This window comes from Eubalaena glacialis, chromosome 5 (assembly GCF_028564815.1).
Source record: "Eubalaena glacialis isolate mEubGla1 chromosome 5, mEubGla1.1.hap2.+ XY, whole genome shotgun sequence".
In the NCBI taxonomy this organism is placed as follows: domain Eukaryota; kingdom Metazoa; phylum Chordata; class Mammalia; order Artiodactyla; family Balaenidae; genus Eubalaena; species Eubalaena glacialis.
Window position 1 is genome coordinate 104,627,974 of NC_083720.1, and position 60,948 is coordinate 104,688,921.

General features: G+C 40.2%; 2 protein-coding genes across 6 annotated transcripts; one reads left to right on the top strand and one right to left on the bottom strand.

Annotated features, from left to right (window-relative positions):
• Positions 1-17,476: 17,476 nt before the first annotated feature.
• HNRNPDL (heterogeneous nuclear ribonucleoprotein D like) lies at positions 17,477-24,877 on the bottom strand. Of its 4 annotated transcripts, XR_009701123.1 has the most exons (9): positions 23,679-24,870; positions 22,726-22,894; positions 22,465-22,626; positions 21,829-21,960; positions 21,567-21,681; positions 20,873-21,043; positions 20,435-20,527; positions 19,958-20,062; positions 17,477-19,276 (listed from the first exon to the last, which is right to left on the bottom strand). XR_009701123.1 is itself a non-coding variant. In XM_061192421.1 (8 exons), the coding sequence occupies exons 1-7, from the start codon at positions 24,119-24,121 to the stop codon at positions 20,457-20,459; spliced, it is 1,263 nt and encodes a 420-aa protein (XP_061048404.1). In that variant the 5' UTR covers positions 24,122-24,870; the 3' UTR covers positions 17,477-19,276; positions 20,435-20,456. The 4 variants fall into 4 exon arrangements, 2 of the variants coding, with proteins under 2 accessions (XP_061048404.1, XP_061048405.1); XR_009701124.1 differs by lacking the exon at positions 20,873-21,043 and having other exon boundaries at positions 23,679-24,877; XM_061192421.1 differs by lacking the exon at positions 19,958-20,062.
• A 117-nt stretch (positions 24,878-24,994) lies between these two features.
• Positions 24,995-60,628, top strand: ENOPH1 (enolase-phosphatase 1). 2 transcript variants are annotated; one of them, XM_061192424.1, is made up of 6 exons: positions 24,995-25,344; positions 48,105-48,206; positions 49,654-49,856; positions 51,888-52,020; positions 53,942-54,065; positions 59,545-60,628. In XM_061192424.1, exons 1-6 carry the CDS (start codon positions 25,261-25,263, stop codon positions 59,682-59,684), a joined length of 786 nt encoding a protein of 261 aa, XP_061048407.1. In that variant the 5' UTR covers positions 24,995-25,260; the 3' UTR covers positions 59,685-60,628. The 2 variants fall into 2 exon arrangements, with proteins under 2 accessions (XP_061048407.1, XP_061048408.1); XM_061192425.1 differs by lacking the exon at positions 24,995-25,344 and adding an exon at positions 34,111-34,129.
• The last annotated feature ends 320 nt before the right edge of the window (positions 60,629-60,948 follow it).

A 60,948-nucleotide genomic window follows, 5' to 3' on the forward strand; every position in this document is an offset into this window, starting at 1 on the left:
TGGCCTTTCTCTAGTTGCCGCCAGCGGGGGCTACTCTTCGTTGCGGTGCGCGGGCTTCTCATTGCGGTGGCTTCTCTTGTTGCGGAGCATGGGCTCTAGGCACGTGGGCTCAGTAGCTGTGGCTCTCGGGCTCTAGAGCGCAGGCTCAGTAGTTGTGGCGCACGGGCTTAGTTGCTCCGCAGCATGTGGGATCTTCCTGGACCAGGGCTCGAACACATGTCCTGGCAGATTCTTAACTACTGCACCACCGGGGAAGCCCACTTCCATTGTTTCTATTCAGAAGTCAGCAATAAGCCTTACTACACCTTTGGAAATAATGCTTCTCTCCCCAGCTGCCTGTTATCTTACTCTCTTATTAGTTATTTTTCATACTTTTAAGTGGAAATTTCCAACATACACTAAATTAGAAATAATCGTATTATGAATTCATGTACCCACTACCCAATTAAAAAATTATCAGTGTCATTCCAAACTTGTTTTATTCTACCTCTTTCTTTTTATGCTGTAAATACCATATACCATATCATCTTAGCATAAATATTTTTGTATGTATCTCTAACAGGTAAGAACTTTCTTTAAAAGATAACTAAATACCATTGTGATGTCCATGTTTAAATTTCCCTTAATGTGTTTAAAAACTGTCTTGTCAGAGTTGATAGTTCAAATCTGTTTTCAGTAAAGGTGTATACTTTGTATTGGATTGATGTACCTTTTTTTAGTCACAACTTTAAAGAGATATAATTCACATAACATAAAATTCATTTTTTAAATGTACAATTTAGTGGTTTGTAGTAAGTTTACAGAGCTGTGTAGTCATCACCACTTTAGAATTTTTTCTTCAAAAAAGGAATCTCATACACATCAGCAGTCATTTCCTACTGTGTCTTCTTCTAGCCCCTGGGCAAGTATTAATCTATTTTCTGTCTTTATGGATTTACATATTTTGGACATTTCATATAACTGGGCATATAATGTCATATAACTGGGCATATAATATCATATAGCATTTTCATATATAATATTTATATAACATGTGACCTTTTGTGTCTAGCTACTTTCACTTGGCATGTTTTCAAATATCATCCATGTTGTATTATGTGTCAGTACTTTATTACTTTTGTGGCTAAATAATATTCTATTGCACAGATATACAACATTTTGTTTATCCATTCATCGGTTGCTGAACATTTGGATTGTTTCCATTTTTCAGCTATTATAAATAATGTTGCTATGAACATTTGTGTACAAGTTTTTGTGTGGACATGTTTTCATTTTTCTTGGTATTTACCTAAGAGTAAAATTGCTGGGTCATAAGGTAACTCTATGTTTAACTTTTTGAGGAAATGTCACATTGTTTTCTAAAGTGGCGCCACAATTTTACATTCCAACCAGCAAAGTATGAGGATTGATTTCTCCACATTCTCACCAAAACTTGTTATTGTCTGTCTTTTTGATTTGGCCATACTAGTATGTTCAAAGCAGTATCTCGTTGCACTTTTGATATTTGCATTTCCCTAATGACCACTGATATTCAGCATCTTTTCATGTACTTTTTTTTTTTTTTTGGCCAGTCCGGGTGACTTGCAGGATCTTAGTTCCCTGACCAGGGATTGAACCCAGGCCCTTGGCAATGGACGCGTGGAGTCCTAACCACTGGACCACCAGGGAATTCCCTCATGTACCTTTCGACCATTTGTATATCTTTTTTGGAGAAATGTCTATTTGGATTCTTTGCTCATTTTATAATTTGTCTTTTTTTGTCTTTTTTTTTCTTAGTTGTGTTTCTTTTATATTCTAGTTACAAGTCTTTCATCAGATATATGTTTTCCAATATTTTCTCCCATTCTGTGGATTGTCTTCACTTACTTGATGGTGTACTTCGAAGCACAAATGTTTTTAATTTCGATGAAATCCAATTTATCTGTTTTTTTTTTTTGCACTTGTGCTTTTGGAAAACATTGCCTAATCCAAGATGGCAAAGATTTACTCCAATGCTTCTATATTTTCTTCTAAGAATTTTAGTTTTAGCTATTATATTTAGATCTTTCACCATTTGCATATTTGCATATAATTTTTGTATATGTTATAAAGTAGGTGTCCAACTTCATTTTTTTGCATGTAGATATCAAATTGTCCCAATACTGTTTGTTGAAAATTCTACTCTTTCCCCATTGCATTGTGTTGGCAACCTTATCAAAACTCAATTGATCATAAATTTAATAATTTATTTCTGGACACTCAACTCTATTCCATGGATCTATGTCTATCTTTATGCCAGTACAACACTGCCCTGATTACTGCAGCTTGTAGGAAATTTTGAAATCAGGAAGTGTGAATCCTCCAACTTTCTTCTTTTCTCCCCAAGATAGTTGGGCTATTCTGGGTCCCTTAAATTTCCATAAAAATTTTAAGCTCAGCTTGCCAATATCTGCAAAATGTCCAGCTGAAATTTCGATAGTGATTACATTAAATTTCTAGATCAGTTTGGAGACTATTGCCATTTTAATGATACTAAGCCAAATCCATGAACATGGGCTAATTTCCATTTACTTAAGTCTTCTTTCATTACTTTTATCAATGTCTTATAGTTAGCTATTCGCAAGTCTTACATTTCTTTTGTTAAATTTGTTCCTCAGCATTTCATTCTGTTTTGATGCTATTGCAAAAAGAATGTTGTCTTAATTTCAGTTTTGGATGGTTCATTGCTAGTGAATAGAAATAAAACTGACTTTTATACATTGATCTTGTATCCTGCAACCCTGCTGAACTAATTTATTCTAATATTTTTGTGGATTTTCCATATACAAGATCATGTCATCTGCAAATATAGTTTTATTGATACTTCTTCCTTTTCAACCTGGATAAATTTTATTTCTCTTTCTTGCCTAGCTGGCCTGGCTGGAATCTTCAGTACAAGATTGAATAGGAGTAACAAGAGCTGACATCCTTGTCTAGTACTTCATCTCAGGTGGAAAGCATTCAGTCTCTTACCATTAAGTATGATATTAGCTATGGGGCGTTTTAGACAGTATCAGGTTGAGGAAGTTCCCCTCTAAATTAGCCTGCTTAGGCTGCCATAACAAAATACTATAGACTGGGTGGTTTAAACATTAGGCATTTAGGGACTTCCCTGGCGGTCCAGTGGGTAAGACTCTGTGCCTCTGATGTAGGGGGCCCGGGTTAGATCCCTGGTCAGGGAACTAGATCCCGCATGCATTCTGCAACTAAGAGTCCACATGCCATAACTAAGAAGTCTGCATGCCACAACTAAAAGATCTTGTATGCTGCAACGAAGTTCTTGTGTGCCCCAACTAAGATGTGGTACAGCCAAAATAAATAAATAAATATTAAAAAAATAAACAATAGGCATTTATTTTCTCATATTTCTGGAGGCTAGAAATCTAAGATCAAGGTGCCAGCAGGATTGGGTTCTGGTGAGGCCTCTTTTCCTGGCTCCCAGGTGACCTCCTTCTTGCTGTGTCCTGACATGGCCATTTCTGTGTTTGTGTGTGTGTGTGTGTGTGCGTGTGCGTGTGTGTGTGTGTGTGTGTGCATTTAGAGGGAGGGAGAGATTGATCTCTGGTGTCTCTTCTTTTTCTTAGAAAGACATCAGATTAGGGTACTACCCTATGACTTCATTTAACATTAGTTACCTCCTTAAAGGCCCTATTTCCAAATACAGTCACATTGGGTGTTAGGGCTTCAACATGAAAATTTTTTTGGTGGGAGGGGACACAATTTAGTCCATAACACCTGCTATTCCTAGTTTGTTTAATTTTTTTTTTTAATCATGAAAGTGTATTGGATTTTGTCAAGTGCTTTTTCTGGTGCATTGAGGTTATTATCTAGTTTTTGTTCTTTTGTATATTAATATGGTGTGTTACACTGGGATTGATTTTTAGCTGTTAAACCAACCTTACATTCCTGGGATAAATCCCACTTAGTCATAGTGTATAATCCTTTTTACATGTTACTGGGTTCTGTTTCCTAGGGTTTTGATTTTTTTTTTTTCTTTTCTTTTTGAAAGAATGTGTGTGGGGAATTCCCTGGCATTCCAGTGGTTAGGACTCCATGCTCTCACTGCTGAGGGCCCGGATTCAATCCCTGGTCAGGAAACTAAGATCCCACAAGCTGCGCGGTGTGGCCAAAAAACGAACAAACAAACTAAACAAACAAAAAACCCCATAAAATAAAGAATGTATGGGTATATATTTATAAGAATTATTGGTCTGTAGTTTTCTTGTTATATCTTTGTCAGGTTTTGATATCAGGGTAATATTGGCCTCATAGAATGAGTTAGAACGTGTTCCCTTCTCTTTTGTTTTTTGGAAGATTTTGTGAAGGATTAGTGTTAATTCTTTAAATGTTTGGTAAAATTCACCAGTGAAGCCTATAGTTCTAGGGTTTTCTTCATGGAAACTTGTTTTTTTAAATTATTAATTCAATGGCTTTACTTGTTCAGTTTTTCTATTTCTTCTTGAGGTAGTTTCAGTAGTTTTTGTCTTTCTAGGAATTTGCCTGTTTCAACTAGGTTATCTAATTTGTTCATCGTATTCCCTCATTGGGAAGTTACAATGTCACAAAGCTTACTGTTCTGAGATTCAGTCATTAAAAATAAAAAAGCTCCTTGGACTGTTGCAAAACTTTATTTCCAGAGTTATGAAAAAGTTGATTTTGACAATTTTTTGCCATTGTTCTCATTCCTTTTATCGAGTCGTGAAATTTTGGATGTCCTCACTCTGCTATTCTGGCACTTATTCTGATTAATTCATCTATTATATATCCATTCCTCACTCTCTTGAGGTTTTTTTTTGAGCTAAAAATGAATTTAATAAAGACTATTTTAGTACCTTAGCCTCTCCAGGAGAGTTGGAAAGCCACACTTGGGAACTCTCATCCAGGAACCATTTCCAAAATCACACCGCAGAACTGGCTCCATAAAGCCACCCTGTTTCTACTGCTCCTGCTCCGGCTATCCACAGATCCTGCTGCTTTCAACACTGACGCCATCAATGCTAGATACTGGATGCTGCCGCTAGAACATCACTGCTCCTTTGGAAAAGTAGCTACCACCATGGCTGCCACCTGCCCTAGCATTGATTCCACTAAATCAATTTGATTCACTAGTGTTTGTCTCAAAGTCTAATGTAGGAGAATTCTGATTGATAGAGCTGTGGTCATACATCTGTGCTCTGGCTGTAAGAGAGGCTGGGTAAGTTGATTTTTAAAATATTATGTTGGGTGGTACTCTTTGCTTCTTACCAAGACTCGTATGATGGGAATTCCCCAAACATGGGATGGTAGTCTCCATTTTCCATAAAATACTTGCTATGTCATAATTAAAGAAAGAATAGTGATTTGCACTTTAAATGCTGGCTTACCATAATACATGTTGCTTACCATAAGTCTTTAATCTTAAACCACCTCCACTCCCCACTTATTTCATGTCATTTATTTTTTGAAGAAGTGGGACATTCTAATAGTTGAATTTTCCACATTCTAGATTTGGATTGTTGCATCCTCATGGTAGTTTAACATATGCCTCTATTTCTTGTATTTCCTGCTTACCTGTGGTTGGATATCTAGATTTAGCTCCTTTTAAGATTTTGTCTTTGTGGTTGAATATTTTGGTTTCACCATGATGTATCTTTGTAAAGATTTCTCTGTATTTTTCCTACTTGCAGTTTGTTGGTATACTGAATCTGTAGATTGTCTTCCATCGCTTCTGAAAAAATTTCAGCCATTATCTCTTCAAATATTGTCTCTTATTCTGCCTCTTCTTCTAAACCTCCAATTAAACATGTTAGATCTACCCACTGTATCCTATATGTCACTGGTTCTCTATGGCAATTTTCATGTTTTTGTCTTTTCATGATACATTTTGGATAGTTTCTTCTCATTTTTCCTTCAGTTCTGCAATTCTTAAGTTGTGTCCAATCTGTTGTTAGACCCACCTATCTTTTGTTTTTAATTTCATTTATTGTATTGTTTTATTTGTATAAGTTCTGTTTGATTCTTTATCAGATCTGCTATGTTGCTTTTATAGTTTCCTCTTCCCTGGATATATGTTCAAGCTTATATATTATTTCAACATAATAAGCATGGGGACTTCCCTGGTGGCACAGTGGTTAATAATCCACCTGCAAATGCAGGGGACATGGGTTCGATCCCTGGTCCGGGAAGATCCCACATGCCATGGAGTAACTAAGCTGAGAGCTACAACTACTGAAGCCTTCGTGCCTAAAGCCCGTGCTCCACAACAAGAGAAGCCACCGCAATGAGAAGCCCGCACACCGCAACGAAGAGTGGCCCCTGCTCGCCGCAACTAGAGAAAGCCTGTGTGCAGCAACAAAGACCCAAGGCAGCCAAAAAACCCCCCCAAAACATAATAAGCATGGAGGCCTGATAGCTCCTGGAACTGTTCATCGTGTGTGTTGATTCTCACTTGTGCTGGCTCTAATTTATTTATGTGCTGGTCATCATGTTTTAAAAAATATCTGTAGAAACAATCAGAAACCTAAGATGAAATAATGATTTTCATTTGATTCTTCCAGGCACTTGAGGCCCTTTACCTTTCTAGGACTATCTTAACCTAAATTCTGAGATTGAAGTTGCCTTAACCGCCCAGGTGAGGAATCTGGGTTATCTCTTGTCTTGAGAGTGTAGCCCTTTGGAAGACCTTAGTTTAATGGAGTAATGAGGTATGAGAGTCTCCGCCTGGGGTTGGACCTACGTTTTTGGCTTCTGTGCCCTTTGTCCAGTAAGGCCATTAAACCCAGCTAGGTTTGCTTCTCCAGGTTTTGACCATCTCTTAGATTTTTTTTTTTTTAATTAATTAATTTATTTATTTATTTTTGGCTGTGTTGGGTCTTCGTTTCTGTGCCAGGGCTTTCTCCAGTTGCGGCAAGCGGGGGCCACTCTTCATCGTGGTGCGCGGGCCTCTCACTATCGCGGCCTCTCTTGTTGCGGAGCACAGGCTCCAGACGCGCAGGCTCAGTAGTTGTGGCTCACGGGCCTAGTTGCTCCGAGGCATGTGGGATCTTCCCAGACCAGGGCTCGAACCCGTGTCCCCTGCATTGGCAGGCAGATTCTCAACCACTGCGCCACCAGGGAAGCCCCTTCTCTTAGATTTTAGCCAGGTAAATTTCTCATTATCTTTTAAACTCTTTCAGTTCTTTTATGAAGATTTTAAATAATATTTCATCCTGCTTAATTTTCTTCAGAAGGATTGGTTTGAATTATTTAGGCCATAGTTGCTGAATGCAGAGGCAAGTAAATATTTTTTGAAAAATTATACAGGAATACCTCATTTTATTGCACTTCATTTTATTGTGCTTCCCACATGTTACTTTTTTTACAAATTGATAGTCTGTGGCAACCCTGCATTGAGCAAGTCTATTGGCACCATTTTTCCAATAGCATTTGCTCACTTAATGTCTCTGCAACACATTTTGGTAATTCTCAAAATATATCAAACTTTTAAGTTATTATTGTATTTGTTATGGTGATCTGTAATCAGTGATCTTTGATTGACTACTGTAATTGTTTTGGGGCACCGTGAACCGTGCCCATTTAAGAAGGCAAACTTAATCGATAAATGTGTATGTTCTGACTGCTCCCCTGTCTCTCTCCCTCTCCTCGGGCCTTTTTACTCCTTGAGACACAACAATATTGAAATTAGGCTAATTAATAACTCTACAATTGTCTCTCAGTTTTCAGGTGAAAGAGTCACATATGTCTCACTTTAAATCAAAAGCTAAACATGATTAAGCTTAGTGAGGAAGGCATGTCCAAAGCTGAGATAGGCTGAAAGCTGGGCCTCTTGCACCAGTTAGCCAAGTTGTGAATGCAACAGAAAAGTTCTTGAAGGAAATTAAAAGTGCTCCTCCAGTGAACATATGAATGATAAAGTGAAACAGCCTTATTGCTGATATGGAGAAAGTTTTAGTGGTCTGGATAGATGATCAAACCAGCCACAACATTCTCTCAAGCCAAAGCCTAATCCAGAGCAAGGCCCTAACTTCCTTCAATTCTATGAAGGCTGAGAGAGGTGAGGAAGCCACAGCAGAAAAGTTTGAAGCTAGCAGAGGCTGGTTCTTGAGGTTTAAGAAAAGAAGCCCTCTCCAAAACATAAAAGTGCAAGGTGAAGCAGCAAGTGCTGATGTAGAAGCTGCAGCAAGTTATCCAGAAGATCTAGCTAAGGTAATTAATGAAGGTGGCTACAGTAAACAACAGATTTTCAGTGTGGATGAAACAGCCTTCTATTGGAAGACGCCATCTAGGCTTTCATAACTAGAGAGAAGTTAATGCCTGGATTCAAAGCTACAAAGGACAGGCTGACTCTCTTGTTAGGGGCTAATGCAGTTGGTGACTTGAAGTTGAAGCCAATGCTCATTTCCCATTCCAAAAATTCTAGGGCCCTTAAAAATTATGCTAAATCTACTCCACTTGTGCTCTATAAGTGGCACAAAGCCTGGATGACAGCACATCTGTTTACAACATGGTTTGCTGAATATTTTAAGCCCACTTTGAGAACTACTCCTCAGAAAAAAAGATTCCTTTCAAAATATTACTGCTCATTGAAAATGTGCCTGGCCACCCAAGAGCTCTGATGGAGATATACAATGAGATTTATGTTATTTTCATGCCTGCTAACACAATGCCCATTCTGCAGCCCATGGATCAAGGAATAATTTTGACTGTCAAGTCTTATCAAAGAAATACATTAAAAAAAAAAAAAAGAAATACATTTCGTAAGGCTATAGCTGCCATACATTGTGATTCCTTTGATGCATCTGGGCAAAGTCAATTGAAAACCTTCTGGAAAGGATCCACCATTCTAGATGCCATTAGGAACACTTGTGATTTGTGAGAAGAGGTCAAAATATCAAATACCAGTTTGGAAGAAGTTGATTCCAACTCTCATGGATGACTTTGAGGGGTTCAAGACTTCAGTTGGGAGATGTGGTGGAAATGGCAAGAGATTTAGAATTAGAAGTGAAGTCTGTTATTTGTTTCTACGTGTCTGAATGGCTGCAATCTCATGATAAAACTTTATCGGATGAGGAATTGCTTCTTATGGATGAGCAAAGAAAGTGGTTTCTTGAGATGGAAACTACTCCTGTTGAAGATTCTGTGAAGAGTGCCGAAATGACAACAAAGAATTTATTTTTAAAATTTTATTATTATTATTTTTTATTGGAGTATAGTTGCTTTACAATGTTGTGTTAGTTTCTGCTGTACAACAAAGTGAATCAGCTATATGTATAAATATATCCCCTCCCTCTTGGACCTCCCTCCCACCCCCACCTCCATCCCACCCATCTAGGTCATCACAGAGCACCGAGCTGAGCTCCCTGTGCTATACAGCAGGTTCCCACTAGCTAGCTATTTTAACATGGCAGTGTATAAATGTCAATCCCAGTTTTGTTCCTTTTTATGGCTGAGCAATATTCCACTGTATATGCGTACCACATCTTCTTTATCCATTCATCTGTAGATGGACATTTAGGTTGTTTCCATGTCCTGGCTATTGTAAATAGTGCTGCAATGAACACTGGGGTACACGTGTCTTTTTGAATTATGGTTTTCTCAGGGTATATGCCCAGTAGTGGGATTGCTGGGTCGTATGGTAGTTCTATTTTTAGTTTTTTAAGGAACCTCCATACTGTTCTCCATAGTGGCTGTATCAATTCACATTCTCACCAACAGTGCAAGAGGGTTCTCTTTTCTCCATACCCTCTCCAGCATTTATTGTTTGTAGATTTTTTTGTTGATGGGCATTCTGACTGGTGTGAGGTGATACTTCAGTGTAGTCTTGATTTGCATTTCTCTAGTAATTAGTGATGTTAAGCATCTTTTCATATTACTTGTGATTGGTCTGTTTATATTTTCTAATTCTTCCTCATTCAGTCTTGGAAAGTTGTACCTTTCTAAGAATCTGTCCATTTCTTCCAGGTTGTCTATTTTATTGGCATATGATTGCTTGTAGTAGTCTCTTATGATCCTTTATATTGCTGCAATGTCATTGTAATTTCTCCTTTTTCATTTATAATTTTATTGATTTGAATCCTCTCCCTTTTTTCTTGATGAGTCTGGCTAAAGGTTTATCAATTTTGTTTATCTTCTCAAAGAACCAACTTTTAGTTTTATTAATCTTTGCTATTGTTTTCTTCATTTCTATTTCATTTATTTCTGCTCTCATCTTTATGATTTCTTTCCTTCTACTAACTTTTTTGTTTTTTGTTCTTCTTTCTCTAGTTGCTTTAGGTGTAAGGTTAAATTGTTCATTTGAGATTTTTCTTGTTTCTTGAGGGGAGATAGAATTGCTATAAACTTCCCTCTTAGAACTGTTTTTGCTACATCCCATAGGTTTTGGGTTGTCATGTTTTTGTTGTTATTTGTTTCTATGTATTTTTTAAATTTCCTCTTTGATTTCTTCAGTGATCTCTTGGTTATTTAGTATCATATTGTTTAGCCTCCATGTGTTTGTGTTTTTTTTCCTGTAATTGATTTCTAATCTCATAGCATTGTGGTTGGAAAATATGCTGGATACAATTTCAATTTTTAAAAATTTTCCGAGGCTTGATTTGTGACCCAAGATGTGATTTATCCTGGAGAATGCTCTGTGTGCACTTGAGAAGAAAATGTATTCTGCTGCTTTCGGGCGGAACGTCTTATGAATATCAATTAAATCTATGTGGTTTATTGTGTCATTTAAAGCTTGTGTTTCTTTATTTATTTTCTGTCTGGATGATCTGTCCATTGGTGTAAGTGGGGTGTTAAAGTCCCCCCACTATTATTGTGTTACTGTCGATTTCCCCTTTTATGGCTGTTAGCATTTGCTTAACGTACTGAGGTGCTCCTATGTTGGGTGCATAAATATTTATAATTGTTGTATCTTCTTCTTGGATTGATCCCTTGATCATTATGTAGTGTCCTTCCTTATCTCTTATAACAGTCTTTATTTTAAAGTTTATTTTATCTGATATGAGTATTGCTACTCCAGCTTTCTTTTGATTTCCATTTGCATGGTATATCTTTTCCCATCCACTCACTTTCAGTCTGTATGTGTCCCTAGGTCTGAAGTGGGTCTCTTGTAGACAGCACATATATGGGTCTTGCTTTTGTATCCATTTATCCAGTCTTTTGGTTGGAGCATTTAATCCATTTACATTCAAGGTAATTATCAATATGTATGTTCCTATTACCATTTTCTCAATTGTTTTGGGTTTGTTTTTGTGGGTCTTTTTCCTCTGTTGTGTTTCCCGCCTAGAGAAGTTCCTTTAGCATTTGCTGTAAAGCTGGTTTGGTGGAGCTGAATTCTCTTAGCTTTTGCTTGTCAGTAAAGCTTTTGATTTCTCCGTTGAATCTGAATGAGATCCTTGCTGGGTAGGGTAATCTTGGTTGTAGGTTTTTCCCTTTCATCACTTTAAATATACTGTGCCATTCCCTTCTGGCCTGCAGAGTTTCTGCTGAAAAATCAGCTGTTAAACTTATGGGGATTCTCTTGTATGTTATTTGTTGCTTTTCCCTTGCTGCTTTTAACATTTTTTCTTTGAATTTAATTTTTGTTAGTTTGATTAATATGTGTCTTGGTGTGTTTCTCCTTGGGTTTATCCTGCCTGGGACTCTCTGCACTTCCTGGACTTGGGTGGCTATATCCTTTCCCATGTTAGGGAAGTTCTCAACTATAATCTCTTCAAATATTTTCTCAGTCCCTTTATTTTTCTCTTCTTCTTCTGGGACCCTTATATTTTGAATGTTGGTGTGTTTAATGTTGTCCCAGAAATCTCTGAGCCTGTCCTCATTTCTTTTTGTTCTGTCTTCTTTATTCTTCTCCTCAGCAGTTATTCCCACCATTCTATCTTCCAGCTCACTTAACTACTCTTCTGCCTCAGTTATTCTGCTATTGATTCTTTCTAGTGTATTTTTCATTTCAGTTATTGTTTTGTTCATCACTGTTTGTTTTTTAGTTCTTCTAGGTCTTTGTTAAACATTTCTTGTATTTTCTCAATCCTTGCCTCCATTCTATTTCCGAGATTTTGGATCATCTTTACTATCATTACTCTGAATTCTTTTTTAGGTAGGTTTCCTATTTCCTCCTCATTTATTTGGTCTTGCAGGTTTTTACCTTGCTCTTCCATCTGTAACATATTTTTTTGTCATCTCATTTGTTTTGATGGGTGGGGCTGTGTTCCTGTCTTACTGGCTGTTTGGCCTGAGGTGTCCAGTACTGGAGTTTACAGGCACTTGGGTAGAGCTGGGTCTTGGTGCTGAGATGAGGACCTTGGGAGACCTCACTCCATTTGATATTCCCTGGGGTCTGAGGTTCTGTTAGTCCAGTGGTTTGGACTCAGTGCTCCCACCACAGGAGCTCAGGCCTGACCCCCAGCCTGGGAACCACGGTTCTGCAAGCCATGCAGTGTGGAAAAAAGAAAAAGAGAGCAGAACAATAACAAAGAATAAAAAATAAAATTAGAAAAATAAAAAATATATTAGAAAAAATAAAAATACAAATGAAATGACAAGGCAAAACAGAACCACAACAGCAAAAAAAAAAAGGCCAGAAGAAGCCTTGGGGGTGGGGCTTAGGAGGGGGGCGGGGCCTAGGCTCAGGAACCTCGTGGCCAGGAAAGGCCTTGTGGGGTTGGGGTCGTGGCTTAGGCTCAGCCTAGACAGTGGGGGCCCCGGAGAGCGGAGGTAGAGGCCTGGGACCCCAGCAGGCTTGCCGGGCCCGAGCAGTCAGGGGAGATGCTAGCTGTGTTCCCCTCTGATCCCCCAATCACCCGGTCTCTCTCTGTCCCCACTGATCCCTGCACCATGGGTGGGCTCCCCCTCTGGTCATGGAACCCCTTTCCTCCCCCAGCCGCCCCTCACGGGTGCCGGTCCCCTGCCGCCTCCACTTTCTCTCCCCGCTCCTTCCCTGCCACGTCCTACCTGGTTGTGTGGGTACTTTTCCTGTCCGTTTAGGTGTCCAAGGTCCCCCACCAGAACCTGGGAGGTGCCCTAGTTGTGTCAAGAATTTAGAATATTACATAAATGTAGTTGGTAAAGCAGTTGCAGAGTTTGAGAGGGTTGACTCCAATTCTGAAAGAAGTTCTACTGAGTAGGGTAAAGTGCTATCAAACAGCCTTGCATGCTACAGAGAAATCCTTCATGAAAGAAGAGACAATCGATGTGGCAGACCTCCTTGCTGTCTTATTCAAGAGACTGCCTCAGCCACCCCACCTTCAGCAACCACCACCCTGATCAGTCAGCAGCATCATCAGGGCAAGACCTCCGCCGACAAAGATTATGACTCACTGAAGGCTCAGATGATGCTTAGCATTATTTAGCAATAAACTATTTTTTAATTAAGGTGTATATATTGTTTTTTTAGACATAATGCTATTGCATACTTAATAGACTACAGTATAGTGTAAGCATAACCTATACGTACCGGGAAACAAAAAAAATTTGTGTGACTCACCTTATTGCTTTATTGCGATGGTCTGGAACTTTACCTGCAATATTTTTAAAGTATGCCTGTATGCCTTTTCTTATTAGGTATATACATACACCTGAATACTCTTACACTATAGGTAGGACTGCACTAATGCATGGAAATGTAAATATGTAATGCAAATTTAAAAAACAGGGCATGATCTTAGCAGTGATTTATGGAGTAATTCTGAGAACCTTTGACATCTTCATGTAATGTTTTTCCTTTCTTATGCAATAAATGGAGTTAATAAACTGTGACCGTTGTTCTTAATCAAGTTATACTAAGAGTCTGCATACCTTTCCCAGGAGAATTGTCAAGAGAACAGTAGTTAATGCCTGTATATTTCCTGGTTTAGAGTGTCTGCTTGATTTTTTCTATTAAAGGCAGAGAGAGAAATTTGCTCCTTGGTCTTTAATGAAGTAAGAGAAGAATGATTTCATTTCACCAAGTGGCAAATATTTACCACCAGGAGAATTTTAAAAGATTCAGGTTAAAGAAAATACAAAACCAAAACCCTACCATGAATCTTGGCTTTGGGTTGGTGAAAAATCCCTGTACCTGCCGCCAACACCAAGACCCTCCTCTCCTGGGGTCTGGGATATGTGGGAAAGACAAACATATCAACAAACAAAAAACCAAACTCCACCATCAGCGAATTGGTAATGGAATGTTATGTCTGAATGTTATTATCTTGGATGGAGAATCAAGGGAAAATAAAAACCCTTTTGCTATGTCTATATCTTGGTGTTCTAAAGCATCATGTTAATAGCAATTAAAATAACTTTAATTAAAGGAAAAAGGGAAGAGAATTTCCTGGCGGTCCAGTAGTTAGGACTCCTCGCTTTCACTGCAGAGGGCCCTGGTTCAATCCCTGGTGGTCGGGGAATTAAGATCCCACAAGCTGGGTGAGAGGCGACGATAGGTCAAAGTGGAGTTGTTCTTAGTTATGACAGGCTCTAAGTCCTATTTTTACATGGATTGTAACTAACGAATAAATACATGAAAAAATAGACATATTTTAAATGAGATCAAAGGTGTAATTTGGGGGTCTCTTTATTTCTGATGAAGTCATTCAAATGCATAATTAAAAAATTATAATTATATCCATAAAAATATTTTAAAAATCACTTTTTTTCCAGATTATGAAAGTAACACACACTCAAAAATGCCTTTTGTTTTTCCTTATCTCCAAATGATGTGCTAGGTATAGTTCTAAACTCCTAGGAAGAAGTAATAAAAATTCTTGGACTTTTTTTCTGTATTTTAAGTCTGATAGAAATCACACATTTAAAAAAATCTGTACAAGCTAATGAAAATATTCTTAGATTTTAGCTGGCATCATTAAGTTGATGGTACAATGCTGATTATCACTGTAGACGTCCTGATTGACAGGTATATGCCTTTGATTAATAGAAATGTCACTACATAATGAGAGCAATATATGTAACGTGTACAGCCATTCAAAACATAGTTTATGGGGAGAAAATACTTAAAGGGTTTCCTGGTAATGAAAAATATTGGAAGTACCCTAAAATATTTTAGTCCCCACTGTCACACCCTCCTTTCACCCCTCTGCCTGTATGGTGGTCTAAAGAACTTTTATGTCCCATACATCTCATGGTTCAAGGGTAACCAAAGTAATCACTCAATTCCATAGGACAGGGAATTCCCTGGTGGTCCAGTGGCTGAGACTCCACGCTCCCAATGCAGGGGGCCCGGGTTCGATCCGGGGTCAGGGAACTAGATCTCACATGCCGCAACTAAAAGACCCTGCAAGCCACAATTAAAACAAAGAAACCTATATGCTGCAACGAAGATCCCGCATGCTGCAACTAAGACCCGGCACAGCCAAATAAATAAAATAAATACCATAGAAAGGCTATCTCATGGGAATGAGTAGTTGCTCCAGATTATCTAGGCTCCAGTTTCATCAGAGGAACAAGAATGAATCAATTGTTTTTTTTTAATACTTATTTGGTTGCACTGGGTCTTAGCTGCGGCAGGCGGGCTCCTTAGTTGCAGCAGGCATGTGGGATCTAGTTCCCTGACTAAGGATCAAACCCGGGCACCCTGCATTGGGAGCTCGCAGTCTTAACCACTGCACCACCAGCGAAGTCCCAAGAATGAATGAATTGTAATAAAATGCTACTTTCCTACAAAAGACTTCAGCACTCACAAATTAAAGACTGCTGACCAATCTTAATGCTTAGAGATTCCTCCCAGAAGTGGTAAACACTGAATCTAGTCCTCAGAGATGCTAGATAGACTCCAAAACGTAATGAGTTACTTTCAATTAGCTAACTTCCTCGACTTGAAATATCAGGGGATTAATTATGGTTTTCCAGAAGTCCTTTTATGGGGTTGGCCCTTCCTGTCTCATCAATAAAACACTGTCTCATCAATAAAACAATCACCCTATGTAAGTGTTCACCAGCCAGCACACAAATTTGAGAACATTTGAAGAAAACTCCCTTTGGGTAACCACATCAATGAAAGCAAATTCAATAAATTTTGGAAATTCCCTGACAGTCCAGTGGTTAGGACTTAGTGGTTTTTACTGCCGGGGGGGGGGGGCCGGGTTTGATTCTTGGTGGGGGAACTAAGACCCCGCAAACTGCATGGTGTGGCCTAAATGAATGAATTCTAGTCAATCTTTCACCATAAAAGCCAACTTCGAGTCTTTTAAACTAGATAGCTTTCAAAGTAGTTTATCATTTCCTTGAGACTACATTTATGTATAGACATGAATTTTTTTGTCTAAAGAAAACTCAGATTCTCAAAAGGACATAACCATTGGAACAGTATGAGAAAACCTGTCTGCAGTACAGTGCTTCTCACATATTTATAACACATGCTGGTCTTTGATAAACCAAAATCTTAAGCATTCTGTTATTTGAAATTTTTAGATTTTAACAAATCAGAGACTGTTGAATATCCCTTCCCCAACCACACTAAGATCATGATACACCTCCTCAAATGGGGGTACTCCTCTTGTATGAGTAGACCAAAGAATAAGGTCAGGAATTAAACTGCCACTTAAAGTAACAATCTTTAGGATGTTCAGCATTACCCTCTAATCCATAGAATACCACTGTATTCTTTCCTACAGTTTATAAACCACAGTGGTTAAGTCAAAGTTACAACTTTTTTCTATTCAACCAAAACTCACTGAAATCCCACATGTGACTATTTCAAGACAAAGAAAAATATAAAACCTCAACCAATCCTAAAGAACAGCCCACATTTTTCTGGCAATACACTTTTGAATGACTTTACATGAAAACAAAGTTGTATTGCTTTTGCTCAGAAAGTTGAGACCACAGTAGATAGCAATTCTATTAAGTTGGAAAGTTTGAGAGATTTTTACAGAATGACATTTCCTGACTTCGCTTAACACTAGGAGCAATTCAAATGGTAGAAACGCACATACACACAACACCTGTAACTAAAAATTGCAGTTTATATAAAATGACATTTAAAAATTCTATTGTAATTGCAGTGTCCTTGAATCACCTCTTTAATCAGTGAAACGTAGTATCCTGTGGTGGACATCCTATCAAATACTTGCAACCTATAGCAATTAATTTCTCAGGTTTCTTTGTATTGAAATTTATAAGATTAGCAAAAGGGTCCAGTTACTGTCACCATTATGAAAAAGATGCGTGGAAGAGAATGAAATAAATGCTCTGCTTATCCATGTTAGTATCCCAATGACATTTTAACTCTTAATCCCTAATCTTGTAAATGTAGCCATCAGACTACAGAATACTAACGTGTTAATCAACAAAACTGCTAATTAGGTTTCTTTCAGGGTAAGTAGCAACACATAGAACTTGCTCAAAACAACTCAGGAAGCATATTTAAGAATATACAGGTTAATTATGTTTGTCGTAAGTACTTCAGTTTTCTAAAAGATCTCAGACAATAATCTCTAGATGTAGTGTATTTCTTCAAAGTCATATATATCAAGACTTGACTGAAGAGTTTGGATTTTGTTTAAAAAGCCTTTATTCATTTTTGATCAGGGAAAGGACAATCTCAATGTCAACTTGTCACCTAATCATAAATTTGAACTTACAGGATTCACTGCCCTAAAGACACTGCACCTGACTTTGACAACATAACTTAAAATGAAAAGCTCCTTTCTGTTCCCTAAGGTTGCATGTTGAAAGAATCAAACAATCCCTTGCAATAGCCAACATTGGTACTTGGCCTAGGTGTAAGGTCAAATAGCAAAACAGGAGCAAAACGCCAAAAGCATCGTAACTTGATAGCCCAGCAAGTACAAACATCATCGGAACAAAGAAAGTTGCAGGCACCAAATAAAACAAGGCAGGTTCATTAGCATAAAAAAATTTACACTTGGTTGAAGGTGAGGTCAACTATTCCACATGTGAACATGTATGCCAATCCTAATGGCTAACATAGAACCACAGAAACAAAAACAAAAACCTTAAATTCAATAACTACACTGAATTCAAAACTTGAATTTACCCAGGACATCCTCCAAAATCTAGAGCTAAAGCTGTTTTTTTTTTTTTTAATGCACCAGAAGATCTGTTGTAATGACATGACTTGGTCACACTTAGATTTGCATTTACATAAGATTTAAGGGATACCTTTCCCCACTATTCCTTTTACGTTTGAACATGGATATGCTTAACTATTCAGCTCATGCACTAACTGCGCTAAAAATGATGAAACTTACTACCATGATTTTTTCTAAGAACTCACACCACGAAACAGTTAACACCCAATACAGCTTCCTAAAAATGCCCCAAAAGAAAACATTTTGTTCAGTTTGGTGCTTGCTGTGACATAATACCAACAGAATAGTATACAATTAATTTACTCATCCACTACGTCAAATATTTTAATCTAACTTTTGTTCAAACTTTAGTAACTTCATACCTATTTGCCAAAATCCTTGTGTTAAATGTAACTACATCTGATATTCTTAAACTGTGGCTCCTATAACACAGTTCAAGTGTTTTTTCCCCTGGGTATATTTAGACAGTTTAATCAAGAAAACAAAGTTATGGTATTATGATTAGCCAAAGCTCTTTTCTAGCAGACCACTGAATACAGCAAGTCATAACAAATGCCTTTCCAGAGACAAGAACAAAGCAAAATATTTTCTATTCATAAAAGGAGCTACCAGCATGCTTTGTGCCATTAAACAGTTACTTTTCAAAATATAACCAGAAGACTTACGGTCTACTAGAAAGCTTCCACTCATCACAACACTATAACTACGCCACAGAAACTTTCATGACAAAGTCTCCAGATATACAGAGAGAAAACAACATTACTTAAAGGTATGTGGAAGCCTCAGTTAACAGGGAAATGAAGCCTTAGAACATAGAATACATCTAACAAAAAGAGAACAGAGTAGACACTGTAGCTGGCTATTCGTAAAGGACCAGTTTCTCCCTATGGATCAACACTCCCTACAAAATAAACTGTGCCTTAATTATTGCTTATTTAAAATTACACTTTTACAGAGCTATTTAGTACCTGACGCAGAAAAACAATCACATAAGGAAGCATTTATTTGAGGTTTAACATGAAATCATACAAATAAAATTTGTATAAACACAAATCCACGTCGAGTCATAACACAGATAGCAAAAGACAAAGTAAGAACAAAAACTAATTGGCGGCTATATACAGTTGGACACAGTTGTGTCTTGTACACTATAAAGTCTTTTACAAAATAATCATCTTAGATCAACAGAAGACCAATCTTCAATGTCGTCCTGCAAGATGGGTTACTTTAGCAATCTCTTCCTAAAAACAAAAACAAAATGGCAATTAGATTTGTGAAACTCTGACAAGCTTTCAAAGGTCCACTTTCATGAATTGTTTTAAGTTCTCACTTTATTCTTTTCTTCAATAATTAAAGATCACATGCAAATTCATTGGCAAAACGCAGTTTGGGTAATTAATAAATTCACCCTGGAGTTCCCAAATGATATTAAAGTAAAATTTACTTAGAAAATCTGGGAATGCAGTCTTCCCATATTCACAGGTTGAACTGTGCTAGGTTCAAGGTCTACTAGAAACATCTCTAGTAAGCCACGTAAAATGCTATTACAAACATGAATTTCTAATAGGCTTGTATTGCAAGAAAACAAATTTCTGTGTGCATATGATCTTTAATTTATATCCCAGATTTTAAAGTTCTTGTTTTGGTTTGTAGATTTCACTATTAGCTATAAAAAGAAAAAGCAAGCATTAAATCTTAAAGAATGAACACTTAAAATGAGGCTCCACAATTGAAATACAACACTAAACAGAAGACCAAAATGATTAAGCTGTAAAAAGGCATTTATGTACTTTAACTCCTGTAAAAAACCATTTAAGTTAAGTTTAGACACTTAATCTTCAAAAAGATTAAAAAAGAAGCCAAAGTCTGAAGTTTTCCACTTTAATCTTTACGCTGGTACATGAAGTTGGAAGAGACCATACCACAGGACAGCGTTTTCTGGTGTATGCCTTGCGCTCTGCCCGCAACGTGCGACCCCCAGAGATAGACGTGGTCAGGGTGACACACGGCCTGCAATGAAGTTCCCGCTGGCGGGTACAAACAAGGTATAATGTCAGAGTTAGAAGACAACATTCCTGTTTTCCTTAAGTTGTACCCATTTCAGTACTTTACCTGTTAATAGTTCTAAAAAAGTTTAATTATTCCTCTAGACCACCTGGTACACAAAGCAAACAGAAAAACTCTTAAGTTTTTCTGTAATACTAAAGAAAGTGAGATAAAACTTTAAAGTTAAAGATCTATAGACACTTTAGGCAAAACAGGTTCATAAAGCAAGTAAAAAGTTAACAATTTAGTAAAAACAGGCTACATGATATTTTGTTTTCACTTATTTTTCATTTGTCTATTGATCTTTAAATTAAATTAGAATTTCCACTGGTGTCTTGAACTCTTATACACACCTGTTTTCTCCAACGTCCCCTTTTAGTATGGCTGGTAATTATTTTGGTGATTGCCACCCCCTCGAGATGCCTTGCCGTAAGTGCTCTGTTGGCCTATTTTGAAAAAACAAAAAAATTATGCTTAGCTTTTAATGAAATGGTTTCACTGTATATTTAAAAACTATTAAATATGCAAAATCCTCCATGGCAATTAAAATAACCAAATATTTAAAAACTCATTATAAACTAGTCACATATCACATTCTAGAATGTTTGTAATGACCGAAATCTCTATATCAGTATAAGCCCCTATGACTATTAAATGTCTCAAAAATGTAACTCCACAAACAGTTCAAGAAATAGAAAACACCCACACACACAGAGTCTCAGAATGGGACTGTACTTTAAACACTGAATTTTAGTACCATTGGTTTATGAAATTAAGTTAAATATTCTTACCACTGTAGTCTGTATATCCCTGTCCATATCCATAGTTCCCATAGTTATACCCAGTATAATCATAGCCGCCATAGCCACTATAGTTTTGATCACCACCATAGGCACTATTGTAATTTCCATATCCTTGATCATAATAGTTATTAAATCCTTGGTTCCAGTTTTGGCCCTGACCTGAAACAATGCACAATGATTGTTAGGAAACAACTTCTGACCCCCGATCCTAACATAAAATGATCGTTCCTGTCCCTCACTCTGCACATCTTAAAAAGGCAGAATGGATACCTATACTGCTATCTGACCAAGAAAGTATTATTACAGTTGGCATACAAAAGGGGGCAGAAAGTCCAATTGTGCCAGTATCAGGCTTCCTAAATTCAATGAAAAATCAGGACAAAGGAGAAGACAAAGTGTTTATCTTTAAAACAAGGACTCCTGCCCTAGAAAACCTATCACGCCAAAGTGTTCCATGTAATCTTAATTACGTTTAATGGTGTTTTTTCTCATCAGTAATGACACTGTCAGAGTGGCCATTTTTTGAAGAGGTGAAACCAATAAAAACAAAAGCCCACCCACTAAGCTGAGCAGTTTCCATGTTGTAACAGTTTAAATTTGGCTTTACTTTCCTATGGGCTTATTCATATTTAGCAGTTTATAGCTTACAGCATTGAGTCATTTTCCAGGAATTAAGTCTCACCTCGGCCACGACCCCTAGTACCACCTCGTCCACCAGCTACAGCACCTCTTCCTCCTTTTTGTTGTTGCTGTTGCTGCCTATATACCTCTTTGGGTTGTGCAACTTTGATTTCACACTAAAAACAAAATTTAAAAAGCAAACAGAATTGTTAGCAATATTCTAACGTCAAGCCATTTTTTCTCTTCTCAAAACAGGTTGAGAAATTTCACTTTAAGAAAAAAAAAAGCATACTGTTCATTTACTACAATCAAAATGGCTTTACCTTCCCAGAACCAATTTGATGATATCTACTTTCTAACAATTTCTTTACTGGCTCTTCGTCTGTATATGTAATAAAACAAAATCCTCTTCTTTCATTTGTTTTTGTATCCATGGGAAGTTCAATATTTTCAATCTGAAATCAAGATACACACTCAAGGTCACCCACTAATGGTAAAAAGCTACCAAGATGTTCTAGAATGCCACAAGTCTTTTTCAAGCTTCAACATGTCATTCTAATGAAATAACTTCTGTATAAACTACTGCTTTATTATCCACATCAAACTAAAGTGATCTATTTCATCTATGGAGCATTGAGAAGGGAGAGAAAAACCTTATTTAATACCATTTCTTACCCCACAGATGCCACTAGTTAATAAATCCAAACCCTAACCACACCAAAGCATCTATCTTTTTGCTGAATTAGTTTCCATTAGACACTAGTTTCCATTAAATTAGACACTAGTTTCCATTATAACACAGAAAGCACTGATTAAGGTACGGTGACTGGAAGGGACTTGCAATAATTTAACCCCACCCTCATCCAACATTGAGTTTGCTCTGTAAGAACTGGGCCAGGGATAAACATTATATAAACATATCAAATGAAAATACACGTAAACGTAAAAGCAGAGCGCACCTCTCCAAAGGCTCCAAAATACTCTTTAATTTGTTCTTCTGAAGTATCTGGGCTCAATCCACCCACAAAAACCTTTTTAGGGGGTTCCTTCCCTTTTAAAGCTTTGGCTCTTTTAGGGTCTATCAATTTGCCATCCAGCTTGTGTTCTTTCATTTCCAAAACCTAGAAGAGAGATTTATTTAATCTGACAACATACAAGCAACCCTCTGAACAATTTGCAAGAAACACACAAAAGCACCACAGTGCGAAACATGTTCCTACCTTATCAACACTAGCAGCATCTTTGAAAAGCACAAATCCAAATCCTCTTGATCTTCCAGTGACTGGATCTGTTTTAATTGTGCAGTCTACAACTTCCCCAAATCGAGACAAATATTCAGTCAGATCTTTCTTGCTTGTATCCCAGCTCAAGCCTCCAATAAACATTTTACTAGAAATAAAAGTTGTTTTTTTAAGGTTAGCAGCAACCACAACGATTACTTAAATTCTGAAATTACGTTTACGAAATAAGCACGGGGAAATACATCTTGATGTACAAATAATTTAACCCGTTTACAGACACACACGAACAAAAGACCACAAAAATCCCCAAGTTCCTCACTTATTCAAAACGGTGGACACCTTGCTCTCCTCACTGCACAATGCTAAATGTAAACGAGGCTAACAATACATGGTAAAGATTGTTCCCGACTAGAAAATCCAACTTTCTAAACTGATTCCACACAACGTAGGCTCACCGTCTTCCTCAGCTATCAAGCCAACGTTCCACCTAAAGAACTCATCATCACACGTACTGGGGATCTGGGTACCAGTCGCCTACAGGTTCCCAAACCAGGAATTCCCTAAATCCTCCCCCTGAAAACTGCGCGGAACCGTAACACAGACACAATGAAGAGGCGGCTGCAGCTGCAGCATGGGGCACAGCGAGGCCGGCCCCTCCCCCTCGGGCCCCACGCGCGCCTGCGCACTCGGGACTCAGACGCCACCGCCCTCCGCCTCCAACCCCTCTGCCCTTCCCCCACCTTCCGCGGGCCTCTCGAGTCACCGCCCCCCCCTCCGTCTCCTACTTTCCTCTTCCCTCCAACCTACTAGGGCCCAGCGGGCACGCGGGGAATCGACTTGGGGAAAGAACACGGGCACCGCGCGGCCCCCGAGGGACGAAGGGGCGCATGCGGAGCGCTGGGGGAGGGGGGAAGAAGAGAAGCGTGCGGTACCCGTCATCCTGCTGATTCTTGCTCGCGTTGATCTTGGATCCCTCTGCGAATTCCTCTATGTTGCTGTACTCGTTCATGTCTTCCATAGCGGCTGAGTTGTCGGCCGGGAGGCGCTGGCGCGCAATCCGTGTAGCGGAAGCAGCGGCGGCAGAACGTTGTATAGAGCTGGATTTAAAATGGCGGCGGAAGAGATCCGGGCGCCGCCTGCGCCCTCCCTTTATAGCCGCCCCGCCCGCCAATCGGGAGGGCTGCTGGGCGGTGACGTGGCGCTGGGCCCGGCGCGTCCCCTGCCGGGCGGAGCTGGGAGCGAGCGAAGGGAGGAGCGGGGCGAGCTGCCGCGGCGCCCTCGGCCGCCAATGGGAGAGGCTGCGGGAGGCTAAAGTAGCGGGAGCGGAGGGGAACAATGGCGGCGGCACATGGGAAAGCCGGGGCGGGACCTCCATCGCGGCCCTTCCGCTGAGGAGCGAGGTCGCGGGTGAGGGGACGCGGGCTTGGGAAAAGAGCGTCAGAAGAGAAAAACGAAGGGGCGAAAAGTCCTGGGCCAAAAATCCCGAGCAGCGTCACAGCCCCTCTTGCCTTGAGAGCCTTTGTCTCTGGCGTCCGGTCCAGCCCACTCCCAGCAAAGAGCCGTCAACCCCGCCTTTTTCCGCCCTCGGTCCCCCAGTGCGGAGCTGCTGCTATCGATTGGCACCGGGGCCGCGCTGCTCCGGAAAAAGGCGGACTGCGCCCAGCGCGGGTGGCTGAGGCAGCGAGCGCGCCCTGCCGTCCGGCGCGCGCACGCGTGTTTTGTCCTCGACCTGGCTGGACGCAGCCGAACAGGAAGCGGGCGCGCGGCGGCCCCTCCGGAAAACTGCGCGGCGCGGGTGCCTCTTCCGCTGCCGCTACAGGCGCGCGGGCAGAGGGGGCGCGGCGGGCCTCCCTAGCCGATCGGCCGGAACCGGGGCCAACGCAGTCAGGCTGACCGGGATCCAAACGGCCTCTTTCGCTGGCTGACGGGAGGAGGGGCGCGGGCCCGGTCGGATTACTGTAAAAATGCAAAAGCGGAGGCAGTGGGCGGGGAGGGGGCTAGGTGCCGTAGAGGGCAAGGGGCACTCACATCCCCGGCGCGCCACTCGCGGGGCTCCCGTCTGCACGTGCCCCGGGCCTCTCCCGCTAGCTCAACCAGTCTGCGGAGAGCGCGCGCCCGCGCACCGGGCTCCCGCGTTCGCTTCTTTGTTCCCGCCCACGCGAGGCCCATTTTGACGGATCGGGTTAGAGGCCCTCTAGCGGCCAATCGACGTCGGCGCCATTACCTCTCCCCGCCCCATCGGAACCTCGCGAGGACCTCCCCCTTTCCCTGCCCACGTGGTCTAGGCCTGGAGGCCCGGGCAGCTAGCGAGTTCAAGGTCTCTGTGCTGCGGGTTTCTCTTTTCGGGGGCGCCGACGTGTCCTCTCCGCCTCGTGCGTCAGGCTGCGCGCGGTTGTGCGCTCCGGGACTTTTTTCGGGGCTGTCGGAAGCCCAGCAGGTTGCTGGGCGCAGCCGGCACCGCCCTCCGCCCTCCCTACCAGTAGGCCAATTCTCGTAGTAGCAGCCGGTGGGGAAATGGTTGTGCTTTCGGTGCCCGCCGAAGTCACTGTGATCCTGTTAGATATCGAAGGTACCACAACCCCGATTGCTTTCGTGAAGGTGAGGGGCGGAAGGGAGCGGGGAAGTTACTTGTGCTTTAAAACAAAAATTTTAAACTATTGCAGACCTTGCACTAGAGACACGAGGCGTGGGAGAAACGGCTCAGGGATGGGAGGAGGTAGTCTGCGGCGGATTGCGGGGATGCTTTTCCTCACCATCTTCACCTTCCCGCGTCCCTGCCCTCGGTTATTTGCAGGTGGGAAGGGATGGAGGTGGTGGTGAAGAAGGGCCCAGGAGGGCAGGTCCGCCGCGGCAAGGTGAAGCGTTGTGGGCGCCGCCCGCCGGGCAGGTGTGCGCCCCGTCGCCCAGCTGGTGAGCTTCCGCCTTGTGCCGGGTTGGACGTGGCGAGGCGGCGGCCGCGATCTAGTGGTCCTTGAGGCGTCTAGTCGTAAAATGGGAAGGCTGAAGGGTGAAGATGACTTTTCAGGTACCCCTGGTGATAGGCGGTAATGGTTGCTCTTGGCCCTTTCCCACTCCTGCTGTTAGTGGCCGAAATGCACAGTGTATGTTACTGGACTAGGCTAGCAAACGTCTAGATTCCGTTCATTTTCTTCAAAAAACCATGGAAACTTAAAGTTCTTACCCAAAGCCTTCCTCCTAGGATGTCAGTGCTAACCAACACTTGTCTACACCTAGTTCACAAACTTAAAACTTTGCATTAGAGCAGGTTCCTTTTTTTATATATATTGTATTTGCCAGCATAAGTAAATATCAAATATTAATATAATTTTTTAAAGAATTTCTCGGGCCTGGTCTTCTCTTTATTTGACTTCCAGAGGTTTAAGATAAAAGTATTCTCTAGAAGTGCTTGCGTGCAGTAATAACCGAGAAAGGAGGGAAAGTACAAAGTAGGAAAAATAATAACTGCTTTCTTGTAGTTTTCAAAGAAAAAAAGAATTCCTCATCTTTGTGGTTTATAGTTTACAAGTCACTATCTCCATTCTGGCTTTCTCTTGCTTGCCACTGTTATCAGGAGACCAGGGATAATGACAGGACAGGTAGTTGTTATATGGCATATGTAGCGTTCTTGGAAAGTTGATTTAGGGAGTAAGATACCTCATGCAAATTAATTTTGTAACAAAACATTATGTGTCTCTTTCACCTTTTTTACCCACTATGTCTTCTGTAAGATGACATGAGCCACTTCTTGGAATCTTTGTTTATGAAAGACTTATCCTGAGATCTTTCTGAGAATAAAAATGCCTTGATGATCTAAATAGAGTTTTTTGTTTTTGTTTTGTTTCCTTGGTTTTGTTTTTCCTTTTGGCCGCGCTGCGCGGCTTGCGGAATCTTAGTTCCCCGACCAGGGATCGAACCCAGGCCCCTGCAGTGGAAGCGTGGAGCCCTAACCACTGGACCGCCAGGGAATTCCCAAATAGATTTTTTTTGGATTTGACACCAGACTGCCAAAAAATGATTCGGGGTCTTGTTTAAACGGTAGTTTCTTGTGCCTTGTTCTATAATCTGTTATTATTTTTATTAATATTAATCTATTACAATATAATCGTCTGTTTGTTATACACTAATTTATCAAAACCAGTGTTTCTGAAAGTATGTTCAGAAGAACATTAGGTTTGTGTGGCTGTTTATAGTAATTATGCAGAAAAGGTTTCCGTTATTAAATCCAGTTTGGGGAAATGTTCTATATGTATTCAACCAGGTTTCTTTATTGCACGCCTTCTCAGAGCCTTTATATCATGCACACACTTGCACACACACACGCATTGTGAGCCTTCAAGAGACTAGCATGTCACAAATTTACTTGAACCAGAAAAACTTTTAGCAGAGTATCTCTATCTTTTTGAACACCTTTTAAAGAGATGCTAAGTTATATCCTTCTTGGACCTCTGAGCATGGAGCTGGGAGTTGGGAGATGTTTGTTCTACTTGGGCTTTATTAGTCCATTAGGTGTGTGAACTTGTAGCCCTCCTTCCTGTGGAATGGTGTAAGGAAACATTGAGTAATGTATACCTGCAACTTGTATACTTGACTCATCCTCAAAAACTTGGTGAGGTGTGTGCACTGTTTGCATTTTACTGATAGGAAACTAAGGCTCTGAAAAATTGAACAATATGCCTGGGATTTGAAACCAAATTTTCTGACTCAACAACTCTTACTCTTTCCATTATTGCACTGGATCTCTGAAATGGGAACCACAGTGCTCGTTCCATTTTCTTTGCCTGGCCTTGGGGTGTTAAATGACACAGCTGGTATGAGAGCACTTTAATCAGTAAGAAGTACCATAAAAGTATATGGCAGCAAATTTCAATATACACCACCTCTAGGTGGTAGGTATAAGAGTGAGCCCTTGGAACAGAATAACTATAGTTGAGTCTCACTTTATCTGGGGGGTTGCTTCTACAGTCAGCGTACACTGTGAAAGTTGAGTATTTTCAAAAATTGCCCTTGAACTACCCTTAGGAAGTCAGTTCTCTTTGGAGATTGATTCCGTCTTTCAGTAAGTCATATGCAGCCATTTTTCCTTCAGGGTTGAAACGTATCCCTGCTTCTTCCTTTGAGTATCAGAGGAAGTTGGTTTGGGATTAGGTGATGTAGATGAAAAATATATTGTGTCAAACTTTAGCCTCACAATGACCCATTCGTGCTGTAAGAGACCCTGAGGAACTGAGGCTGTCCAAGGGCACAGAACACCTTCATTGAGTAGAATGGCAGACAGATTGCCAGCACTGGTTATGTTTTTTTTTTCCCTTTCTCTCTCTCTCTCTCTCTCTCTCTCTCTCTCTTTTTTGCTGAGCACTTAGAGTTGAATGTGTATATGATGCAACTTAACTATATAAGATGACACTGACAGTCCTGGATATCTTATGGGATTCCATAGAATCCTCCCAGTTTGGGTGCTCTGAGGACAGGCTGTTGCTCTAACAGGGCATGCCTTCAGCCTTTGGGCTCCTGGCAACAATAAACAATGTTTTTACTTCCTGCTATTATGTCTTATTTTCTTTGGTCAAATTTCTAGAGAGGGAAGGGTTCCTAGCTTGGATCATCTAGTCAATGTCACAACCAGCTAATTAATTTCTCATATGAATCAACTGATGCCTGGAGGGATGTCTTTGTGAGGATCATCACAATGTGTTGGGGACAGAGCAGCAGTAGATGGTTCCCAGTGCATGTGAGTCCTCAAAGCCACCAGCCCACTGCAGGATGTGTGCCTCTGGAGTTTCTTTTCTTTTCAAGCGCTAACTTTGATTCTCTACAGTGGTGATCTCCCAACATTTTTTGGTCATGTACATCATCAGCAGAATTGGAGCAGGCACTACCAATAGAATTTATTGTGTACACATATTACTGTACTATTATTAAGTTGTAAAGTAAATTGGAATTTAAAGATGAGATTTAAATGATAAGTGTAAATGAATGTTATTGCATTCACTTCCCTTCTCCCCTTGAATCATCTTGCATGCACCTCACAGAGCCATTGCTTCATCTTTGTCCGTGTGATGTGATATTCATTTTCTGACTTTGTGCATTGTATTATAACAGTGTTTTTAGTCTGTAAGCTATGAAATGACACCATTACCAGTCCTTATGGTTATCCTGTCAAGAACCTTCAACTATTGTTTTTGAGTTGGAGAAAATGGTGTCTTGTTTCTGAAAATGCTCTATAATTTGGTGCCTTTCCTGCCATTACATGTCAAGTTAGTACATGTAACAACAGTTGCGGCAGTTATGTTCTGTGAAGTTACCGTGAACGCCATCTCAGCAAACACTGAATCATTGCCCCTAGGGAAAATGCAGGGTTTGGTTCCTGTGAGCCTCTGGTCACAGCATATTTGTCAACTGATCAGTACATAACCTTGTTTTCTGTGTGTTTCTGTTTGCCTTATTTAATATATATCGTTGATCCATTAACATTGAACTCACTGCCAGCAGCGCTGTAGCTTATGCTTTAGCGAAGCTTATGTAACACATGTGTTTTCTCTGTAAGGCAGCTTTCTTGCCTTTAGGAACACTAGACAGCACTTTGCTTGGGGACCATTTTAAACTGCACACTCACCAACAAAAAGCACACAATGCGAAAAATGTGGCGCTAAGTAGACCTTGAAAAGGATACTTGTTTAAAATATGAGAGGTTAAATAAGAAGGCAAAGCATCACATACTGGGAACGTGTGCATCTGGTTTTTCACAGTCTTAGCTGTTCTGCTCATGTATGTACCTGTCCTCAAAAAATTGGGAAAGTGCAGTGAGTAATGATTTTGGGGTTACAAATAAATTTTAGTGAGTAGGAGAATTTGCAAATACAGAATTTTTAAATAATGAGGATTGGCTTCGTAGAGTAGTGTTTATAAGGATGGGCTTGGAGACTGTGCAAGTCTTGATTAGCATTCTGGCTCTTCCCTAAATAATTTATGGCAAGTTAGTTAATGTCTCTGAGTCTAGGTACATATTCCCTCAGCTGTACTTTGGGGATATCAACCTCATAAGGCTACTGTGAACATTTAATGAATGTTTAGCCCTTGAAAAAACTTTATAAAAATAAATATATTTCCATCAATATTTCATCCACCATCTCAACAAATCTTGTCAGGGAGTAGTGGGCAGGGGTGAGGGCATGTTTTTCACTTATGCCTTAGGAAAACTTTTTGTGCTTGGAAATAAAATCTTTGTAATAATTAAGAACCTCTCATTAACTGAAAGTATGAATCTGATTAGAATATTTGTCCCTAAAATATAGTAAGTGGGTCATGGTGAGTACCCTTGCCAATGGCTCTTTATATCTATGCTTCTCAGACTTGAATGTGTGTTTACAAATCATCTAGAGATCTGTCTAAAATGTAGTTTCTGATTCAGAAGATCTGGAATGGAACTTTATTTTTTCATTTTTAATGACATTTATTGTTTTCTTTCTAATTTTACAAGCAATATATGTTCATTGCAGACAATTAGAAATACGTAAACGCATAAAGTAAAAATTAACAATCACCCATAATCTCCACCCCCCAGAGATAACCATTGTTTGCATTTTGATGCATTTCCTCCCAGTGTCTACATATTTTTTTTAATGAAAGTATAATTGACCTACAATATTATGTTAGTTCCAGGTGCACAACATAGTGATTAGATATTTCTATACATTACAAAATGATCACCGTGGTATGTCTAGTTACCATCTGTCACCATACAAAGATATTACAATATAATTGACTATATTCCTCATGCTATACATTTCATCCTCATTTATTTTGTAACTGGAAGTTTGTACCTCTTAATCTCCCTCACCTATTTCACTAATCCCCCAACCCCCTCCCCTCTGGCAACCACCTATTTCTTCTCTGAATCTATGACTCTGTTCTGTTTTGTTATGTTTGTTCATTTGTTTTTTTAGATATGTGAAATCAGATGGTATTTGTCTTTCTCTGCCTGACTTACTTCATTTAGCATAATACCCTCTAGGTCCATCCATTTCACAAATGGCAAGATTTCATTCTTTTTTATGGCTGAATAATGTGGACTGGAACTTGATGCTGAATTTCGAACAGGTTCCCAGGTGATACTGTGGTCCATGGACTGAACTCTAGTTAGGCTTTTTTTTTTTTTTTTTAATAAATCTATTTTATTTATTTATGTTTTGGCTGTGTTGGGTCTTCGTTGCTGCACACGGGCTTTCTCTAGTTGTGGCGAGCGGGGGCTACTCTTTGTTGCGGTGGACGGGCTTCTCATTGTGGTGGCTTCTCTTGTTGCAGAGCATGGGCTCTAGGCGCATGGGCTTCAGTAGTTGTGGCACATGGGCTCAGTAGTTGTGGCTCTCGGGCTCTGGAGTGCAGGCTCAGTAGTTGTGGCGCACGGGCTTAGTTGCTCCGCGGCATGTGGGATCTTCCCAGACCAGGGATCGAACCCGTGTCCCCTGCATTGACAGGGGGATTCTTAACCACTGTGCCACCAGGGAAGTCTCTGTAGTTAGGCTTTATACAAATTTGTAAGTTCTACCTGTGCCGAGGTCTGTTAGCGCTCCTCTTTTCCAATGGCTCAGAGGAGGTGATAGAGCAGACCAAGGGTGTAGGTGAATTAGGGGAGGTCTGTCATCATTAACAGAACCAAAACCTCTCAAAAGTCAAGTAAATTGACAAAGGAGAGCAAGATGATGAAATAAGCTGGTAGACAACAAAGCATTAAGCAAGTGGCCACTTCCCCAGCTTTTGCAAATTGTCTTCCAGAAACTGAACTGTAAAAACAACTTTCTTAATAATAGAAATAGAAAGGAGTTATGTGTTCTTATAGGGAAGCAGGATAATAGGCCTGAAAATTCCTGACAGATCTCCAAAATTCCTCTGCGGCTCCCTCTTCTCCCACACTACCACCATCTTATGTCGTTTTCTAGATAATTTGTTAGTAGAAACATTTCACTGAATGTCTGTACAATGGGGACCTGAAGAATAAGGCTTTAAGTGTCCTGGCAGATGGGCAGGTGAGTAGTGCCTTGCTTTAACCTGCTGTATTAGTTCCTGTGGCTGCTGTAACTAATTGCCATAAGTTTAGTGGTTAAAACAGTACAGATTTATCATCTTACAGTTCTGGAGGGTCACAACTCTGAAATAGGTCTCAGTGAGTTAAAAGGAAGGTGTTGGCACGGTGTGTCCCTTCTGGAGACTAGGGGAAAACTCTTCCTTGCTTTTCCAGCTTCTAGAGGCTACCCACATTCCCTGGCTCTTGGCCCCTTCCTCTGTCTTTAAAGCCAGCAGTGTAGCATCTTCAGATTGATCCTTCACTCTCTGACTTTGACACTCCTACTTCCCTCTTTCACTTGCAAGGACTTTGATTATATCAGGCCCAACCAGATAATCCAGGGTAATCTCCCCATCTTGAGATCCTTAATTTAAATCATGTCTGCAAAGCCCCTTTTGCCGAGTAAAGTAACATAGTCATAGGTTTTGGGGATTAGGAACATGTACATTTGAGGGTGGGCGGCAGTTTCCTCTCTACCACACTTGGCTAGCACCAACATTTCTGACTAATAGATCCCTTTACAGGTTCTTGGCTACATCAGAGTTCGGCTTTATAGTAGCTCCAATTTTGTTTTGAAATTTATTATTTATGGTACTGGATAGGATCTATAAATTTTTTAAAAAATTGACAGTTTTTTTTTTTTTTTTTAAGACTGTGTTTCTCTTAAGGATTGTGGTGGTGTGGAGGGTGGTAAAGACAGTGTTTAGGGACTGGAGTTTTACCTTAAAGAACAACATACTTGGCAAGGTTCAAACAAGACTAAGGGAAAAGAAGAGATCTCAAACTGAACGTTCTATGTTAAAAAATATGAATTAAGCAGACAAATCCTTGATCCTATAAATAATATTTATTTGAAGTAGCAGATACTCATTTAATTGAAAATCAAAATGATAAAGATATTCATTCAATTAACAGCAGAATCATGTTAGTATGCTTTTCTGACGTTTGTTTAATGAATTTCTTTGGACTCTCTTGATATTTTATGTTAAAGCACTTTTAGAAATAGCTAATACATTCTTGATTGTTTAACAATACTTGTACTCTTTTATGTTCTCTTATATTCTAACGATATATTTTGGAAGATAATAATCAGGAAATGTTGAAATTGAATTTTTTTCTCATGAAAATGGTTATGTTAATTTTATGGTCTTTCTAAGAAGAGAGCTTGTGTTGTCTGATAGTATCTCCCAACTTTAGTTAAATATCCATTTGGTAAGTTTTATCATTCTGCTCTCAGTATGAAATGGCTAGAAGACTACCCACAAGGGACAGCAACCAGGTGCTTGCTTCCACCTGTGCTGTTTATTATTGATGCTAGTAACTGTAATTGTGTCATTTTCCCTGACTTCATTCAGTCTAGGGATTTAGGCTTTTTCATCTTCAAGAATGGGGTAGTAGGATCTGTCATGCTTATAAGGTAGTGATGAAGATTGAGATAGAGTGCAAAAACCATTGAAAAATGTAAAGCCCTGTAGAAACACTGATTATCATGCAGGAAATATCAGACTGTTTGGTGGAGACAGAAAGCGCTTATGAAGGGTCAGTGTGGAAAAGTGGGAAGTAACATTTACTGAAACCCACTGTGATTACCTCCGCCTCTGCTCCTTATGGCCCTGGCCAGAAATAAGTTAAGAACGAGACGCAGAACTTGGCTAACCTCAGAGAACTTGAGGAGGCACTGGAATGGCAGGACTGCCTTGATAAGTAGCTGTTGATGGGTTGATTAACATTCCCCAAACCTTCCCAGTTGCTCAGGATTCCTAAAGGGAGATATACCCATGGTGGTATGTGAGAGGAATTTTGTTGATTCAACTTGAGACAAGGGGAGGAGCCTTTGGAGAATCACTGTATTGGGTCTGAGTATATCATGAGGTGGATTAGAAAACACCTCCGGCCTTAATTTCTGGTCCCTTATTCGTCTACCGCCTTCCGTATCATGGCACTTGCATAATCTTTCCAGCCTAATCAATCTTCCCTTCCTTTCCCTCACATTTATTTGAACACCTATCATGTTCCAGGCTCTGCTAGGCAACCAAAATCCTTAAAGATGCTGCTGCCACCCTTAAGGAACCTTGTAAGGAAGACAGGTACATTAACAGGTTGTCTTTGCACCATCAGAATCCTTTGTGGTTTCCTGTTCGCTCAAAGATAGTTTCAACTCCTCAACTTCAGTGAATTGGGTTTTCCAACTTTCTATTCCTCTGTTTCTTTACATTTTTTTTTTTTTTATAGCTGAACATGCCCATTTGGGTCATGCCACACTTTCATGCCACCACCATTCCTCCAGCTTGGGATGTCATACTTTTTCCTCTCCAAGTGCAGGTTGGTTCCATGTACTTATTAATTTAAAACATATTTATCGCATTAGGTTATGGGAATACACAGGTAAGACCTGCTTCTGCTTTCAAAGGACTTCTGTTTAAGCAGGAATTTCAAAATCCTCTCTCTCCCTCCTTTGCAGGGCCATGTATTTGCCACTGTAGCAGATGCTGCCTTGTGGTGGTGTCTGTGTGTGCTGTCTTCCAGCAATGCTGAGAGCTCCTTCAGGGCAGAAAGCAGAGCCTGGCATAGTACTTGCACATAAGGCATTCAGCAAATGCTTGTTGATGGTGATATGATGCATTCCAGAATGGGCCTGGGAGGGGTTGGTATTGCTTCTCCCACTTCTGCTATCCTTGCTATTTAAGATTTCCTCAAGGTGATACTTTATCTTATTTGTACAATATGCAATTTAACTGATGTATTTCTAGAGTCTCATTAGAATATTCATTGACCCAAGATTTCTAAAACCTCTGAGTTTTAGAGAAAGAAATCAGTTAACAATGGAAATTAAAAACCATAAAAAAATTTTGATTAACAATTAAATTTAAGTATTTAAAGAGCTAAATACACTATTCTGTGGAAACTTGTATCTGTTAATGTGAGGATAGGGGAAAGTGTTTTTTCCCCAAAATTTTTCCTCAAAAATTAATTCACACTTGTTATGAATTGCAAACATTACAGAAGAGTATAGTGTAGAGAATGAATGCCCTTTCTGCTCCTACCACCCAGCAATAGTCATTAGGAGTTTGGTGAACATTCCTCCTGATTTTTTTCCCTATGCATACAGTAAAGTCACTTAGATCCTTGAAAGAAATGTAGTCACATTGACCCCCAAAAAGGTACCAATTCTAATAAATAACCCCTGTTTTGAAAATACATAGATAGGCCTTTATCTCGCTCAGATAAACTTTTAAAGGATATCCTGTGTTTAGCTCTGAAAAGTCGTACCTTGTCTGATGGTTCTTAAAATTCTCCATCCTTACAGCTCACCCCATGTCACCCCTTCACTAAAAAAAAAAAAAAAAAGGTATTCTTTTTACAGTAAAAGCTTATTTTTGTATAAAACTTTAGATTTTCACATTTATTAACTCACTTAATTTTCAAAATTGGATTTGGTGGAGGTAGCGGTCATAAGAGGGGTGGAAGCCAACCCACCCTGATCCTCTTGCATCTGGTTCTCCATCACCTTTCTGCATTGTGTGGAAAGTTGGTAGCTCTGTCCTCAGAGGCCCTACTGGAAACTCATTGGACCCTTCCCAGGGGACTCCATTTCAGAAGCATGGATTTCTTTTCAAACACAGAATTCTTTAATACAGAAAAGGGTTCTTTGTCTTCTGGGTATGTACGTGAGCGGTTCATTTCTTAACTTGATTTTCTTTTCAGTGATTCATTATGTGACCTTCTAACAAGTTCCTTTTCTTAAGTCTAAAAAGTGGAGCTGATACTCTTTACTGAGTAGAGAGAGACTAGCACATGTGGTGTGGAAACTAGTGGTAATCCTGGCAGTGGGACCTGGGTGGGACTTCAGAGAAGAGCTCGTGGTTAGATTGGCGTTTGGCAGCTAACCTGGCGTGCTCCGAGAGGCTGGCTGACTCCTGCCCTGGGCCTTGTGTGGGTCCAGTAAGCTAATTCGATCCCTTCTCCTGGGATGATCGGGTTCTGGGGATCTGACTCTTCAAACTAAAAAAAAAGACCTGTTTGATAAACTATAACCACAGTTTCTTAATTTATACTTAACCTTTATGTGCCTTTGTGAAATGGAGCAAATAAGGGCACTTGTTTCATAGAGCTATTATGAGGATTGAAATGACATAATTCAGGCCATTCATTAATCAATTCATTGAGTAAATTTGGAGTGCCTTGGGAACAGTGGCAGGTGGTGAGAAGTGATAAGATTCTGGATGTATTTTGTAGGTAGGGCTGACTCATTTGCTTATGAATTGGTTGGATGTGGCATGTGAGAGAAAAAGGAGTCAAACACGACTCTAAGGCTTTTGGCCTGAGCATCTTGGCAGGATGGAGCTGCCACTTACTGAGATGGGGGAGATGTGGGAGGAGTAGGATTAAGGGCTAGAAGCAAGAGTTTGGTTTCAGACATCCAAGTGGAGATCTGGGGTAGGCAGCTGGAAAAAATCAGTCTGGAGTTCAGGGAAGAGGTCCAGGCTAAAGCTATGGATTTGGGGGTCATCAGCAACAGATGGTATTTAAAATCATGGATTAGATGAGATCACTAAGGATTGACTGTAGAATGAGAAGTGCCTGGAATAGTGAGGGCTTAGTCAGTGTTGGCAGTTATTTCCACTATTACTACGATTACTCATATTATTCCTACTTATTAGAACTGTTACAGAACTGCCAGGTGAACCAAAATCTCTCATTCTTTTTAGTACAGATCTCTTTGCGAAAAGTGGTATTAGAAGTTTCTATAGAGAATATAATATCAGGATCCAGGGATTTGGGTGATCCTAATGAGTTGTGCTCCCCGAAGTCATTCACCCACAGAGCTGGGTAGGCTCAGGCATTAGAATTCAATAGACCTGGGTTTGAGTCTTGGCTTTACTTTGTACCAGCAGTGAAACCTTTTTTTTTTTTTTTTGACAATAAAATGATTTTATTTTATCAAGCAATATTCTGTTAAAATAAAACAGCATTCAAGGAATTTAATGTAACCCAGTAACATACTTCATATTAGCATTCATCCTCAATATTAAAACATGTGGCATTATTATACAGTCTTCAAATATACATCATAGTCACTTAATCTGTCATGTCTTATTAGAATCTGCTTTCAAAAACGGTGTTGTTCCTAATAGGAAATATAATATTGATTATACGATGATAAAATAAGCCAGCTGTAGTGGGCTGAATGATAGCCCCCCAAAAGATATCCATTTCCTAATCCCTGGAACCTATGAATGTTAACTTACTGGAAAAAAGGAGTATTGACAGGGATGGAGAAATCACCCTTGATTATCTGGTGAGCCCTAAGTTCAATGCCAAGTGTCCTATAAGAGACACAGGGAAGATAGATGCACAGAGAAGGAGGAGGCAGTGTGAGCACAAAGTCAGAGATCGGAGCGATGCAGCTACAAGACCAGAAAACGGAAGCGGCGAGGAACGGAACCTCTCCTAGAGTCTTTGAAGGGAATCAGGCCCTGTCAACATTATGATTTCAGATTTTTGGCCCCCAGAACTGCAAGAGAATAAACATCTGTTGTTTTCAGCCTCACAGTTTGAAGTCATTTGTTACAGCAGCCATAAGAAACTAATACAACACTATTTAAGAGGTGCTTTTTTCAAGTTTAATTATTTTTAAACAATATGAATGATAAATAAGAACTTTAAAGAGATCTCCTTTTTTTTTTTCATGGGCAAACCACATACATTTATTTCATTGGATTTTAGATTTTTGATTTTTCAGCTCAGCCTCTTTACTTCTATTAAATAGCATCATGATTAAAAAAGATCATCATGATTAAAAAAGTACAATAGACTAAGATGCAATCTGGAAGACGAACATATAAAAAGGAAAATAGGGATCACCATATCTTAACCATTCGGTAATTGCTCAGCACTTTAGTGTATTTTGTCACAGTATATGTATTCTACATATATATTTTCTGAAGTTGACACTATTCAGTATAGAGTGAAACCTTTTTGAACCTCAGCTTCTTCATCTATTCAAAGGGGTCACCTTGCACAGATGATAGGTAGATTCAAGGAAGTAAATGTCAGTTCCTTCCCTGTCTTCTCTGCTCATAGGGACTAGGACTCCATCCTAGAGCCAGTCAGCGTTCCCTCTCTGCAACTCATGAGATACTGATATTCTTTCTGTCTCTGTGCTTCTTTTTAAAACCTTATCCCAACTACTAGCCCCTTGTAATGATAACCTTCTTTTGTGAGATGTGATTCATTGCAATTAATTAGATTATAGTTTATCTTTCTTTAATTACAGTTTAATCTTCTTAATGGGATTTAGAAGACACTTGTCTTATGAGCAACACATTTTATTAATTCTTTTTGAATGCAGATGATGAAAACTAATGTTCATTCCTAAAGGCTTCAGCTTTCAAAGGGGAACGGTTATGTCTCTGCTTACCCCCTGAAAATAGGGACAGCAAAGTTATAATTTCTGAGCCCCTGTGGCCCTTTGTAGCAGCCAGAGCACCGAAACTTCTTTTGGTAGTTCCTAGTATGGTCTTCAGGAAGGATATTTAAGGAGTAATTCTAATACCACAACTGCTGAAGCACTCTGATGGATGGCATGAGCCACTCCAAGAAGTAGTAAATTTTCCATTGTTAGAAGTGTTCAAGCAGGTACAGATTTCCAGTTATAAAACAAATAAGTCATGGAGATGTAATATACGACACAGTGACTAGAGTTAATGATACTGTATTGTATATCTGAAGGTTGCAAAGAGAGTCGATCTTAAAAGTTCTCATCACAAGAGAAAAACTTTGTTTTAACTGTGTTGTGATTGATGTCAACTAGACTTATTGTGATCATTTCACAATATATACAAATACTGAACCAATATGTTGTACACCTGAGACAAATATAGTGTTATATGTCAGTTATATCTCAATTTAAAAAAAGACTATACTAATTAAACTTAAAAGCTTCTGCACAGCAAAGGAAACCATAAACAAAATGAAAAAACAACCCACAGAATGGGAGAAAATATTTGCAAATGAAGCTACCAACAAGGGATTAATCTCCAAAATATACAAACAGCTCATGCAGCTCTATGTCAAAAAACAAAAAACAACCCAATCAAAAAATGGGCAGAAGATCTAAATAGACATTTCTCCAAAGAAGACATATATGTGGCCGAAAAAAGCACATGAAAAGATGCTCAACATCACTAATTATCAGAGAAATGCAAATCAGAGCTACAATGAGGTATCACCTCACACTAGTCAGAATGGCCATCATCAAAAAGTCTACAGGGCATTCCCTGGCAGTCCAGTGGTTAGGACCCTGCGCTTCCACTGCAGGGGGGAGGGGTTCGATCCCTGGTCGGGGAACTAAGATCCCACGTGCTGTGTGGCACAGCCAAAAAAAAGAAGAAAAAAAGAAGTCTACAAACAATAAATGTTAGAGAGGGTGTGGAGAAAAGGGAACCCTCCTACACTGTTGGTGGGAATGTAAATTGGTACGACCATTATGGAGAACAGTGTGGAGGTTCCTTAAAAAACTAAAAATAGAACTACCATATGATCCAGTAATCCCACTCCTGGGCATATATCCAGAGGAAACTATATTTTGAAAAGATACATGCACCCCAATGTTCATAGCAGCACTATTTACAATAGCCAAGACATGGAAGCAACCTAAATGTCCATCAACAGGTGAATGGATAAAGAAGATGTGGTACTATGGAGAACAGTATGGAGGTTCCTTAAAAAACTAAAAATAGAACTACCATACGACCCAGCAATCCCACTACTGGGCATATACCCTGAAAAAACCATAATTCAGAAAGAGTCATGTACCAAAATGTTCATTGCAGCACTATTTACAATAGCCAGGACATGGAAGCAACCTAAGTGTCCATCATCAGATGAATGGATAAAGAAGATGTGTTACATATATACAATGGAATATTACTCAGCCATAAAAAGAAATGAAATGGAGTTATTTGTAGTGAGGTGGATGGAGTTAGAGTCTGTCATACAGAGTGAAGTAAGTCAGAGAAAAACAAATACAGTATGCTAACACATATATATGGAATCTAAGGAAAAAAAAAAAAAAGGTCATGAAGAACCTAGTGGCAAGATGGGAATAAAGACACAGACCTACTAGAGAATGGACTTGAGGATATGGGGGGGGGGAAGGGTAAGCTGTGACAAAGTGAGAGAGTGGCATGGACATATATACACTACCAAACGTAAAATAGATAGCTAGTGGGAAGCAGCCGCATAGCACAGGGAGATCAGCTCTGTGCTTTGTGACCACCTAGAGGGGTGGGATAGGGAGGGTGGGAGGGAGGGAGATGCAAGAGGGAAGAGATATGGGAACATATGTATAACTGATTCACTTTGTTATAAAGCAGACACTAACACACCATTGTAAAGCAATTATACTCCAATAAAGATGTTTAAAAAAAAAAAAAGATGTGGTATATATATGCAATAGAATATTACCCAGCCATAAAAAAGAATGAAATAATGCCATTTGCAGCAACATGGATGGACCTGGAGATGATTATACTAAGTGAAGTAAGTCAGACAGAGAAAGACATCATATAATTATCACTTATATGTGGAATCTAAAAAATGAACTTATTTACAAAACAGAAATAGAGTCACAGATGTAGAAAACAAACTTATGGTTACCAGCGGGGGAAGGTGGGGAAGGGATAAATTGCGAGATTGAGATTGACATATACACACTACTATACATAAAGTAGATAACTAATAAGGACCTATTGTATAGCACAGGGGACTCTACTCAATACTCTGTAATGGCCTATATGGGAAAAGAATCTAAAAAAAGTGGTTATATGTATATGTATAACTGATTCACTTTGCTGTACAGGAGAAACTAACACAACACTGTAAATCAACTATGCTCCAATAAAAATTTTTTAAAAATCTTAAAAATAAAGACTATACACTTTCATTGTAGAAATAGATATGTCAAAAAAAAGGGGGGGGGGTTTCCCCTAGGTATCTCATGACCCAGAGAAAACCTTTGTAAACCTTTATGTCCATATTCTCTTAGATTTTGTTTTATCTGTTAGACATTTCTGAAAATACGATTATGCCCTATTTTTTATTTCTTATTTAGAGAATGTGATTTGTTCTTTTTTTTTTTTAATCAATCAGTTAATTAATTTTGGCTGCGCTGGGTCTTCGTTGCGGCGTGCGGGCTTAGTGGCGGTACGTGGGATCTTAGTTCCCCAACCTGGGATCGAACCTGGGCCCCCTGAGTCAGGGGCCTGGAGTCTTAACCACTGGACCACCAGGGAAGTCCCAAGAATTGTGATTTGTTCTTAAGATCCATCAAGCTACTTTATTTTCCTTTGCTTTTTAAAAAAATTAATTAATTTTTGGCTGCGTTGGGTCTTCGTTGCTGCATGTGGGCTTTCTCCAGTTGCGGTGAGCACGGGCTTCTCATTGCGGTGGCTTCTCCTGTGGAGCACAGGCTCTAGGCACACAGGCTTCAGTAGTTGTGGTGCGTGGGCTTAGTAGTTGCGGCTCACTGACTTAGTTGCTCCGTGGCATGTGGGATCTTCCGGGACCAGGGATCGAACCCATGTCCCCTGCATTGGTAGGCGGATTCTTAACCACTGTGCCACGAGGGAAGTCCCTTTGCTTTTTATCCTCTGAGATTAATACAGAAATAATAGCCCACCAGTATTGCCTTTGTGTTGTTTAATTTTCTGGCTGGAAAAATATTAAGTTCTCAAATACTATAAATCATTTGCACTGTGTGGTTCCTTTGGAAGCCTTTTAAAATAGTTTCTTTAAATAGCTGTAGTATTACCCATTACTTTTTTATTACCCATTTTCTTCAAAGGAGACTTGAGTAAATATTATAGCAACAATTTTATTTTTATTGATTCTATGACATTTTCATTAAAACAGCCACTTGACCATAAAGCAAATCCATATTTGGACTTCTGAACATTTATGAGGCAACTTCTTTAATTAGATCGTCAGAAATATTGTAGCCCTAATGGAGCTTTTTCAGAATGCTATCGTTTAGCTGTGTAGAATAATATAAATTTCTGCTTGCAGAGTATCCCATCTAACATTTAGCGGAATTTAATCATAGTCCCCTGAAAGACAAGTACTCTCATTTAGTTCTATAGCCTTTTGTTATATGTACTACTGTAACAACCCCGTAGGTGACTGGTGAACTAAAAATATTTACACGCTTATAGAATCCTGGGTTTATTGTAGCATTTTTACATACTATAGAATTCTGAAATTATCTATAAATGGATTATAACTATATCTGAAGTTAAAGTATTTATCATCACAGTTATTTCTGGAATTAATTTTAAAGCCTGAAAATTTTCAATGGGCAGGTTTGGGCAGTAAGTACTAACTTTAAAAAGTCTATTTTTAGAGCATTCTTATCTGGTATCATAGTACATATCAGGCTATGATGTAATTATTGGCTTTTAAAAATAAGCAACTTGAAGGCATTTTATTTGTTTTGCATGATAGATGCTCAATAAGTATGTTGAAAGAACGGATAAAATCTTCACAATTTAGTTATTTGCCCCATGTACTTTTATGTTATGCAGTAACACTTTTGCACTAAAATAGACTGTTCGATCTGCTAGCATGCCAATTCCAGTTATACTAAGTTCAAGCTTCATTGCCTGCCTTTGTGTATTAGTGCAGAGGGGAGTTTTATGGATAGAGGAAAGAGGCAAATTGGATGACCAGGAGTTCTAAAGTAATTTCTAAAGCTTTTCCTAAAAGTTTAGAATTGTTTGAAATCTTGACCTTTATTTCTGTGAGTTCTCTGAGGAGAGGGTCTCTGGTTTATAACTCTGTTATCAGAAATGTCTGGCACTCAATAGGTCCTCAGTAAATGTTGAATGAATGAGTTGGTTGTCTTTGTGATTTATCCTCTGGGGACTTCTCTGCAATTATTTATCACTAAATTGGGGTAAAGGTGATCCTTGCCCAGTTTAAATGTTTGTGCTGGAGTATATAATTAGTGGTACGGTACTGGGTGCTTTCATCTGATTATCTCTAATGACTGCAGTGACTTTGCGTGGTATTGTCATTGCCGTTTAGCAGATGAGAAAACAGGCTCAAAGAGGATAAGCTACTTGAACACAGCTAGTAGAAGACAGAGGTGGGACCCCAGCCTGGCATGCTGCCTGTAGTCTATCCTCTTTATCTGCTCTCCCACAGAGATTAAGGACCTGGGCTCTCAGGATTAACAGGCTCTGCATGAATTGTTCTTGGTACCAATAAAGCTGGATATAGGAAATTCGACTTTGTGAAGCACAAAGTAAATAATACAGCACTGCATGCGTTTAGAAATTTTTTGAGTACTTTAGCTCTTCAGTTACCGGGTGGCCCTGGATCTGACCAAAAGTTTTCCCTGGGGAATATTCCAGTTGCTTAGGAGTTGGGGAGTAATGGAGGCTGGACGCTGGAGGAGAAGGACCAAATGAGAAAAGTGTAGGACGAGGGATGAAAGTTGGCTTGTTTGTTTTTTAATTGTAACCCATTTAAAACAAGCAAGGATAAAGATTAATGTAATGACTATGCACCGACCACAAAGCTAATTAAACCTTCATATTATGTTTGTTTCAGATCTTAAAGAAATAGAACATTACAGCTATAACCGAGGCCCTGAGCACATCCCATTTTGTATTAGAGTTTTATTCATATGTTAGAGTTTATATTCATGTTGATAAATATAATTTTAGTACATTCATTTTTAACTGCTATGTAATGTTTTAGAGTATGAATATACCTGTTTATTCTCTAGCTGATGACAATTTAGGTTGTTTCCAATTATTTTGCAGCATACCCAGTGGGACAGTAAACTTTTATTTTACTTTCTTCTCTGCATATGTGTGTCTGCCTAGGAGAAGAAGCGCTGTGTATGTGCGCCTTCGGTTCTGCTGCATCTTCTCAGATAGCACTCTCAAGTGGGGGCGGGTTTGCAGTCCTGCCACAGTGCATGAGTGCAGGAGAGATGCTAAGTGGGAGAAAGCAAGGAATGAGGAGGGGCATACTGAGAAAACCGAGTATTTCAAGAAAATCAGAAGTATATCAGCCCAGTAAAAGGAATCTCTTGCAGAAAAGGAAAGCTGTCAATCTTAGCTCTTCATTTTCCTTCTTTAAGGTCAAAAATGAGTTTTTATTGAGCTTAAACAAAGCTTTTGTGTCAAGTATGCTGAAAATTTTGCCTGATCACACTGTTCTGAATCTGCTGAGTGATCCATTACTTACTGGAATGCACCATGAGAACAAGCAAAATTGAATGACTTCTTTATTTTTACTGGGGCAGGTGAAATTTGAAAAACGTATTGTGAAGAGAGGTAAACACTTCAGTCCTACCATTTAAAAAAAATCCATAATATCTTTCTTGTGTTGTATATTTTCATTTGGGAGTGCAATTTAAGTTGAACTTAGAATTGGGTCTTCTGAAGTGTTGAAAAATTCTAATTATGGAGCCAAGCCTTTGTTCCAGTCAGGGAAATTCTATGCACACTAAAAAACATGGTTTTATTCATAATGATCTATTAACTATGTCCTAACCATGTCATCCCTCAGGCCTGTTAGCAGGAAATAAAATAAAGTTTTCTGTCAGCTTCCTCTTTTTTTTTTTTTTTAATTGAAGAATCGCTGACTTAAAATATTAAATTAGTTTCAGGTATACAACATAGTGATTTGATATTTTTATACACTACAAAATGATCACCAGGATAAGTCTAGTTTCCATCTGTCACCGTACAAAGTTATTACAGTATTATTGACTATATTCCCTATGCTGTACATTACATCCCTATGACTTATTTATTTTATAACTGGAAGTTTGTACCTCTTAACCCCCTTCACCTATTTTGCCCATCCCCCCCACCCCCTCCCCCTCCCCTCTGCCAGCTTCTTTCTTCTCTTTTTGCCCTTGTTCACTCTCTGGTAATAGTAGTTAAGAAAATCTTATGATGCAGAAGCTTGTAATAAGGAGGAAGCGGAAAGGGAAGAGAGGGAGAAGACACAGATCAGTGGTTTTCAGCGCAAAGCTGGGTGGTGGGCTGCTACTGGTTAGTACTAATCAGAAGAAGCCGGGTGTGCCGTTTGGCACAAATGACCCTGCGGTAGCACATGCTGGCGCTTCGTGAATTGCAGCCCATTCTTCTTTCTTTTTTCTTTTCTTTCTTTATTTATTTTTGGGTGTGTTGGGTCTTCGTTTCTGTGCGAGGGCTTCCTCCAGTTCCGGCGAGCGGGTCCACTCTTCATCGCGGTGCGCGGGCCTCTCACTGTCGCGGCCTCTCCCATTGCGGAGCACAGGCTCCAGACGCGCAGGCTCAGTAGCTGTGGCTCACGGGCCTAGCCGCTCTGCGGCATGTGGGATCCTCCCAGATCAGGGCTCGAACCCGTGTCCCCTGCATTAGCAGGCAGATTCTTAACCACTGCGCCACCAGGGAAGCCCGAGCCCATTCTTATTTTTACATTTGGTGAGCCCTCTCTGCAGGGAGGAGGATTGCTTGTCTCCAGGGCCTTTTGCACACTACGGGAGTCTTTCCCTACCCACACTGTTCTCTCTGTGTGGAACATTCTCTCTGCTAGTCTTCTCCAGGTTAGTTCTTTCCACCTTTGGTGGTTCTCAGACTTCTTATTCTCAGGATTCCTTTACACGCTTAAAAATTTCTGAGGACCCAAAGAACTTTTGTTTATGTGGATTATATATATATATATATATATTTTTTTTTAATAAATTTATTTATTTATTTTTGGCTGCGTTGGGTCTTCGTTGCTGCGCACGGGCTTTCTCTAGTTGCGGCGAGTGGGGGCTACTCTTCGTTGTGGTACGCGGGCTTCTCATTGCGGTGGCTTCTCTTGTTGCGGAGCTTGGGCTCTAGGCACGAGGGCTTCAGTAGTTGTGGCACGCGGGCTCAGTAGTTGTGGCTCGCGGGCTCTAGAGCGCAGGCTCAGTAGTCGTGGCGCACGGGCTTAGTTGCTCCGCGGCATGTGGGATCTTCCTGGATCAGGGCTCGAACCCGTGTCTCCTGCATTGGCAGGCAGGTTCTTAACCACTGCGCCACCAGGGAAGCCGTATGTGGGTTATATTGATCAACATTTACCACATTAGCAATTAAAACTGAGAAATTTAAAAATATTTATTCATTTTAAACAATAAACCCTATTACTTTGTTAACATTAATAAATAATATATTTTTATGAAGAATATTTTGTTTGTTTTGGAAAACATGGTTAGAAGACTGTTTTAGACAATGTTTTACATTTTATAAACGGGCTAGGAAGATGGCTGGATTCTCATATCTGCATTGGGTCTGTTGTGATATCACACCTGTGTAGCCTCTGGAAAACTATTGTACACTCCTGAAAGAATGAAAGTGAAAAAGGCAAATAACATCTTAGTATTTTTTTGAAAATAGTTTGACCTCGTGGAGCCCTCTAAAAGGGTCTCAGGACCTCGGGGGTCCTGAATCTCACTTTCAGAATCATTGCTTTAGATCTCAGTTCTGTTGTCACTTCTCCAGCGAAGCCTTCCCTGACCTCCCTCACTAGGTCAAACTTTCCTATTTTATGCCCTAGTAGTACTATGTACCTCTCGTCTGTACCATTTATTAAAGTACTGCCTTAACTTTAATGTCTGTTTGTGCTACTTGGCTCCTTGAGATTAGGGATCACGTATGGGTTTTGCTCACAATTACATCCTCAGCCCTTGCCACAAGGGCCTGCCCTGTACTGGGCATTTGGTGCATATTTGAATAAATAAATGAGTGAATCAATTTAAATAAACAGACTTCTTGGATTCCACTTGATTATGGACTTTCCCTTAAAATGTAAGTCCTTCTCTGAATTGTATACCTGGTGTCTATATCCATAGCATATATTTACTTTCTGTCTTTTCAGACTGATTATTGCTAAGACTGTTGCAGGGCCATTACGCCCTGGATCTGTGCAGCATCCTGCTCATACTCTGTCTCACCCCTTGCACCACGTTACAATTCTTTGTTTACCTTCCATCCCCCATCCCCCCACCACTAGATTCTTCAGGAGCTTATTGAGAAAAGGGATTGTGACTTGTTTATCTTTTCAATCCCCTTCTCCATGCCGCATAAGCATATCTTAGTATATAGTAGACACTAATATTTTCCTGAATGTGTCAAATTGGATTTGAAAAGATACATACACTACAACTGCAAGTAAATGTAAAAATTTTGACCTAAGAAAAATCATGTTCCCAATGCATGGATTACTGACAGGTTATTTATTTCTGAATTGTTTTGCCCATCAGAATACATAGGGTAATTCTGTAGGTATTCTGATTTCCAAGAAAGAATCATGGTGATCAGGTGTTTTTTTTAAAACATTTGTGGACTTCCCTGGTGGCTCAGTGGTTAAGAATCCGCCTGCCAATGCAGGGGACACGGGTTCGAGCCCTGGTCCAGGAAGATCCCACATGCCGCCGAGCAACGAAGCCCATGTGCCACAACTACTGAGCCTGTGCTCTAGATCCTGTGAGCCACAACTACTGAGCCCGCATGCCACAGCTACGGAAGCCCGCGCGCCTAGAGCCCGTGCTCCGCAGCAAGAGAAGCCACCACAATGAGAAGCCCGCGCACCGCAACGAAGAGTAGCCCCCGCTCGCCGCAACTAGAGAAAGCCCACACGCAGCAGTGAAGACCCATCACAGCCAAAAATAAAGAAATAAATTAATTAATTTAAAAAACAACAACAACAACAAAAACATTTGTCATACGTGGACATCATTCTGTCAGCAGATATTTGAGTTATGTGCATGTCGCAAGTACTGTGGTGTGCAGTGGGGATGTAGCTGTGAGCAGGGTGTACTTGATCCCAACCCTCAAGGATGTATAGTCTAGCCATCTGGTTTGAGTCAGCAAACTTTTTCTGTAAAGGACTGAATACTAAATGTTGAGACTTTGAGGGCTATATGGTCTTGGTTACAAGTACTCAGCTCTGCATTGTGGCCCCAAAGTGGCCATAGACACCCTGTAAACAAATGAGTGTGGACACATTCCAATAAAACTTCATTTACAAAAATGGGAGAAGATTGGATTTAGCCCATGGGCTGTAGGTGCTGACTCTTGATCTAGTTTGTTTGTTTCTCAGTCTCCGTCTAACTCCTATATCCGGAGCACCAATTTTCATATTTTCAATGAAATTTTCATTGTCTTATTTGCTAGAATTAGCTAAGGTGAGATTGTTGAAGAACTTGATCTCATGCAAACCACTAAAGCTAATTCTTGTTTTTTTCTTTTGCGCTTTTATCCAGGACATTTTATTTCCTTACATCAAAGAAAATGTTAAAGAGTATCTGCAGACACATTGGGAAGAAGAGGAGTGCCAGCAGGATGTCAGTCTTTTGAGGAAACAGGTTGGGATGTTTCTATTCCATTGCTTCTACATTCCCAAGGGTGTTAGAACTGAGGATGCCTAAAGACTTAGAATATTCTCTGAGCATATTTTAAAATAAGTGCTCTGGATTCACAGGGCACGGACGTTGTAGTGACTTGCCTGCTTAGGAATTCACAGTACATAATTAAAAGGCCAGATATAATGACATAAATGGCAGTTTGTTGTCTCTACAATTGCCTCTTTCTGGAGCTATTTCAGTTGCATAAAATATCATGTATTTATAAAAGTAAGTCATTTCTGGGTGGAATGCAAAAGGGTCTTGTGCCATCTCATCACATTTTTCATTAATGCCTCCAAGTGATAACACCTCATTACCTCATTCTCCACTCTCTCCTCCTCATGGCGTGAGCCACTGCTGCCCCTCCATAGAGTTCCTGGGCCCTCACACACCTCTCTCCCCAGCTCACATTCAGCCCAGCCATCATACCCGCCTTCGCCTTCGTTACATGTACTTTGTTCTGCTTTGATCCCTCCCCGGTTTTCAGTCTTTCTCCTTCCACACTGTGTGCTGTGGAACTCCCCGATCTGTTGTTTTTCTTATTAAAATTGCTTCATTGGCAAAGGTCTTACATGCTGTGCAGAGCTAACTCTCTGGCTCTTTTTGAGTTAATTTTCTACTTTGGACGACGTGGAAGGCTTTCTGTAAATTCTATAATGTTAGGAGTTAGGATTGGAAAGAGAGTCATATCCTTTGAGGCGTGGGGCATTTGGGTTTGTTGAATTTTCTAGATAACTCAGGGTTAGTCTGAAACACTCCCTTCTTTACCTTTTTTTGTTGTCTCAGTGCCTGTTGTTGAAACATACATAACATATTCCCTCATTGTAGCATATAAATCACTGAGTCTTTAGGGATTGGACATACGCATTGTCACAGGCTAAACAGCTTCTAAATAGCTATTAGGGTTTTGCAGGATGTGGGAGATTGCAGGAGACTGAATGTAAACCAACCCCAGACATTGCTTCACTAGCTTCTTTTCATTGAATTCCAGGCATAAACTAATTTCACTGAGATTTTCTTTATTTCTTCCTCAGTTAGTTATAGTACAGAGAAAATGATCTGATTTAATTGAAGTCCTGGTTTGTTGATCCTAGTAAGTGAATCAACAAACCAGGTCTTACTATAACATCTTATCATTTTGTGCTATCTCTTTTCTCACATACAACATGCCTCTTGGTTTAAGTTTCAGCTTTAGTGATACAGGAAAGGTATTGTAAATTTATTAATTATAATCCAGTTTTTTAGGAATCATTCATATCAGTCCCAAAGCGTAGGATACTTGAATTTTTAACAGGGCTCGGTGCTAATGGTAGTTGGAGAAAGTTGGTCTGCTAGTTTTCAGGTATCATTTAAAGGATCTTTTTAAAAATGAGTAAGAAACAAATTTTGTGTTGTTTATGATTTAAAGGCTGAAGAGGACTCCCACCTGGATGGGGCTGTTCCGATCCCAGCAGCATCCGGGAATGGGGCAGATGACCTGCAGCGGATGATCCAGGCCGTGGTGGATAATGTGTGCTGGCAGATGTCTCTGGACCGGAAGACCACGGCACTGAAACAGCTGCAGGGCCACATGTGGAGGGCGGCATTCAAAGCTGGGAGCATGAAAGCAGAGTATGTAGCTCCTCAAGTGACTCTAAACACTTCACTAGCCACCAAAGCAAATACATTTTCCACTAGTCCTCTCTCTCCAGTGTAAGTTGCATGGTTTGCAAAGTAGATAAAATCAACATTCTTTTTATTCCAACAAGTGAGTGTTTTATTTTGTTTTGTTTTTTCAAAGCCGGGATAAAGCATTTCACCCAGATAAATCCCCCAGGCCCGTGTCTGGCTTTGTGTGATGGTTGGAGACTTTTAACCCAAGTCTAAAACAGCTTCCTAGATGTAAATCAACTATACTCCAATTAAAAAACAAACAAAAAAACCCCACACACAAAAAACCCAGCTTCTTAGAAAATGGCGACTTCCTTGAACTAAGTCACGTCTGATCCTTAGCGTATGAGTGACAGCACGGTTGGGCTGCTTCCCAGGATTGTTAGTTAGATTACCTGCTTTCTGCTCTGTTAGAGAAGTAAGAATGCTATAAAATTATGCACCCCGTCACCGTGGGGTTACTCAGTGTCAGCAGTGCCACTGCGTTCTGTGCTCTTACAGCAACTTCCAGACCTCGGAGTCTTGATTGTGGGCTTCCTAAGAGCACTCCTGCCAAAGGAGACTCATGAGACCTATATTGCTATATTAAGAAATCTTAATAAGTTGCTGCCGCTAAGGATTTCAGGGCATTGCCTGATGTAAACCCTAAGATCCAAGACTGTTACTAGCTGCCTATATTTCTTTTGTTTTTCTGTCAACTGAGATGCCATTCCTTTATGTACTTTACAAGGGGCTTCCACCTTTTAAGGATGCTTTAGAATTTCAGGATAAGCCAGTGATGTGGAAATAAATATCAGTTAGTTCACTTGGTAAAACACTCAAAGTACTGGAGTCAGGAGATGGTGCTCACAGGAGTTAGCCCATCCTTCTCCTGGTCTTAGTTCCTTAATTATAAAACCAAGGACTTGAAATAAATCATCTTTGACTTCTAAGCCCTGCTTTGGAGCAATAACAATCTGCAAATTCAACATAGACTAATCCTGTCTCTGAGTGCAAAGTAACATACAAAGTAACTCACAGTTACTGCTGGTTTTGAACTAGTAGCTAATCCCTTTTCTTCAATTTGTTCAATATTGTTTCATCCAGTAGAAGACTTCTCTGACATTTTCCAGTTAATCTTTTATAGATGACTGGTTCCACATCCCAAGTTTCTTGTACTTCTCTTTTCACCCATCTCCTGTGATGTTGTCCACTGTAGAATTGGTGAACAAGACTGTCAGGAATCATTGATGATTAGCTAATGTGAAATGGTACATGTCTGTCAACTGATTTGTTACATAATTTTTGTTCTGTATAGTAAAACCTAAGGTTTTCTTACTTCTCAAGAAATGTAGTTCTGTTTTCTAGCTAATCAAAGATTAATAGCTTTGAGCCTCCAAACATTTTTTTAATTGTTTGGGTGTAGATCTTTCTAAAAGCATTTCCGTGCTTTCTTAAGGCACACTGGACATAATTGAACCTTTTCTCATCATGAATTATATCAAAGGCACACAACAGTACACTAGTATTGTTGTTTGCTTTTTTGAATTTCTTGGGAATTCAAAAAATCCCTTTCTCAGGGAACTGTATTCAATATCTTGTGATAAACTATAATGGAAAAGAATCTGAAAAAGAATATATATATATATGACTGAATCACTTTCCTGTACACGAGAAACTAACACAACATTGTAAATCAGCTATACTTCAATTTAAAAAAAAAATTCCTTTCTTCTTTTATCTCTTTATCTGTAATCACTTTTTACTGTCCTTAGTGTGGCTGTCTGTCAAAAACTCTTCTCCCCTCGACCTAAATTACTGCTTCTAATCTACTGTGACCCTGGAACTCTGGGGACACGCTCATTAGATCTGCAGGAGTTCACAGTCTCATGGAGGTGCTTTTCCTGGCGACCATTTGGACACAAATAGAGAAACTTGTGGCAGCTATCTGACTGGTTTTCGTTTGGCTGGGTAACGTGTTCCTTCATTTCAACTTGGTGGTCTTCCCTCTAGGTTCTTTGAAGATGTGGTTCCAGCAGTCAGGAAATGGAGAGAGGCTGGAATGAAGGTGTATATCTATTCTTCAGGGAGTGTAGAGGCACAGAAACTGTTATTTGGGCATTCTACAGAGGGAGATATTCTTGAGGTAGGTTACCCGATTACTTTGTTTTTTTGACACCATCAAAGCATAAAACAGTGAATATGAGTGCTACAGTTATAAGCTAAGCAGCATTCAGATAATTGCATTTACATATGCTATGCAGGTTGTAAAAAAGAAGTGAAAAAACTGGGGAATACATTGTGGAAGGGTGAAATGTAGCTGTGGTACCAATCTTTGCATCAGAGGTTCTTAAACTTTGCTGTGCATAAGGATCACCTGGGGAGTTTGTTAAAAATGTAGATCCCTGGGCCCTGTTTCCTGGCAAATCTATATCGGCAGGTCTGGGCTACGGTTGGGAATCTGCATTTTCAAATATCTACCCTAAGTGATTCTGATGACAGTAGTATTAGAACCATATATGTATCTCTCACAGATAAATAAGACCTAAGCTAGCTTGTAAATCAGCTATCTTGTCAGTATTAGAAAATCATCAACCCAAAGGAAAGGAAACTAATGGCTTCTTTTGGTTGTTTGAAGTATTAGGTAAGATGTAAAAGAGTGGCACATGCCACTATCCCTCACAAAGGGGCACACAGACTTCTTGAATGCAGGAGAGTACATGGTGGATCCATTTGTTTCTGGTACTTTGGAGAGAGACAGATTTTATTTTAGCAGAATCAGCATTCTTCTGTAAGAGAACTGGGCATGTTATTACACGGTGATTACTTAAGGCCTCCTATTAACATTCCTTGTACCTGAGAAAAGACCTGCTAGCTTTTCTGTCCCACGGTCCCTACGTCCCCTGGAAGACAGGGTAGTCATTGGAAAAAGGGACTACATTTAGGACTTTAAAAAGAAATGCTGACTAACTGAATACAGGCTGAAATTAGTGATACACAATAGTTTACTCAGCCAACTATTTTTTTAAAATAAATATTTATTGACCCTCTACCATGTGCAGCGAACACTTTGACTTTGGAGATTGTCATAGTCTCATTTTACTTTCCTGCTTTTCATCTTAGTTCTAAGTCAAATATTAAATCAGTAGTAAAACCCTTTAATTGCTTGTTAACTATTCTCCTCTGAATACAGATATAAGCTTCTTTTCTGCTCTCTCTGATGAAATAGACAATAAGGTGATAGTAGACAGGACACAGTAATTACCCTCCGAGTTCAGTAATAAAACTTTATCCTACACTTGCTTAGTGTGAGGCAGACTTGAGAGAGAAAGAAAATATGCAAAACAATTCTTAACTGTAAAAATCACAATATTAATATTGCCTTAATTTATCTTTGTTAGGCTTATTTTTAGTTTGTGAAAAGTTCTGAAAATATTTGAAAGATCACATCGTAATAGCTGATCCTAAATGTGAACTTATTTTAATGACTGTTGGTTAAATTAGTAAGTTATGTATTTGACCCCAGTTATTTCTAAGATGTCAAGGGTATATACGAGCTCTTGGGTATAATTTAAAAATGTTTTAATTAGAAAATGAAGGTTTCTTGAAAGTAAAGTAATAGCTTACTAATTAGGCAGGTTAGAGAAATCTGGTCATTCTGGGATCAAAAGGACAAAGTTGAGAACCTTTCATCGGGTGAAACCCAGTCTAATAAGTAGTTTGAGTGAATATAGTGTTTTAGGGATAGGAAGTAGGGCATATATATTTTAAAAGAGTTTGGGTATAAAATTAATGCTAATGAAAGAAAACCAAGATTATAAAATGATCTTATATACATTGCATTGGTAGTTTTCTTTTTCCAAATGTTTATTTCTATAAAACCTTGGTTTATATTTACTTTTTGTAGCTTCCATAAAGTTCTCTATGAAGTAGACTTACAGGGAATATTTGTTGAGTGGATGAAGTCGCTATGATTGTCGAGTATTTCAGAGAAAACGGATGAGAGACAGAGGGGCTGGGTTGCATGTGCGTTTGTAGCATCGTTCTTTCCCCTTTTCTGTGTCCAGCTTGTGGACGGTCACTTTGATACCAAGATTGGACACAAAGTGGAGAGTGAGAGTTATCGAAAGATCGCCAGCAGCATTGGGTGCTCCACCAACAACATCTTGTTTCTGACGGACGTTACCCGAGGTGAGTAATCTGACTTCTGGCACTGTACACTCCAGGGTGGGAGCCGAGCCTGGCACTGCAAACGCTTTGCCTTCGTAAAGAAAGTTTATGTGGGTAGCCCTGAAAAATGAAGCAGGTTTATAAAAGGAAACAGTGGACCGGCCAACCCACCTTCCTCTCCATCTACCCATCCTTGGGGGAAGTGGCACTGGAAAGATGAATTCTTCTCCTTTTAACATGAAATGGGGAAATAACAGAGGCAGCCAACCGTAAGGGTGGGAAGGAGCATGCAGCCGGGAGTATGAGGGTAGGGGCGTGGCTAGTCCAGGACAGTCAAGTCACAGTGGACCTGCATCAAATGTACTTAACAGCAGTGAGATCAGCTATACACCCTCGGCAAAAAAAGTGAGAGAGAGAGAGAAGTCTGTAGTTGGAGCGATTTTGCCTCATTGTCCTGCTGACTGATGCGCACTGCCCCTCAGCGAGGAGGAGCCTCATTTCTCCCTTCCCTCAGATGGGCTCAGTCCCCAGGCGCCCCTCATGTTGTAAACCTCAGCCTCACTGCACACGGATCTCATGTTTAAAGATTGGCGTCTTTTTTACCCAGCATGGCCCTCTTTATATTATATACAGTGCATTAGCACGTGCATTATCACTGTAAGGGGTGAATGTATGAAACAGCACATACTGTACTTTATTGGCAATTTAAGTGATTTCAAGAGCAGTTTTGACCAAACGTAAAGCATACGCTCAAGCATCTTATCTGTGTGAGAATATGAGTCCTCCAGAGAATTACAGAAGGAACCGGTAGTGAAGAAGGAAGCAAGCAGCAGCAGGCGAAGAGATTGGGGGGTGCTGGGGGAGGTGGGTGGTCTCTGCCCCTGGCTGGCGAGGCTTTCCCAGACTCCCCCAGCTGGCTGCAGCCTTTGATCTTGTGGTCATTTTCCTTAGAGTCTGTGCATCTCTCCGGGTCCTACTTTGGTGTATTTGTAATTGCACTTGTGTTGGAGGATAGTTTTACTTATTTGTGTTTCTTCCACTCATCTTGGATTGTAAGTTTTACCCTTCATTTACCCATAGAACAGGGCTTTGTGTACTGTGCAGCCACTCTGATACACTACATCTAATTCACCAGGCTCAAGAAGGGAATTAGGGAAAAGGGGCGGTGAGCAGGAGCGCTCTCCTATCTGGTGGCTCCGAGGGACTCCTGGGCCCCCTTGGAAGCAGCTTCAGCAGTCTGTAGTTGACATTCCTCCCTCCAGCCCTTCTGTTCGTTGTCACAGAACTACAGTCACTCCCACTCACTGGGACTTTTCAGAGATATTGCCCAAAGGCAAACCCAGGCTTCTGGCAAAGGCATCTTATCTGTGCTAGCGAGTGTGAGTATATTCTTTGTCTGCTGCTTTGGTTTATCATGTTAGGTACGATCTGTAGGCATATAAGCAAATATATACTAATTTGTGAAGCAGTTTAAAAAAAAAATCTTAACCAGCATAGGTCATCTAATGCCTTCAAGAAGTCATAATGTGTTTTCCAGAGAAAGAGTGGTAGACAGGCTTAATTTTACCTGACGTACAGTTGACATTCAGTAACCGCTAATATCTTTGTTAAGTTTCAATCCTCGGTGAATCTAGACTGGAATTTTTGATCTAGGGAGATGGTAGCAAATCACAGCCATTTGTTGTTTTGAGTTTTGAAAGCTCAGTAGATTTAGCGGGGACCTGCCCCTGCTGCACGTCCTGGTTTGGGTCAGCCTCAAAGTGCAAGGGTTCTACAAACTGTCATCTTATTTTTCTGCATCCTGGAAAGCTTTGCATTTGCGTGTCTAACTGCACTGAAGGTGAGAGACAGATGCGTGGACACACAGCTTCAAGGTTCACTGTGTAACCAGCTGGCCAGGCTACACCTATGTACCAGCAGCCATTTCACCTGGCCTCTGCCTTGAACTGTCAGCGTACTGTAAATGTTTGCCTGTCGTATTTCTGTGTATAAACCACTTACTGATTCAAAGCTACATTTTACCCTCTTCCTTGAATGGCTTTTTGGGGCTTTGAGTGGTGGGCTGGGGAGGTCGCTTTACTATCTGTGTAGATAAAGGTGTGAGGAATGGTAATTTGAAGACCTTTTGCTTTGTTTTGCTCCTTATGCAAAGGAAATAGGCCTCTTTCTGGTGAGTTTAGCTGGTTTAACCTGTGAATTGCTTTTCTTTAATCATTCACATAAACAGGGCTGTTGGAGATGAAAATCCATGGTTTGCCCTATATTTAACTCCGCTAGCATTTTTTTTTTTATAAATTTATTTATTTATTTATTTAATTTATTTTTGGCTGTGTTGGGTCTTCGTTTCTGTGCGAGGGCTTTCTCTAGTTGCGGCGAGCGGGGGCCACTCTTCATCGCGGTGCGCGGGCCTCTCACTGTCACGGCCTCTCTTGTTGCGGAGCACAGGCTCCAGATGCGCGGCTCAGTAGTTGTGGCGCATGGGCCTAGTTGCTCCGCGGCATGTGGGATCTTCCCAGACCAGGGCTCGAACCCGTGTCCCCTACATCGGCAGGCGGATTCTCAACCACTGTGCCACCAGGGAAGCCCCTCCGCTAGCATTTTGAACGGTGAGTGTCTGCAGGCTTAGAATTAGAGACCTGCTTTGTGGCTGGAGCTCCCCACAAAGTCAGCCTGTCCCAAGCATTCTGGGATTGAATGCATGATTCAGCCTGTGATCCCCAGACCCTCACCTTATTCCCTGCTTTTTGGTTACCGCTAATAATTGTAACCCCTGCCCGAAGACCACTTACAGTTTCTTCATATTCTTGTCTTTAGCCACATTTTTTTTTCTAGTTGCCATCATAGTACATCTATAATTTCAAGTCTTTCTCTTTTCACTTAAGCCATATCCTTAGGTTGCAGTCCCAGAAATTATTCCTATTCTCTTTAGAGACTAGAGGTAATCTCCAAGTTGTCTCTCCCTTGAGTCCTCTGCAAGGAGGTTTTATTCCTGCCCCTCATCTTCTGCCAGCCCCACTCCTGCTTGGGCAGTAGGGCCAGACCTGGGCTCACCTGTAGCTGGGACAGGGCCAGGCACCTGGCTGCCTGCTTTGCTCTTTTCTGTTGTCTCTGATGCTGTGTTTTAGTAGCACGTGTCCAGACTTCCATTGCCAAGGCAGAGTGGAAGACTAAGTTGATATCCCAAATAATACTCAAATATAAAAGATAGAACTGAAAGACTTTTTCCCTTTGGAGGAAAAGAAAAAAGAGGTCCAGGGTTTGAAGTCAACAAGTATTATTAGATAAGTGTCTCAATAATATATGAAAAGAGCAAATAGATGCTTAAGGACAAAAACTTGCCCCGTGGTGATCTTGGTAAGAGGCTGAATGTGGAACGGTCACTAACTAGTAAGTCCCACATGGATCGTGATGACTCAACTTGGTTGAGATCCTGGGTTGCTGGTCCAGAGGACTGTGCTTGAGGCAGCCAGGCCGGGAACTTGGGGTGCGTGGAAGGCAGTGCCTTTGCTGCTGGAGTGAATGGCATCTGCAGAATTTGCCTGAGGAGGGGATTGTGGAGCACTGTTTTTGCTCTGGGAGGTGACAGTCCTTTCATAGGAGGTGGGTAGGTGGAAGAGACAGCTCTGCCCCATTTACTCTTTCTTAGTACTGCTGCCCTTTAATTAATGCATTCCGTTGCTCTGGCTGTTTTCCACAGGTTGAGAAACTACTGGGGTTTCTTATTACACCAGGTCTGAATTGCAAAGAATGTGTTTCAGATTCTTCCCCAGTTTTGCTCTATCTGCCCAAGTATGCCCCATCTCTGTGACCACAGACCTGTGTCCTGTGTCCATTCTCCTACTGTTTGCACATATACTTTATGTCTGCCTACAGTTCCTCCCCTCTTGCCAGTTTTCCTTCCTTGAAGTTTCTGATCAAAACTTACTCTCTGTGCAGAGAAGTCATTTGTTAAATTGCAGGTCCTAATTCAGTAGTTGCACATTGGGGAACCTGACATTCTGTATTTGTAACAAGCTTCCACGTGATTTCCACACTGCTGGTCCAGGGACTACACTCAGAGCAGCAATGCTCTAGAGCAGGAGTTGGCAAAATTGTTCGGTAAGGCAGGGGTCCCCAACCCCCTGTTAGGAGGCGGGCCGCACAGCAGGAGGCGAGCGGTGGGCGAGCGAGCGAAGCGTCATCTACCGCCCCCCATCGCTCCCATTACCGCCTGAACCGTCCCCCCGCCACTACCCCGGTCCGTGGAAAAATTGTTGTCCATGAAATCAGTCCCTGGTGCCAAAAATGTTGGGGACCACTGCTGTAAAGGGCCAGATAGTAACTATTCAACTCTGGTCCTTGTAATGCAAAAGCAGCCACAGATAGCACATAAGTGAGTGTGTGTGACTGTGTTCCAATAAGACCATGTTTACAAAAGCAGGCGGTGGGCCATAATTTGCTGACCCTCGTTCTAGAGCACAGACCACAGAGTCTGACACACGATTTCAAATTTCAGCTCTACCACTTGCTCGCTCTCAGTTTCTGTGTCTGTAGAATGGAGATAGTAATGCTAACGACCTCAGGGTTGTTGTGAAGATTTAGATGGGAATGGAAGTTCCAGGAAAGCAGGAACTTTGTTTTGTTCACATATCTCTGGTCCTAGAATAGTACCTGGCACATAGTAGGTGCTAAATTAATATAAGGTATTAGCTATTATCTTTCAGATGGACACAAAATGAGGAGGGGTACGTAACCCAAGACATATTAGAGATATCCCCTCTATATACATAGCTTACTTAGTTTCATTTGACTAGTCCTGTTTTTACTTCCATGCAATCTCTGATCTTAAAACACTCTTAGTCCAAGGAGGAGAGAGACAACAGGTAATAACGTGTCAAATCATATTGTCTTGATAGGACTAAATACAGGGTGTTAGTGGAGCACATAGGATGCTCTAATACAGCTGGTAGTAGCTCTAGAAGATAGAATATTTGAGCTGAATTTTGAAGAGTAGGAATTTGCCAGGCAAAAAAGATGGGCAGTCTAGCCAAGGTTTGTGACATGTTTGGGCTCCAGGTGTGAGAGTAGGTATTTCAGCCTGGTTAGATCCTGGGATTCCATTTGTCCCATATCTACTTAATTGGTATTATTCCTGACAGCCTGTCGTTTGGGAAACAGCTCAGTTCTCTGTAGGACTGATGGGAGGGAATGGAAGAAAGCTGTGTACATGGCTCTGTCTTTGTGCATTCGTAAGTACTTAATAAAGCTTAGAAGTCTAGGACACACTGCCCTCCTAGTCTGTCAGTACAGTTAGTTACGCATTTGAAAAAAATTTTTATGGAAAAATTAAAAATTATATAAAAGAATAATAAGTCCACCCCCTGTGCTTGTCTTTTAGCTTCAACAGTTATCAAATCTGGACCAGACTTATTTCTTACATTCCCACATCCCTCTGACTATTTTGAAGCAAATCCCAAACATCATATTCTGCCATTTCTGACACATATTTGGATTTTCGCAGAGGCCAGCGCTGCTGAGGAAGCTGACGTGCATGTAGCTGTGGTGGTGAGACCTGGCAATGCGGGGTTAACAGATGATGAGAAGACTTACTTCAGCCTCATCACGTCCTTCAGTGAACTGTACCTGCCTTCCTCAACCTAGAGGAGGAGTTCTAAGGAAGACCAAACTGTCTTCACAGAGTTTTCCCTGTAGTCTAGTTTTATTCTAATGGTAAAAGTAACTTACTTAAAAAATACATATATACACATACATAAGGTATGTAAGTGTGTGTATGTTCAAATTACCTTTCACAAGCACGTAAGTGGGAAAAAGAATCTCAGTTCAGTGAAAAGGAAACTTATTTAAAGATGATGCTTTATATGTAGAAATTGTTTGAAACCACAACTCTATAACCATTATTGAGGGCGAAATATAGTTGATAGAAGAAATTACTACTATACAGGTCAAATGTGTTATGTTTATCAAGTCATGTACCAAAATAGAAAGGTAGGTTTGAGAAGTTACTCAGAAGCCTGGTTATTTTAAAAACTAGAAGTATTTCAAAGACATTCCTAGTAATAATCTACTCCCCTTTTAAATTGTGAGTTAGAAGATTACAGCAACTGAATTTCAAGCTATTAACCTCCCTATTTACAAATGACAAAGCTATTTGTTTCTGCTCCGAAAGAGAGCAAAGTTGGGAAAGGAAACTCATTTGAGTCTTGATTAGTCATATATCTGTTACTTAAGAAACTTGCTAATCATTGTGGTACCCGCAGCAAGCAGTTGCCTTACCAGTGAAAAAGATGCACTAACGTAACAGCTAAAATAGAAATGTGCTTCCTAATGTTTAACAAAACAGTCCTAATCCTGACAGTTATCATAGATTTCAGAGTTAACCTTGCTAACTACTTCTTAGCACAATTTGAGAACATATGTTAATTGCTGTTTAGTATCAAAAAACAAAAGGTTTGCTGAAATTTGTCCATACGACCTAGAAGAGCCCTAATATCTAATATTTTCTTCTGAAATGGATGTGAGAAATGTAAATTTATAACAGCGTTATTTATCCTAGTTCAGCCTAATAGGATGTCATGTCAATTTCATGTGGTAATTAATAAAAACGTTTTCTTCTTTACTCAGTTGTGTTTTTTAAAATAAATTTATTAATTATATTTATTTATTTTTGGCTGTGTTGGGTCTTTGTTGCTGCACGTGGGCTTTCTCTAGTTGCAGCGAGCGGGGTCTACTCTTTGTTGCGGTGTGCAGGCTTCACATTGCGGTGGCCTCTCTTGTTGCAGCACGTGGGCTTCAGTAGTTGTGGCTCGCGGGCTCAGTAGTTGTGGCTCGAGGGCTCTAGAGCGCAGGCTCAGTAGTTGTGGCGCACGGGCTTAGTTGCTCTGTGGCATGTGGGATCTTCCCAGGC

Coding starts and splice junctions, on each gene's coding strand:
- HNRNPDL (XM_061192421.1), bottom strand. CDS start 24,121: ATGGAGGTCCCGCCCCGGCTTTCCCATGTGCCGCCGCCATTGTTCCCC. Junction 21,961..22,464: donor ATTTTGGAGCCTTTGGAGAG/GTGCGCTCTGCT, acceptor TCTTGATTTCAG/ATTGAAAATATTGAACTTCC. Junction 21,682..21,828: donor ATCAAATTGGTTCTGGGAAG/GTAAAGCCATTT, acceptor TTTTGTTTTTAG/TGTGAAATCAAAGTTGCACA.
- ENOPH1 (XM_061192424.1), top strand. CDS start 25,261: ATGGTTGTGCTTTCGGTGCCCGCCGAAGTCACTGTGATCCTGTTAGAT. Junction 25,345..48,104: donor CCCCGATTGCTTTCGTGAAG/GTGAGGGGCGGA, acceptor GCTTTTATCCAG/GACATTTTATTTCCTTACAT. Junction 49,857..51,887: donor GCTGGGAGCATGAAAGCAGA/GTATGTAGCTCC, acceptor TCTTCCCTCTAG/GTTCTTTGAAGATGTGGTTC.